Below are 72,089 nucleotides of genomic sequence, written 5' to 3' on the forward strand. Positions count from 1 at the left end.
CTTAGAAGTTTCGGGTTCACTTAATCTTGGGTTTGGTGGCTCATCATAAGCGTTCCCACTTCTTAGGGTAATGGCATTGGCTTGTCCTCTCGGATTTTGTTGAGTTTGTCCAGGGAACTGTCCTCCAGGTGTAGTCTGAGGGGCTTGGTTTAAAGCTACCTGAGAGATCTGGGTTTCAAGCATCTTGGTATGAGTAACTATTTGGTCAACCTTGGTTCCTAACTGAGTAATCAATTCGTTAACATGAATGTTTTGGTTCATGAACTCCTTGTTTTGTTGGGTTTGAGCGGTGATAAAATTTTCCACAATTTTCTCAAGGCTCGGCTTTGGTGGTACAGGTTGCATAGGTTGATTTGATCTAGGGGCTTGATAACTAGGTCTCGGAGGTGCATTATTTTGAATAGGGTTATTGTTTTTATAGGAGAAGTTAGGGTGATTCCTCCATCCAGGATTATAGGTATTCGAGTATGGGTTCCCTTGGGTGTAGTTCACTTGCTCGGAGTGGGTTTCGTTCAATAGACTGCATTTTGTGGATTGGTGTCCTTGGGTTCCACATATCTCACAATCTGACGAAACTGCGGCTACAGTATTCGGGTTTATGCACATATGCTCGACCTTAAGGGCTAATGCGTCCATTTTAGCCTGCATCATGTCTATAGAGCTTAGTTCATGCACTCCTCCTTGGGCTTCTTTTTTCTCAACTGTCGCTCGTTCGACTCCCCATGATTGATGGTTTTGAGCCATGTCTTCAATGAGGGCACTAGCTTCAGGATAAGGTTTGTTCATCAGAGCACCGCCTGCGGCAGCGTCGATGGTCATCTTTGTGTTATAATGAAGTCCATTATAGAAGGTTTGAATGATTAACCAATTTTCTAAGCCATGATGTGGGCATGCTCGTAACAACTCTTTATATCTCTCCCAAGCTTCGAACAACGATTCTCCATGGTTTTGGGTAAATCTAGTTATATGGTTTCGAAGAACGACGGTCTTACTCGGGGGAAAATATCTAGCATGAAAAACTCTTCTAAGGTTATCCCAAGTCGTAATGGAATTGGGTGGAAGGGAATCTAACCATGATAGGGCTTTATCTCTGAGGGAAAAAGGAAATAATCTTAAACGTATTGCCTCAGGAGAAGCTCCATTGGTTTTAAAAGTATCTGCTAATTGAAGAAATATTTTTAAATGCTGGTTAGGGTTCTCGGTAGCGAGACCCGTGAATTGTCTCTGTTGCACTAATTGCAACAGGGATGGTTTAAGTTCAAAATTATTGGCTGGGATGATCGGGTTTACTATACTAGAACTAGGTTCTTCATTAGATGGTTGAGCGAAGTCCTTAAGAGGTCTTTGGTTTTGATCTTCGGCCATAGCTCTCTTAATTCTGTGAAAGAATAAACGTGCGTGAGCGTAACGTTCAGGTTCCGCCAGAGGGTTTACTAAGCTTAAACTTCCGGTGCTGCGAGTTCTTCGTATCGACCGGCGGGAAATAACCTAAGTCTAAACGATATAACAACAGGAAAATGAAATTTGACGAAATTGATCCCCGGCAACGGCGCCAAAAACTTGATGCGTTGGAAAACTTGATGCGGTGTTCGCAAGTATACGAACGCGTCAGAGTAATATAAAAGATTATCGTATCCACAGAGACCAAGTGTCAAGCTATCGTTATCTGTTGTTATGGTGTTTATCAAAGGCAATCAAAATAAGTGTTTTTGTAGTGTGCAATAAAAAGTAAAGTATTGAAATAGAATATAATTGATAAAGACAGGGTCGAATGTAATTCACGTAATCAATTTATAATCCAAGTACTTGCTAATAGAACTACTTATGGGCAATGTTTCCTACTTTGAAAAGAACTAATTTAACAGAAACTGTCGCTTTCGCGTATTCAGAACCGAGTTGTACTCCGTAATCAAACCCTCTTATTGACACTTATAAAAAGGCGCGCATTGCGTTAGAGTAGTAAACCTATTTTTAAGAAATATAGTATCTTGACTAAGTTGAAAAGTATTATAACCTGGATTTCTTAACCAAAAGAGGTTCTTACGAACCAGACTCTAAACTTATAAACGCGTCCGAAAATAGTTTTAAAATCTCTTTCTTCTTGATGTTAAAAACTCCTAATGAACTAAACAAAGCGCTTTCCCTGTTTTTGAAATAGCTAAAAACAATTAAGTTTATAAAGACGTTGGACGACTTTCGATCTTACCCAACGGAATTGAAGTGCGGGAAAACTTAAGTTGAAAGTTAAAATAGCCCTTTAAGTGTTTCTACGAACAATTGTACGGATTACTGGTTTAATTACGATCCTTACATTCTAGCCTTATAAATTTAGCTAGACATGGTAAAGTAAAAGTGCATTAAAATAAATAAAAATAATGCGAGTGCGGAAAGTAAATAATTTAAAGCGAGTGCGAGGAAATAAATAAAAGTAAAGCGAGTGCAAGGAAATAAATAAAGTAAAGCGAGTGCGAGAAATAAATAAAGTAAAGCGAGTGCGGGAAATAAATAAAGTAAAGGCGAGTGCGGGAAATAAATAAAGTAAAGGCGAGTGCGGGAAATAAATAAAGTAAAGGCGAGTGCGGGAAATAAATAAAGTAAAGGCGAGTAATAAAAACCTGCTCCAATCGGAGGGCTGAGTAAATTGCAATGCGGAAAAGAAAATGGCGGCAGGATTAACTTCCTTCCAAAGTGCTCCAAACTCGATTACAGACTATATCACAGACTTGATGACACAATTGTGGTAACACTCCAATGCGAAGCGATTACCACTATAAAATACTGAATATATGCCTAAGTGAAACAAAGTTGCTTCTGAGTTTGCCTCTGCTCTAAGTTTGGATGATTGTAAAACTGAATTCGCGTTTCTATTTATAAGCAAATAAAAAAGGTGGAATTGACTTGGATGCCCTTCAACTTGAAAATAGAGGAAACCGTTTCCTTCTTGTGGCGCCCGCCACAAGGCTATGGCGCCCGCCACAAGCACAAAGTGGGGTGCCTTAGTGGATGAAGTGGGGAAACGTGGGAGTTGAGGAAGTTGGACTTGGACACGTCATGGCTTGGTCTGTGGCGCCCGCCATGGGGTAGGCCATAAGCACAAAATGCTGAATTTTAGGGTTTTTAGCTCTTTTTCACTCCTTTTCTCGATCGGGGCTTCGATTAAAGTAAAAACCTGAAAACAAAGGAAAACACAGTAATAACACAACAAAATGACAATAAAACGACTAGAATGCATGTGAAATCGGAGTCAAAAATACGTAGATTTTAGTGTGATCAGTTACCCATGAAGGTAAAATCGAGGTAAAAAATCAACACATTAACTCATGAATATGAACTCTTCTGAATGAAACCTGAAAAATATATTTATGATATGCAGAAATGCTTTATTCACATCGTTAATCACATGAGAATCCTTGGATTTTTTTTTCCAAAAATGAGGACTTGTTAGTAAAAGTATTTATATGCTTAAACCGCATTTGGCAACCCAAATTTACTAAGATTTTTGAATCTAAGGATTTGTCATTCATGGACTTGGATACTCTCTTTGGTAAATTGCAGGAACATGAGATGGAGCTGAAGAAACATGCAGATGATGAGGAAGGTGACAAGAAGAAGAAAACCTTATCTCTCAAAATGGAGGAATAAAAATATTCAGACTCCACCTATGAATAAATGTTATTGATTACTCAGGACTTCAAAAGATTCATGAAATGCTAAAAATAACAAGAGGAAAAACAAAAGAGCCAAGGAAGATTATCCTTCACTCCTATATGCTTCCAATGTAGAAAGGATGGGGCACATAAGACCATACTTCTCTCACACCTAGAAAAAGAATCATAATCAAAAGAATTTCAAGAAACCCCAAAAGGAAGATAAGAAAGCTTACATTTCTTGGGATGACAATGGCATAGACTCCTCAGATGATGAAGGAGCTAACATATGTGCCGTGGCATATCTTGAAGAAAATGAGGTAACTTCCCATTTTTATTATCATGACATGTTTCATAATTGATATAAGCTAAATAAATAAACATGTAAGTTTAAACAAACCGTCTCTATTTCTAAATAAACTAGTTCTTCCCTTGAATTTGAAAATAAAAAACTCTTGGAAGAAATAGAAAATCTTAAAGAAAGAAAACGTGTTTTAACTAAAATCTCTTCAAATTCTCACAAAATATTAGATGAGTCTATCAAGTGTGATCAATGTGATATTTTGAAAAGTGAAAAGAGGATTTACAAAACACACTTGTATATTATAATAAAGTTGAACTAGGTTATGAGCTTAATAATAATGTTAAAAAGTTTGATCAAACATTTCATTCTCATCAAAACCATAAATTCCAAAATATTAAATACAATTATTGCAATAGAAATGATCCCAATGCTCTCTTTTGTTTCATTAAGAAAAGTCATGAAATCAAATATGGCCATCCTACTTCTTATTTCTATAATAAACATCATGAACGCAAAATGAAAAATATGTCTACTTCATAATTTTTTAATTATGATCCTCATGAAAAATATAGTGGAAATATTTTTCAAACTAAAATTAAAGGACCAAAAATAATTTGGGTATCTAAAGTTAAGACCTAAGTTTTTGGTGCAGGAGTTCTTTATAGTGTCAAATTCTAAGTGATCCATTGATAAAGGCTATTCAAAGCACGTGATTAGAGATAATTATTTGTTCTCTTAATTCACTCCACAAAAAATTGGTTTTGTCTCCTATGATGACAGCAACAAGAGAAAAATAATTGGTATTTGCACTGTTAGTAAGCTCCCCAATCCAACAATTGGGGATGATCTTTTAGTTAATGTCTTAAAGCGTAATTTACTAAGCATTAGTAAATTATATGACAAAGGTAACAATGTAACGTTTAATTCTTCTATATGCAGGGTTGTCAAATCATAATCTGATCAAACCATTTTTACTAGCTCTAGAAGTGGAAATACCTATGCCATGAATCTAAACAAGATTCCTTCAAGTGATGTTTATCTTATGAGTAACGAGGACAAATCTTGATTATGGCATAAGCGAATATACCATATTCACATGGACCACTTAAACAAGTTGGTTTGCAAGGATTTAGTGATTGGTCTTCCAAACTTACATTTTTAGAAAATTCAGTTACATGATGTGTGACAAAAGGGTAAACAAGCAAGAGCCTCTTTTAAAGCTAAAAGAGTTGTTTGTATAAACTCGCCTTTATAACTTTTGCACATGGTTTTTTTTGCCCATCCAGAACCAATAGTTTTGGTGAAATATACATGTCCTTATAGTTGCGGATGACTACTCCCTCTGTACTTTGACGTTACTCTTATCTCAAAATAGAGACGTGTTTGTTGCCTTTCAAAAACTTGTCGAGGTTATCCAAAATGAAAAAATGATAAAGCATTGCATCGATCAAAATTAATCATGGTGGTGAATTCCAAAATGAAGAATTTGAAAAGTTTTTTTTTAATGAGAATGAATCCAGCATACCCTTTCCATTCCACAAACTCCCAAACAAAATGGGATAGTGGTGAGGAAAAATAAATTTCTAGAAGAGCTAGTGAGGATGATGATCAATGAGATTAACCTTCCTAAATACTTTTGGGCTGACATAGTAAGCCAAAGTTGCCCTGTAATGAATTGTGTATTGAAAGTTAATCCCATAGGAGTTGTAAAAAGGAAGAAAGCCTAATATTTCTCATTTACATGTATTCATATGCAAAAGATTTTTCCTTAACATTATAAAGAATAATCTTGGTAAGTTTGTTGCAAAGTTGATGAAGGTTTATTCATAGAATATTCCACTTCTAGAAAAGCTTTTAGAGTTTTTAATAATATAACTCTGACGATAGAAGATTCAATTCATGTTACCTTTGATGAGTGTAACCTATTTCCTGTAGAGGTAGAAGTTGTTGTTTGTGCAAGTATCCTGGAGAAAACATCTCTAGAAAATAATGATTAAAATAAAGATCAAGATCAAGTTCAAGAGGAAAATCAACATCAAATTAAAGATATTCAAGTTGAAGAAGAAAATGTAAATCTTACAAAAGAATGGAGGACTGCTAAATACCATATAATATAGATTTTTAATGGAGACATTTCAAAGGGTGTCACAACATGACACTCCCTTAGCAAGGCATGTAACCATATGGCTTTTTTTTCCAAAGTTGAGGCAAAGGAAGTTGATGAGGCCCTCATAGATGAACATTAGTACTTTCTATGCAATAAAAGTTAAATCAATTTGAGAGAAACACTATTTGTTAAATTATTCCCTAAGATTCATATAATCAAGTGATTGGAACCCATTGGTTTTTTTTGTAACAAGCTTGACGAGAATGGATTTTTTTTTGCGAAATAAATTTAGACTTCTTGTAAACGGATACAATTAACAAGAATACATATATTTTGATGAAACTCATTCCCATGTAGCTCAATTAGAATCCATAAGGATACTTCTAGCTTTCTCATGCATCATGGATTTTAAACTCTTCCAAGTGGATATAGATAGTGTGTTCTTGGAAGGTTACATCCAGGAGGAAGTGTTTGTTGATCAACCTCCAAGTTTTGTAAAATCTTATTTCCCTAATCATGTTTTCAAACCAAAAAAGACTTTATACGGTCTAAAACAAGGTCATAGAGCTTAGTATGATCATCTGAGCAAGTTCCTGCTTGAAAATAGTTTCCAAAGAGCGAAGGTTTATGATAAGTGTTTAATTTACGTGAAATACGTCGACACTTATTAACTTATTTTACAAGAAATCTATACAAAAGCCCTCAACTTATCTATGAAAAGTAAGAGAAATTCTTGTTTGGATTTTTCTAGTATGTATTAATTAAAAACATGTGAAAAGAATTGGAAAACCATAATTCAACATTCAAAGACTAAGCTTGAGAAAATCCATATAAGAACAGGCTCGCTAGGCCTAGCCATAGGCGAAGGTAAATGACATATGGCATGTCCATATGCAAGTACTTCATGGTGAAGAAAGGGTTAGATTTCTAGTCAAAGGGCAGGGCGCTAAGCGAGGAAAGGATGTTAGGGCCACATGGAAGACATGCAAGCATTGCTAGCTTAGGAAGATAACATGAATGGCAGAGCAGAGTAGGCATGCTTGGTGCAAGAATGGAGTTCCTAACGAGAGGTCTGTAAATTTGCCTATAAATAAGAGTTTCCAGTTTAATGCAAAGGGATTTTAGATGGATCGAGATAGTACAAAATTTTATTAGGTTCATCTTAGTCTACAATAGGAGAATAATATAGGGAGCTTGAAGGCAGAAACACTGCTCAAGTGACGGGAAAAATCACACTTCCGTGATCAGCTTCGCGATATTACAAAAAATTACAATGTGTAAGTGTAGCTAAAATATCTTTGTTAGGGTTATATGTAGTCATTATATTCATGTACTAAATAAGTCATTGTGTTTCATGTAATTTTAATCACGCTTTAATATTGACGAATTTTGAGTCTTAATGATGGTTTGAGATTTGCAGCCTAAAACTTGTTTTTATGGTGTGAACTGACTTCAGAAGACGATTGTCATTACTAGATCTAAGATAATCATATATTAAATACTAATTCCTAGAGATAAGGTTAGGTTCAATATATGTACGTACTTTAGTATGGATAGGTGTGAAGTCTTTTATCTTTATAACTATTGGAACTTAATGTTTTGCATTGACTAATAGACCGAGATACCGACTCTCAAGTAATGCACTGATCTCATGGCGCTGATACCAAATGGAGATACAAATGACAACAAAAAGCGATAATATTAATAGCTGAGTAGAGGAGCATATTAGTGACCTATGCATGTGCATGATAAATACATAATGACGAAATCTACCCCGAATAAGTTTTCTTACTATTAACACCGAAATCTCCATTTTACTTTTTATCGTTTATTTTATGTCATTTACTTTCACGCATCACAATAAATATACAATCCTTATATACTTGCAATCTTAAAAACTATTAAACATTCTTTGGAATCACTCGTCTCTGTGGATAAGATAATTATAAAACTTACTTTTGCTTGGTAGTGAACAAAATGGCGTTATATCTGAGGACTGGTTCTAGTTTTAAAGATATATCACTATTTTTTATTTTTTTATTTTTTTATATCCGTGTATATCTGTTAATAGTTGTATATCTTGTTTATAAACACTAACCCATTAACATTTATAATTAGCTCTATTTTTACTAGTTTATGCGAGATACGGTCCTTGCAAAAAATTGTTATTCGATCCTGAAATCGAAAGTAACACATGTAGAAGCCTCAACAAAAACATGAAAAAGAAACAAAAATTCAAGAGTCTAGATATATAAGAGTCTTCTCTCTCAAAAGAAATGAACCATGGCGGAAATTGACAACATCAACACCAACAACAATGGAAACAACAATTGTGGCACACCATGTCACATTAGTCCAAGAAGTCTAGCTCATTTATCTAGAACATAGAGGAATGCATGACAAAGTGAAATGAAAACGAGCTTATTAAAAATCTTGTATGTTAACCTTTTTGCAAGTTTAGATCATGAATACCTGTACATACACTTCACAAAATTCAACGAGATTGTTGATACGCTAGAAGCCTCGTTCATGCGAAAGTCAATTATGTAAGTTACCAAAAGCCATGACAATATCAAAATGATGATGTGCTAAATTTCAATTGGAAAATAAAAACAATTACCTATACCAAAGAGAATGTTTAATCTAGCCACTCGCCTCCTATAAAAAAACTTTGGAAGAAACACTCACTCAACTTTTTACTACAACAACATCTTCTCAAAGGAATACCGAATCATCAATTAAAGAACTAACATTCACATTGTAAATTTGTTAAATGAAATAGTGGATCTGACAAATGAACAATGTAAGGATGTCATTACCATATGTGGTAAAGGTAGTAATACAAAAGAAAAATAAGAAAAAGAGGAAGATGAAAAACAAAGAGAAGATGAATAAGAAAAATAAAAATAAAAAGATAAAAAAATATAAAATAAGATAAAAGAAAAAGAAAAATAAGAAGAAAATAAAGAAAAGAAAACACAAGAAAAAGAGGAGGAGGACAAGATGAAAAATTTGTAAATTAATAATTTACCTTACCCTCGTAAACTGATAAAAAAGGATAAAGAAAGGAAACATGCAAGATTTTTGAGATCTTTAAACAACTGAAAATAAATGTTCCATTATCAAAAGTCGTGGAGCAGGGGCCTATATATGAAAAATTCATGAAAGAGATTCTCACCAAAAAGCGAAAATACATTGATGAAGGTACAATTTAATTGGAAGCTAGTTTTTGGGAAATCATTCAACATACATTCTCCCCAAACAAAACTAATCTAGGAAGATTAATATTACCTATCATGACAAGAACTATTAGTGTGTAAAAAATTCTTATTGACTTAGGAGCTAACATACAAGGATGACTTTGAAACTGGGTGATAAGTTTGTAAAATAACCCTCGGGCATTGCCGAAATGCATTGGTTAAAGTATATAAGTTTATATTCTTGGTTGATTTGGTATTCATGGATATTGTACCATTATGGACCCAAAAAGAGAGTGATATGTGAAAGTTGCGGCAGAGATCCAATATTATGGAACGGGGGTGTATCTCTAAGGTTAGCACTCTGACGCTCAAGTCAGTATGTGAAAGAGTAAAGAGTATTCAAATTGTGTTTGAAACTTGTTACCTGAAATTGCACCATTCCCTATATATATATAAGGGAGAGTAATAATGGTTTCGCTATCTTTCAGACGTGGAATTCGAAGGACCGTTGGATGTGCTTCAAGTGTAGAACTTCTGCAGTGAGGTATATGAGAGATTTTTGGCCTGAGGAAGTTTATAGAAGCTCGACCATGTATATGGATAACCTTAGATTCAAACTGAGATAGTCTATATCAAGATGGCCAGATAGAAAGAGATTTAGCTGACCCAAAATAGTTGCCCCAAGCCCTCGGGCTTTAATATCAAGGCGTGGGTTTTGGATAATTTCATCCCCGGTTGTTGACCACCCTTTTACATGTTTCTACTATTTGGAACGTCAAACGTCTACTCAGAGGCATACTTATGATCATTCCTGGGAACTGAAACACTTGAGTGTTACATGTGAGAAACGTGATCATTGATAGGATACATTTCTTTCTATATTATCAATACATAAGTATAGGAAGAACTAAAGTCACTTCCTTTTTTAGACCTCTATTTCCTCTTCACTCTTGAGCGGTTACTTCTCTTCTCCTCTGAAATTCCGTGTTTTTCTTCTTGATTTTATTAACGTGACATGGCTAAAAAATTACAGAAGAAAGTGAAAAGGAAACTGGTGAACCCATCGTCTTAGTGGGTAAGTTCTATATATTCTTCAACTATTTATATTTTTACCAAAGAGGGGAATTTGAATAAGAATTTTTATGAAGTGGGATAATTGTCACTTTGGGCTTTCTCAATCCTTAGTGAAATGAGAGGATATGTAGTGAATATGGTAACTATACCACCCCTTGTATGAATACCTTTTCTCTACCTTGGGTGTTAGTTTTCCCTTCACCACCTTTTAGTTGGTGTTTTCAACTATTTGACGGTGTCTCCTTCGCAACTCCATCCGTCGGGTTGGGCGTACATGAAGACCTAACAGTGATGGTGTGAATACTCGAAGGGGAAACCTTATGTCGATATGTTCTTTCATCTCTTTCTCTATGGTAGAGGTACTCCAACCCGATAAAGAGAACGAGAATTAGTCCTTTTGGTTCCGATGATACAAAATTTTGAAGATTTTCATGGCTTTCCGCCCTTCGTAGACTGATTCTCTTGGTTATTACTATTCATCGCCAGGCTCACGTGACCATCTGAGGGGTCGAGCCAGGGATTGAAGGTAAGTGCAAACCTCTATTTCCCTATTGTTGGTCGGTGAAACATTTTCTCTTGGAGAACGACACCTACGTTTATGAAGAAGGATATCTTTCTACTGAGGGTTCTTTGTTAAATAAGAAATGGTTGGAATTTGTTAACCGCATGGGTTATCTTGGTGGTGTAGTTCATTCGGTTGAGGCCGATAAAAAATGTTTGAAGCGTTTTATAGACGTTCCTTGTTGATGGGGGCTTCATATCTTGAGGATCACGATTTGCCTTTAGTAAATTTGAAATTTATTTATCCTTATGTTATTGGTTTGCTCCCTCTTTGAGTACATATCCGAACAATAATAATGTTTCAGTGTAGATGTAATATGGAATGAAGTGAGGGTTCAGGTCCTAAATCATGGAATACAATTGCTTGGTATGGTGGTAAGTTCTTCTCCCTCTTCAGACCCTCCACATAATGTCTCTCATTTTCATGCTCCTCTGAGTTTGCTGACAGATCTCGGGTTTCGTCCCAATCATTCTAACGACCGCCAAAACTCGGTCTTTGATGATGACTGGCGTTTCTTTACCAATATCTTCGGGAGACATCTAAAGGAGGAGATGTACAAAATGGAGGGTTCTGCTAAGCGGGCTTTTGTTGCTCTTACTTTATGTGGATCCATGAACTAGGAATCCTTTTGGATGAACCAAGCGCGTGATAAAAATCATCAAGTGGAGAAGAGCATAAGCAATGACTTTTACCACGAGATACATATTTAGTGGAGCTGCATAAATTTTATTCTTCTTCGTAAGAGGTATAGAAATTCCTAGCTCCATTCAATTTTCCTGGTTCTGTGGAGTCAGATGATGCATCTGGCGAGAATGGTAGAGAAAAAGACTGAGTCTCTTGATTCCGTCTAGAAGGAGCAGGAGTTCCTTTGCAGTCAAAACACTTCTCTGTCCCAAAAATTGAAAGAACGTGCTTTCGTGAGCCTTGGGCTAGTTATAGAGTCTTTTAAGAATGCACTACAACAGGTGGAACATTTTCATTGTCCACTGGTTGTTTCAAGGGAGCCGATCCGCCCGGGTCAGGTACTCTTAGATGGGAAGATAATTTATATTCTCGAATAATCCCATGTTCTCCCCCTTTTTTAGGCTTATAAATAATACATTGTTTTTTTATATTATATATATTTTTCATCCTTGTTTTTTTAGTATTTAATTGTATTAATGTGAATCATAATTTTCAGCCAACTAAGTTGAGGAACGTCAGGGTTTGCTGTTGAACCCTGCAATTTTATAATTTGTCTCTATATAATGAAAGGAAAATAATATTTTCTTAAAGCATAAATAAACTTAAGGTTTTTGCGAGGCCATGTATGGCTAAGTTCTTTGTGTTGTGTTAAGTTGTATGCATTGTCTTATGTCGAGCTAGTCGGATACAACTGTAATTGCCTAGAACCGGTGGACGTAGCTATGCCTTAAATTGCACCTGAAAGATTTCGCATGGTACCGGCTAGGTGTGACAATGCTTTGGATCTCTCTATACTCCACCAATCACGTCCCTTGGATTGGCTAGATCCGAAAGGGGGGAGGGGGTGCGTCTGCTACGCAAGATTACGTGTGGGTATTTGAATGATGTGTCTTGACTGTGTAATGCGTCTCTAATAGCAGCCCTTGGGGAATTGGTTGTTTTAGTCGGACGTGCAAAGCGTCTTTGATAGCTCCCTTAAATTCCAAAGGCGCATAAGGCGCTGCGGAAAATTAATTGATGTAGTTAGATGTGCAAAGCGTCTCCGATAGAACCTATGGACTTCAAAAGCGCGCTTGGTGATGAAGGAATTTTATTGCTTTAGTCTAACACACAAAGTGTTTTTGACATCACCCTTAAAATCTTTACTTCAAGCGTTAACTACGTTGGTTGTACCCTGGTTTTATACTACTTAAATATGAACACAAAGGAACAAACGTTTAAGACTTTACGCATTTTCATTCATAGTGAACAATCATTCAAATACATTAAATAGTAATTTACACATTTATATATGCATGCATGTGGTCTTAAAGTATGAAATATAATTGAGCGGTTTTACCGCTTCTTATTTTTGTTGTCTATTTTCCCTTCTTAGCCATGTTAGGAGTGTGTATAGGTTCAGGCTTCAGAGCTGCGATATGAGGGAGGTCATGTTGATTTCTATAGTTATACCTTACCCTTGATCTATTTGGAGTGAATGGTGTTTCTTTTTGGCCACATCGAGGTCTCCGCGAAAAACAGGTTGCTCTACATGAAGGTTGTGGTACTTGAGGTTTAGGTGCACATGTGAGGCCACATCGTCCAACACTGTGGTAAAAGGCCTACCTAGGATGCAGTTATAAAGGATCTTTCATGGGATGACCAAGAACTGAGTGTTGATGGACTGAAGGTCCATGTCCTCTCCTACGAATACCAGTAGCTCTACGTAACCCCATGGATGAGTGATAGCCCTATTAAATGCTTATAAGTTTGAGTCGTCGTATGGTATTAGGCTTCCTTTTTCTAGGCCCATTTTTTCAAATAGATATGAGTAGAGGATATCACATGAACTTCCTCCATAAATTAAAATTCACGAGACCTCGAACTGTCCTATAGTAGTCGTGATTACCAGAAGGAATAATTCATTAACAATGACTTCAACCTTCTCAGAGTCTCGGAACCTTAACATATGCCGCTTGGGGGGTTTTTGATGATGAACTTTATTTGTTTATGTATACGACCATTATTTTAGAAATTTTCCTTTTGATTGTACCTTTAGAGGGTAAGTTTGTGTGATGTTCACCGGTGATAATGGAAGCAATATATATGCGTTTTCCTTTGTCGGTTTATCTTCTTTCATTATTGGGACCAGCTTCGAAAGATTTTATGGGGGACTTGGTGTTTGGAGACTCTTATCGGTCTCATTTTCCTCCCATAATGTATTCAGATAGCGAACCTTTTTTATTAGCATCTCAACCACGTCTTTAAGCTGGATACAATCATCTATATTATGGTTCTGCCGATTAATATGGAAATACTTTGATTTATCTGTCTGGCCAGTCTCTTGGACAGAGTGAGGGGGTCGGGTTCCTACCTTCCTGAACTCAGTATTGACATGTTCTTTGTAAATCTTATACCATGAAGTAGTCAAATACATGTACTTATCGTACCAATTATGTGCATCATGTTAGTGTGTTCTCTCTGTCGTTGTGATTCATTCCCAGATGGACAATCGAGGTTCGCATCGGTAGTCGAGGTTGGGTTGTCGAAGCGAGTATTCATCTTTTCCTCCAGAGCCATGTAGGGTTGGGCCAGGCTCAACATCTCTTGGGTCGTTTTTACCTTATTTCACCCTAATTTGTTGCGGAAAGGATGGTCACGGAGGAGACCATCCTCAAATATCGAGCATTGGAGGGCTTATTCGTATTTATTTACTAATACTGCAACTTGAGTAAATAAATCAATGTATGATTGTAGGTTCTCTTTCGATCCTTTCATGATGTTGCTCAAAGATGCTATAATGATCGATTTCCTCTTCCAGGTGATGAAGTGGAAGGTGACGCAATTGCAAAAATATGCCCATGACTCAATACAACCATCACGAAGTCCGTTGAACCAAAACCTATATGGTATGACCAAGGTTAATGCTAATAGCTTGCACTTGGAAGCATCTTCAGCATTGTAGTAGTCTAGTCGGTCATTGCGAGCTATACGTGTTCATCGAGATCTCCCTTTCCATTGCATTCCTCTAATTTAGGAGGTTTTAGTATTGACTTAGGGATCTTGCTTTCTAGGATCCGGGAACATAGAGAATTCTTAGGTTGTACCCGAATCAGTGGATATTCCTAGTGACATGGGGATGGAGCATGACTGCCTCAGTCTCTGCCTGAACTATGAGGAGAAGGATTATTTTTCCACATTTATACGGTCTTTCGACTTTAGGACTTTTCTCCTCTTTGTTGTAGACGATTCTGGCCTATTGATACGATTTCTCCTGGATGTGGCCTCTTGAACTAAATTTGCTCGGGGTTGAGCATCATGGAGGTTTTCCTCTAACCTGAAGGAACCTTTCCTTCACTGCCTTGGAGTTTTGTTGTTGAACAATGATGTAGATGTTGTTGATTAGTTCGTTCGTGCGTCGAGTGCCTAGGTTCACCTCGAGGATTATGAAAATGTGCGATACCTCAGTTCGTTTAATACGTAGAGGAGTTGGAACTCCAAGCGGTGGAGCTTGGACAACCCTCGTTCTTAGAGGAGGAAGGATTGAATCTGACCATGTAGGAACATCAGTTTTAAAATTCACTTCGCCAGGAGGAGGAATGGAGTTTGGCCAATTGAAAATTGTCAATGTCACAACGAAGACATCTAGGGAAGCTTCGTGTGCAGTGGCAGAATGAGTAGCTCTAGATCCATACATTTCCACTAATCAGAAGAAGTCAGAGATAACGAGGATTGAAGATCTAGAAAATTGATGGATTGCACAAGATGTAGGATTAGAATCGATCGATCATAACCTAAATTTATGCTTTTATTTTTTGGATCTTTGTTCAGGCGTCAAAGAGAACTCTATGTTAGAAATTTGAATGCAGAAGTACAAAATGATGAGAACACAAGAATTAAAAGTCAATTCTCACAGAAGGCGCCAATATTCAGTTATAGAACTAGAAAGAGAGTGAGATGTGGAAGTTGTGATGGAGTAGAGCTTACAATATGGTGGAGCGGGGGTGTATCTGCAAGGTTAGCACTCCGACGCTCAAGTCAGTATGTGAAAGAGTATAGTGTATTCAAATTGTGTTTAAAACTTATTACCTGAAATGGCTTCATTCCCTATATATAAAGGAGAGGGATATCAGTTTCTCTATCTTTCAAGCAAGGAATATAGAGGCTCGTTTGATATGCTTGAGGTTTAGATCTTCTATGATTAGGTACATGATAGCTCAATGGTCAGAGGAAGTTTCTATAAGCTCGACCGCATATATGGATGACCTAAGCTTTAACCAGGGGTGGTCTATATCAGGGTGGTCGGGTAAAAAGACACTTTTCGATCCCATAACACATATTAAAGAAGATGATGAAGTACCTCAAATCCTAAAAAGACCATTCATAAAAAAACATGAGTGATGATCGATGTTGACAATGGACAAATGAAGGCCAAAGTACACGATGAAGAGGTAAGTTTTAATATTTTTGAAGCTATGAAACATTCTAACGAGAAGGGATTTTGTTTCAAATAGATTCCACAGAGGAAGCCATAAAAGAGGTTATAACTAGCCTCATAGTACTTATCCTCTAGAACAAGTACTGACATGCACTTACAAAATGATCGGTGATAAAGAAGAACAAGAGGTCATAGATAGGTTAAAAGAGCTAGATACTCTAAGGTAAATTCCTCTCAAGAAACTTAAAATCTAGGAGATAGGAGAGACATATTGGTTAGAAAACCTTAAACCAGAATTAAAAACATTACCATCTGTCATACGGTGAACTGGACTTTTTGTGGTTTTAATCGCAATGTCGCGGTTAGCAAGAGTCGCCACCGACTTTTCTTTTATCCAATAAGGAAAGATGGAAAAGAACAGGAAAGACCTTAATTTAGATTTTGGGTTCGGGAGGTACATTATACAAAGGGAAGGTGTTAGCACCCTTTGTATCCATGGTTATCCATGGGCTCTTAATTGCTCGATCACTTATATTATTTTTGTCTAAAAAAAGTGTTTGTGAATTGTTTGGAAAATTGTTTTGAAAAGAGAATTTAACTTTGTAATGATTCTTGTATGAATGTATACAAAGTGGTTATCTCGTTTAGTTTTGAAAATTGTTTAGAAAAATATAACTCGGTAATGATTCTAGTATGAATGTATACCAAGTGGTGATTTTCTAAAGGTATTTTGAAAGGTGTGAGGTGCGAAAAAGTGTTTTAAGTTGTGAGCCAGCAATTAAGAGTTATACCGACCCAAGGTCTTTACGGGCATTTCCTATCCTTATGAGGGTAAAACTGTCCTTATTATTGAGAAATAAGTAGTTTTATCCTTTGGATGTAAAAGGGTCATCGTAGGGTCATCGATTGGTCATTGAAGGCAACAGTTATGAGGATACCTTAGCATTCGAAGGGACTATCATCATTTAATCGTAGGCAACATCGGAGGGTCATCGAGGGACAAAGTTGTATATTCGAAGGCAACATCCGAGGGACTATAATTTATTTTATGATGATTTAACCGAAGGGTCTTTGCTAAGGGTATCCCCACATTCGCGGGACATGACCGTAATATCGTAATCGTAAGGCAACAAAGAGAGGTCCAAGATCACTTATTCAAAGGCAAAGTTTTACAATTAATTAGGTGATTAGGAGGAATTCTCCCACATTAAAATTAATACATTAAAATTAATACATTAAAATTAATACATTAAAATTAATACATTAAAATTAATACATCAAAATTAATTAGGTAATTTAGGGTGAAAACTCCACAAGGGTATCCCACAAATAAAGTGGAATACCTAGCCAATAACCTTTTCCTGGGATATGTGAACCTGTTCGAAGCTCAAAAAGAAACATGTCAGAATACCAAATCAGGGTGCAATCGAAGATTACACCGGAAAAATATCGCAACAGTAAATAGGATAGGATGAATAATGCATGGCTATGATAAAAACATAAAAAAAAAACAGACTAGAAAAATCAGGTACTGTCTCGTTCGCCTCTGCCTCGCCTAGCGAAGGCCAGGCGAACGGCCACGGATTTTGAATTTTGAGAAAAACAGCCCCATGTTAGGAACCTTGAACTTTATGGCATTTTATCACAGGAACAGCATGGTCAAACATTCAGGGTATTCAGGCATATTTAAATTCACATACGAAAGCAAATTATATATCAACATTTAATCATGATGCATTATATGTGTAGATATGGCCAATTGAAAGTATAAACAATAGAGATACGCAAACCTGTTTGCCAATTCAAGGTTGAAGGGATTGACCACTTGTGGTATCGGAATGAGTTAGGCGGCGGGAATTGGGCGGCGATGGCTTCGGGGCGGATGAGCTGCCTTCAGGGTTTCTTTATTCTGAATTCTCCGGGTTGGCAGGGTTCCTATGCCAAAGTTTCTATCCGTCCTTCTCTGTTCTCTCTCTTTCTTTTTCCTCAAGGTTTTGTTCCAAGGAAACCTCAGAGTGTTTTGCTTCTCTTCCTTCTTTCTCCAGTGAATCTCCCAGTGTAAACTCCAAGTCTAACTCCAAGTCTTTTTCCTCTACTGAAACTTCAGTATTTATAGACTAATTTTGTGGGTAATGGGCTTGGAATGAGGGAGACCCAAGTCCAAAATAATTTATTTATTTTAATTATTTAATTAATTAATTAAAAAATTTTTTTTTTTTTTTTTTCGTTTATTTATTTTTTTTTTTTTTTTTTTCGTTTTTTTTTTTTTTTTTTTTTTTTTTTTTTTTTCAGGAAAAATGATGGGTAAATTTTGGGGTATGACACCATCACAATTAAAATATGTCTTACAAGAAAATGGTAATAAGTCGATAATAATTAGCAACTTTCTTTCCCCTGAACAAGAAATAATATTAGTTCTGATTCTCAAAAGTAGCAAATAAGTTATAGGTTTGGAATTATCAGATTTAGAAGGAATTATTCCATCATATTGTATACATAAAATTATGGTGGAAGAAAATTTTAGACATATAGCTCAACTCCAAAGACATCTAAACCCCATTATGAAGTAAGTTGTTAGGAAAGAGGTAGTTAAACTACTTAAAGCATGAATAATATATCCAATCTCATATAGAACTTGGGTAAGTCTCGTACACGTAGTACCAAACAAATGAGGTATGAATGTGATTCAAAATGAGAAAAACGAGTTAATCCCAACTCAGACAATCACTGCCAGTGAAAGATGCATTCAGAGCATTTCTGAACCACCTGATTAATTTTCTTCGAGGATAAACAAAAAGATAAGTTATGGAGAGTTGATAAGTTTCAAATTTATGTTAAATATGTCAGCACTTATTATCTTATTTCACAAGAAATTGATACAAAACCCATAATTTATCAATGAAAAGTAAGAAAATACTTGTTTTGACTTTTCTAGTATGTATTAATTAAAATAGGTGAAAAGAACTAGAAGACCATAACTCAACACACAAAGACCAAGCCAAAGCAAAACTCTGGAAGACCAGGCTCACCAGGCCCAGGTATATGCATGCTAGATGAAGGCAAATCACAAATGGGATGTCCAGATGAAAGTACTTTATGGTGAATCAAGGGTTAAGTCGCTAGTCGAAGGGTAGTGCACTGGACGAGAAAAGATGGTTAGGGTCACATGGAAGACATGCAAGCATTTCTTGCAAAGGAATATAACAGACAAGGCAGGGCACGGTAGGCACGCTATGCGCAAGAATGATGTTCCTAGCGAGAGGTCCAAAATTTTTCCTATAAATATGAGTTTCCAATTCACTACAAAGGGAGTTTTAGTGGATCGAGGTAGTACAAAATTAGAGTAAGTACACTTTGCTCTACAATAGAAGAGTAAGAAAGGGTGCCTAAAGGCGGAAGCTCTACTTAAGTGATAGGGTAGATCACACTTCCAAGATCAGCTTCACGAGATTATCGGTAGTTACAATGTGTAAGCGTATCTAAAATCTCTTTTTTGGGGTTAAATGTAGTCATTATATTCATGTACTAAATAGGCCATGATGCTCTATATAATTATATTCACACTTTAATATGATGGCTCTTTAATCTTAAATGTGGTTTTAGATTTTCTAACAAAAACTTATTTTCATGGTGTGACCTAACATTGAAAGGTGTTTATCATTACTAGATCCAAGATAATCATCTATTAAATACTAATGCATGGAGATATGGTTAAGTTCAATATTTGTACGTAATATAGTATGGATCGATGTGCAGTCTTACTGATTTATAATTATTGGAACTTAATGCTATGTGTTGGCTAATAAACTGAGATATCAACTATCAAGTAGTGCATTGATCTCATAGTGTTGACACCAAAAGAAGATGCAAATGAGACAAACAAATGATAATATTAATATCTCATTAGAGGAGCATATTAATCATCTGTAGATGTGCATGATAAATATGTATAGTGAAATCTACCCCAACAAGTTATCCTACTATTAACGCCGAAATTTCTATTTTACATCCTATAGTTTATTTTATGTCATTTACTTTCACGCAGCACCACAAATATATAACCTTCTCTACTTAATATCTTAAAAAATGTTGAACGGTCTTTGAAACCATCAATCTATGTGGATACAATAATTATAAAACTTACTTTTGCTCTGTAGCGAATAATTGATCAAACTCTTTTTATCAAATAATTGTAGCATGGCATCTTATTATTTCAAATTTAGGTTATGACATCATACTCAGTGCTATTAATGAATCCTTATATAAGGATATTTATGAGATGATGCAGAATGAGATCGAGATGTCAATGATGGTGCGAGCTTCGATAATTCCTCGACCTTCAAATTCATCAAGATAAAGAATCCACATTCATTAATCAATCAAAGTATTGAAAAGAACTACTCAAGAGATTCATCATAGGTAAGAAAAAAATTTCCACTTCAATGAGTATTCCATGCAACTTGGATAAAGACGAAGGAGGAAAACCAGTCGAAAAAAACAGGTATCGAGGTATGATCGGTTCTCTCATTTATCTCACTGCATCTTATCTTGATATCATGTTTGTTGTGTCTTTGTACCCGTTTTCAAGAAAACCTCAAAGAATCACATCTCTCTATGGGAAAACACATTAAGTGATATCTCACTAACATGCCAATAATAGGTTTATGGTACCCCCAAAGGAACAAATTGTGTCTTAGTTAGGTACCCTGACTCTGGTTTTATCTGGGTGCAAATTGGATCGGAAAAGTTCCAGTGGTACGTGTCACTTACTTGGTAACTCGCTTGTATATTTCGATAGAAAAAAACTAGAAAATGTAACATTATCCACAATTGAGACAAAATGCATTTTTGCATGTAACTGTTGTGCGCAAATTATATGACTGAAATATTAGCTAAGTGATTATGGAGTTGATCTCGATAAAATACGACAACACTAGCACCATAAACTCACGAAAAATCCAATATTTCACTCTCGGACTAAACACATTTAGGGGATTGCCTAATTTAGCATGTGTCTTCATCTAACCAATAGGAAGAAATTTTTACTAAACCTCTTTCTAAGAAAAATTTATTTTTCATAAGAACTAAATTAGGAATATTAAATCAATCATGGTGGACTAATGTCTGTTAGATGTTTCTTCTCTTTTTTCTTCTTCCTCTTTTTCATGTGTTATATGTGATCTATGCGCTTATTGTATTTTATCTTCCATATTTTTAATAAAACCAAAGGGGGAGAAATATACTCTTAAGAGGAGTATGGTATACTCTTCATATGTTCAAGGGGGAGTTTAACCACTCCAATCTTTTGTCATACTTGTTTGTTTTTCCACCTCCCTTAAGGAACTCTGATCAAGCAACCTATGATGATGATTTCCATCAAATAAGTTATAACAAGCCTCATCAGTTATAAGAAGTCAAGCCCCAATTGAAGTTCTTAATCAATGATGAATCTATCAAGGGATCTTAAAGCTTCAAGGACATGAAAGAGACTAACTGTGAAAGCTCATCTGGTTATGTTCCTGTGTGATCAGTGTATTGTAAAAGTATAAGAGTATCTCCTAAGCTACTAAGGCAACTCTCTCTCTCTCTCTCTCACTCTCTCTCTCTCTCTCTCTCTCTCTCTCTCTCTCTCACACACACACACACACACACACACACACATAATCAAATATTTTGAAGCCTATTTCTTTTATAAAATCACCTAAAAATGGTTTGTGCATCCACGTAAGTGTTTAATAACTAGGTTAAACCTTTAGGAGTGGCTTTTGCACTAAATAATCTATTAACACCTTAGGGTTAATAGATTATCTCTTTTGCAATGCCCTGTAATTGTTTAAACAAGATTCTAATCAATTAAGTGGAGGATGATTTTAAAATATTCCATATTTGGCATATCTAATTAATTAACTCTAGGTTATAATTGATTAGATGCATTAAAAGCCTATAAATCATTTTCCTTTTTTAGACATGTTTTCTCCTATAAATAGAGGGTTTCTTTTCATTTCAAAGTTGCCTTAGTGCATTCTGAGTGAAAAATACTTGTAAGATTTTCGTTGTACTAGTGTTCGTGCATCATTGTTATTCATCAAGAGATTGACTATTTTGTTTGATATATTTGTTTGGCTCTTGAGATTATCCTGGTAAAATCTTTGTTTGGTTCTTGAGATCATCCTGGTTAAATCTCTGTTTGCTGATTGAACTTAGTCAACCAAAATCTCTTATTGGTTCATTAGCTCAACTGTTAAAATCTCTGTTTAGTTTGGGGGATCAACCTATTTAAAATTTCTCACCTATTTTAATAAGGTTCATATGCATATCCTTAAAACATCAAGACATTTTATGAGTGGAGCTCTCAAAAAGAAATTCTTGGGGCATAAGTAGGCCAAGTGGTTAGACCGAACCTATATAAATCCAGGTGCAATCTCTTTATCCCTACCTCTTCACTTTCTATTATTTAAATTCTCTTTTTCTTTCTTTATTTCTATTCTCTACTAATTTATCTTTGTTTATCTATTGAACTAATGTAAACTATTTTTATTAAAATAATTTTTTAATTAATTACTATTTCAACACTTCACAATTCACCCCCTTCTAGTATTTGGAGACATTTGTTTAACAACATGCACTCGTGAAGAGGAAACACACACACACACACACACACACAGATATATATATATATATATATATATATATATATATATATATATATATATATATATATATATATATATATATATATATATATATATATATATATATATATATATATATATATATATATATATATATATATATATATATATATATATATATATATATATATATAAAGAGATGCATAAATTCTTATCGGGCTCTATTTGAGAGATCGATCAGACAAAAGATGGACCCACACCCCTATAAGCATTTTCCAACATACAGGCCTTGCTAAAAATGGAGGTAGTTCCCATTATCTCCCTTTTTACCCAATGATATTAATCAACATCGGAGGGAAGTTTGAGAGTTTGCTACCCCCTCCGTACCATCTCCTCTTCACCGTCAATAAAAAATATGATAGTGAGTTCTATAGCATGTCCGAGATTCAAGATACCTCTTACTCTCTTCATCTCTAGGTTCTCGGCCATTCGTAGTCCTAAAATCCTTTATATAAATGTGATCCCTTAAGTTACCCTGGTAGACCTCAACCCTTTTCGAGGTCAACAGAGGAAATTTAGGGAAAGTGGAACCCCTACCAACCTCTCTAATGTTAAGCCTAAATGAGTTAGACCCTCTATCCTCCTCCGCAAGATCCTCTAGTTCCTTGTCTTCATGAGGATCCCATATTCATTACTACCATCATCAGAACTCCTTATAAAGTTATAACTATCACTAATTTGTATAATGATCACATGGTTAGGTGTAACCTCTAGAGGAATCATGTACAATTGAAGGGAAATTATGATATAAAATGCAGAGGAAAATAAAAAACTTCCCTTAAGTTAATCGTTGATGCAAAATATAGAGAATGATCACGAGCGTTGAACGAAGAACAAGGCCTATACTTAGTCTACATGAACATAATATCCTCAATATCAGTGCTAGTTGCTACGAATGAAGGTTTTGAGAGAGAGAGAGAGAGAGAGAGTATGGCTAGGGTTTCACAAACTGAATTTGGTCAAGAAATAAAGACTTCAACACATGGGTTATATTTATAGAACCTCTTGTGTGGGTTGTAACTTGAACAAACCCATTAAGTACATTTTACCTTACAATGTATTGTATTTCACTTAAGGGCATCATATCTTATGGTGTTACATATTTCACTTAAGTACATTATTCCTTGCAGTATTACTTATTTCACTTAAGTACACCGTATCTTACAGTATTCAGTAGTTTACTTAAGTATATTGTACCTTACGGTGTACCACTTTCGCTAACTAACACTAGTGTATTGCAAGACCGCACAATCTAAAAATCTTAACTTATTTATTTTCTCCCATCAATATGTTCTTATGTGTGTGACCCTGTAGGTTCTCGTGACATTGTCAATTATATCAAATCATACAATTAATATAATAAACAACGGGATGTATCTAACAACAAATCACTACTACCCAAGCCACAAAAATGTTATGTGATCTAACAAAACATTTCTTTGATTATGGTTATATGTATAACTACCATTTTTTCCTCACGTCTATATTGAACATAAGGATTATACTATGTCACCCTTGTCCAGTTTAATATTGGGCCCTTAGACATTTATCTTGTTATGCATGATAGAAAAATTTCATTTATGTCACTCATGTCCTTCAACATGATTTGCAGAGTACCTATCAACCATCTTTATGGTCATCATGTGACAGACAATGTTTGATCGACAATTAAGTACTCGACTCCACATGAAGGGTCCATAGTGGTTTCAGGTCGAAGGGTGCTATACACCACTATCACCTTGAGAATAACTTATGACACTTGCATAACATTCTATGTAGTATTCTCATGGTGTGTTAATCTAGTATAAATATCACTTATAATATGTATACCTATGTGAATACTTGATAACTTGTTATCCATTATCCGTAATATATGATCATCTGTCTATCCATATAATATCTTGATGCTTTAATATTATCCCATTTCACAATAAATTTTAACTACAAATACTTTAAGAATAATGTCATTATATTTATTGTGATCTCATGATTAAGTTATACTTAATGTTTCATTAAATGAACTATCTATTTTAGGGACTTTATTACTTTTGAAAAATAAACATAACAAATAAACATATTATTATTATTATTATTAATAGATTATTCGATACAAGTACCAAGTTTTAATTAAACTATTAGTCTGTACGGATTACACAAACACCAACACCTCTGGGTCAATCACTCCAGTGCACGAGGAAGCATAACTTATTTGATCCCCACTGGATAGTCGACAAAGTTCATGTTTGAGGTTCCTAGGTTGGCCATTAATGAAGAAAAAATAAGAACAACAATAATGGGATGAAGAAAGAGAGAAATATTACCTCTGATAAATTGCAAAGGTAGAAGCAAATAAGACAATGAAGAAACCACCTAGAAACTTAGAAACGACGAAGGAATGTGAAGTTGAGGAATAAGAGGCACATGAACATATTAAACAACGTCATTTGAATACAACGAAGAACGGGTTGAAACTTGCGATAAGTAGAACATTTGAGAAAGAAGTGAAAAAATCATTCGTAGTAAGGGGTCATCCTTATATATGTAGATGAAGGGAAAAATCTATGACCTATAATGTAGGAAGACTTAGAAGATGAAATCAACAATGGAAAATCAACCTCGAGTTAGCACCAGCACTCGAGTGCACTCGAGTTTTCTAAATGAAAGTGTTACACCATACTCTAAGGGCTTGAAGCCACGTGGTAGAATAATGTTACAAAATGTTTCAGAGGTGAGACAAACATTTAATATTTAAAGTGCATGTTTCCAAGTCTAACTACTTCTCCACTCACCAGACTTTTTCATTTCCACCTCCGCAAAGCAATGGCTCTCTCATGGAGCACAAGACGACAATATAGGGCATCCTAAAACATTGAATCCTTGTGTTACCGTAATAACAAGGACTTGGGGGAAACTGTTCCAAGCCAGTCAAAGGCCCAAAGCGGACCCTATTTACGAATTCCCAATATAACTTCACTAGTTAGGATAGATGGAAAAATTGAACTTCCTTGAGACACATGATACTTGATCACAACCCACAAGCATCCCCTATCGATGGATTGATCTGATGATTCTCGCGTCACACACCAGATTAAACGGGGGTGGTTTCAACCACATAAAATATATAAGCCTCACCATGTCCTGATTACATGTACGACACCACTCTCCCTCTCATTTCACTATGCTTCAAAAGTTGTTACAAGATATTCCAATACATTTTTAAAAAATAGTCTTCAAAGTTCTCAAGAACATCTCTTGTTTTCTTTCAAATGTTTTTCAATCTCTCAAACTCTAAATATATGAATCCCACAAATCCAATGTATTTAGAAGTGTTTCTCTGTCCCCTTAGATACCTCCAAAGATCTTTCGATTCTTAGTCTTCAATCCTTAAAATTCTTCTTTTTACTTCTCTAAATTTCTCTCACAAGGATATCACCACTTCTCCCCTTATGCGTCTCTCGCATGCTCATACCAAGAAAAAGGGAGAAAACACATTTTTAAAGGTGTCGGGAGAGGTAAAATGTCTTTCCCTAATACATGTTGCGATTCCAAAAAAAGGCAAGAACACATTGCGTCCTCCAAATCCAAAGCACACAATTTTCTGGAATGCGCTATATTTATGTCAAAAAAAATGCTCTTACGTGAAATTCAAAATTGTTTTTTAAGCCAATCACCAAAATTGTCACATTAACTTTAAAACTGGCGATGATGTCAATTTAACTATCAATGAACTTGTTTCTCTCTTCAAACCTCGAATTATTATTCAACAAACTTAATCAGGTCCAAGAAATTCTTGAACCTTGATCTAGGCACTTGGATCCACAAGTATGATTCTTCATCAATGAATGCCTTTTACTTTTCACTATCTTCAACCTGTTTATACTCCTTATAATTTTGAATGTCTCTCTAAACATTTTTGGTTATGATTCATGCAACTCTTCAGCCACATTCATAGCATAACAAACAAGTTCAGCATAACCGTATGATACATTTTTCCTCCTTACTCTATCCCAATTCAAACGATAATTAAGAGCCATTGTAAAATTGTATACACTAGAACTACGATTAAAAGTCTTAAACTTTCTCCTCATCTCTAATCTCTCTAGCAATAACATCCATCTCAAACTAAGTCTTCTTTACCAAAAATTTTGTTTTTTCATCTCCAAATCTTTACTTCTACTCCCTATATGGATGTCACTGAAAGATTTTTATTATCGGTAGCGTGAGTTGAACTCATACCTCTATTGAAAAACAATATCTATGGCATACCTCTATTGAAAAACAATATCTATGGCAAGAAAGAGTTTTGAAAGACATTATCATATTTACTGCATGACTTTAACCATCCAATCAAAAATCAAAAATCAAAACTAATCATTGCATGAAAGTGTGCGGTATTGGACTACGACTATCCTAAAAACTGTGTGATGGCCCATGGAAAATATTGTAGATGTAGATGCTGATTCTAACTTTTTTGAAATTATAGCACATCGTGTACGTTTCCATGTCTCCCACTAAGGTCTCTTCCCTTTTCTTTCCACCAAGTTGCCTTTTTAATAGTAAAAAGAAAAGGAAAAGAGAATATATATAGTCATTAATCACTATATAGCACCCTTTTCAGCCTCTTTCTCGGATACATTCACATGTAATTGCAAACACATGTTTATGCTCTCAGTATCATGTGCTTAATATATATATATATATATATAGAGAGAGAGAGAGTTCGGTTAAGAAGTAAAAATAAAAGATGAGAGGGAGAAGTTGTATCTTGTTGTTGTGGAACAGGATTTGCAATGTGACTGGACACGGTAACCGACATTCAAATATATATAAGTAAAAATATGTGAATGAAAATGAATTTGAATATATAAAATGAAGTGTTTTATTCTTATATATAATATATAAGAACAGTTAAAATTACTTAAGTGTGATACGACAGTGTTGTGTGAACAGTTGTGAATGAGATGCTTATTGATGTACTAAGGTTAAAATTGTAAGCTTCTAGTTAAAACATAGTTTTATCTATTATGTGTCTATTTTTATTGATATATTCAAACTCTAAATAATTTGAATATAATTGGGATAGAATTTCTTTAATATTTTACCAACCAAAGTACACTAACTATTTGAAAAAATTGACATCTCATCTTAATTGAAATTTTAGATTTTTTTTGTTTATCTTATTGTTTTGTTCTTTTTGAAAATTAAGATAATTTACTATGCAGGGATAGTGACATACATAAAGTGATGTCATGATGTCTAGTATACATAATCATTAGATTATTTATCTCATTAATTATTTGGTGTAAAGTTGCCTCAAAATAATGTATATTAGTAGAAAGCAAAGAGAACTAGATTAATACTCCATTTTATGTCATGCGTAAGAAAGTTTTATCTTTATCATCATTCTGGAATTCATAAAGAGCACAAGTGCAAACACCTTCAAACAAGAACAATATATTAAGAAAAATTACAAAGTATACAAAATCAAAAGAGAAAGTTAAAAGAAAAATCCAATACTAATTAATGGCTATATTATCCACACAAATCAAACCAAACCAAACATCCTTAATTTATTATAATCATTCTCTTCATTCTTTTCTATATATCATCATTAGCCATATATAGATACATAAACTTCTAGGGTTTCCATGTTGATGCCCAAAGAACTTGTTCATTCTTCCATGTCAAGTAAATTCCTGAAATATTATCATCTCCTTGAGGCACAACAAGTGACCAACCACTTTGGTACCTTTTTAGCAACGCTTTGACATCATCAACAACATCGTCACTAAATCCACAAGGTGAAAATTCATTCTTTAGTCTTTCAAACCATTTTTTACCTCTCTCTCTTTTCTCACAATCATCACCACTTTCTTCATCATCAAATTCATGATCACAAGCCAAAACCCTAACTATGCTTCTTGAACACTCTCTTTCCAACATCAACTTTTCATTACTTGTTGGTGGAAAACTCTCCTCTAACATCTCAAAATAAAGTGTATAGAATTTAAGACACTCTTCGAAACATTTAACAAAGTCATCACTAACAAAATCACCTTCTTCCTCAACAAATGTTATAACTCTAGGAGAAAGTGATTTGAAAAACTTAATCAAACTCTCTCTTTCTCCTACTTCAACTCTTCTCAATGCTCCAACACAATTCAAAGCTACTGCTTCATCTTCTTGAATTCCTAATCTCTCTTTTGTTAACTCTCTTAGATGTTTCAAACCGCTAATAACATTCAACTCAAAAGGTACTCCCATTAACCTAGCAAATTTCTCCATTCTTTGACCAACTTCCTTCATAACAACATCACTAGAGTTTTTGCTTGTGACAACAATTGTGAGCTTAAGATGAGGTGTTTCATCGTTTCTTGTAGCTAAAGCTTCTAGAAGAGTAGGCCATTGAGTACAAAGTGTGTTACTAATATCAATTATATGAAGCTTTTTCTCTCCTTCTAAAGCTTCCAAAATAGCACCATTTGATGCCACATGTCCAAAAGTTGTCCATGGACTCACCTCTTGAAACTTGAGTATCAATTTTCTTGCTGAATCAAAAGAGTGGTTTTTGGAAGCGATTAAAGAGAGAGTTTTGTAACACTTGTGACCAGATTGTGTTGCCTTGGAGAAAAGTGCTTGTAGAAAATAAGAAGCTAGTTTTTGATCAATATCACCATAAGGTGAAGATAACTCATTTAACATCCAAAGAAGATGGTGGATTTTGGATGAATCTCTATTAGATATTGCTATTGCACACTCTTTGAGAAGTTTGGAAGACCATTTACCATCTTGATCATGATGACATGTTTCACTAGAATTATCTGAAGATGTTTGATGATTGCTTGATGATGTAGGAATCATGTCTATGTGTGAAGAAGCTTCATGAAGAATATAGTTATTTTGGTTGATCAGCTTCTTCAACTGTGTTTTCTTCTTGGAAGTATTGTAAGGACTTATCTCCATGCTTTGATTCTCTTTATGGTGGCACTCTTTGAATTTGAAGAAAAGCAACTTTGCTAGCTGTGCTTTGTTTTTCAATCACTTTTGTGCTTAGAAACTATTTTTTTTAGGAAATTATATATATGGTCATGGTCATTTTCATAACTTGTTATGCCTAGTGTTTTAATATATATATATATATATATATATATATATATATATTTAAAGTTTGTCCTCTAAAATTTATGATAATTCAATCATCATTATACAAACCATAAAACTCTTAAGTTTATTGAGATGTAGTAAGAAAAATAGCTTATTGAACTCCAAAAGTCAATATTTTAACAATATTATTGTAATTTTTTTTAAGATAAATAAAATACATATATTAAAATAAAATGACTAAAGACTTAAGCACAATACACACAATTTTTTTTATAAAATATTATTTTTAAGATAAAAGAATGCTCAAATCTTCGGTGTTTTTATCTAAGAACACTATATCATTATGAGATTTTCATACCGACCAACAATTACGTATGATAAAAAAAAAATCTATTCTTTAACACTTCACTAAACAAATAAAAAATCTAAAAAAAGACGGAAGATTTCTGAGTAAAACGGCACATCAATCCAACCAACTAATATGGTTTATAAAAGTATAGTTATGTTGAAAATAGTTATATTCTATTACTATGAGAAAAAATAATAATAATATATGAAAGAAATCCCTTTGGAAGAGAAAGGAAGCCATCAATTCTTTGTCGTTGTAGTGTTTTGTTTAATCAAACAAGTTCTCATTCGAAAGGAATAGAACATAAATTCTTAGACATAAAATATGTGGGCGAGGAATCCTCTGTCACTGGGTGCCAAACAGATCATAGTAAAAGAAAAATAACAAACAAGTTAGAATGCAAACAAAGAGATGATGATAAAACATATAGATATTAGATAACTACATATTAAAACAAGATTTGATGTTGTTGGAATATTAAAACATTGTTGACTTCGCTATTAGTATTATATATGTACCACACACTCCATGCCTAGTGTTAATTAGTTGGATATTTTCACTGTCTTTCTATTTTTCAATTCTTTCTTTTCTTACAAACATTCATCTAATTCTTCGACTATACAAAAATTAACTAATTGGTAGTTTATATTTAATAATCATCTAAATTCATGTTTAAATTCAATAATCCTTAAAATAATAGCCCAAAACTCATCGAATTAAAAGTAAAAAAAGTAGTGTTGAAGCCAATGCCAAAGTGGAATTATGCTAGAGAGATTCAACAGAAGGATTCATAGCGAGATCTTATATCATTGCATCTGATAGTTGTGTAGTGTATGGATAAACTATCCTAGATTTTATATTTAGGTAGTTACTTTAGTGGAAATTTAGGTATGTTAGTATGGAAAGTGGGTGATCTTATTTTATTTTGTTCTTATTGTTATTTATTTATTTATTTATTTTTTCTAAAATGACTGTTGAGATATAGAAGAAAGTAGTCGAGATTTAAAGAAGGTTTTTCTAGGGTGACGTGAAGGGTGAATCTAAGATTTCTTCGATTAAGTGATCAAATATATGCAAACTTAAGCGGAGTGGTGGTCTGTGTGTTCGGGATCTCTGTTTGACAAATTTCGCTCTTTTAGAAAAATGGCAGCTAGATATGGAGTTCATGCAGTGGGAGTAGGTCTTCTGGATTATGTATTGTATATATATGATAAAAAAGTGCGTCTCTTCTCGGATCCAAAGAAGATGATTCCTCTGATTGGTTTTGGAAAGTATAAGCAAGAGAAGGGGAACTAGGTTTCACACTTCTTTAGGCTATTTAGTATCTCTAACCAACAAGATCGGCATGCGGGTAAAGTCAATTTATGGGAGGACGAAGTTCTGGTTTGGAGTCTATGATGGAAGATATCTCTTTTGTTTTATGAATAAGAGATCGTTTCAACCTACTTTGAGTTATTCAAGGATCACTTATTTCCCTAGGTAGTGATAGGTGGTTGTGTAGGCATGCTAAAAATGATATGTGTTTAGTAACCTCGACTTATACTTTCCTGTTGAAGCTAAATCTCCATAATGATCTCTATTCTCATAGTGTGGACTTGATTCTTCTTCTCATTTAGGTTAGTTTAACTCCTTATAAAGTGGTTGTGTTCTCTTAGTGCATTGTGTACGATAGGATCCCTACTAGAGAGAATTTATGTAAGCATAAGGTTTTAGGTTATTTGGACGGTGTCTTTTATGCTATGTGTAGGGGTCGGTAGAGTCGGTTTCTCAAATGTTTGTAACTTGTGAGGTGGCGGTGTCTTTATAATATATAATTTTAAGGTGGTTGAGGCGGTTTTTGTTCTTTCCTAGGGGCCTTAGATTTCTTTTTTGGTTGTATTCCAAAACAAAACTCATTAACAAACATATCCATGGACCGAAACAGAGAATCCCAATACATGTGAATCGAGAAAATTATATCTGAGATCTGACGGACCAAATCATATCCCAATAAATGTATGTGGTGTGATCTCTGCTTGGTTTCTTCAATCTCAAAAACATGTTTATTTTTTCTTCATCACTTAGGTTTAAAGGCATACTTCAACAATCTCCACCTTTAGGTGAAACTGTAGTGATGTCAATTTATCCATCAACCACTTTGTTTCTCTCTACTAATTCAACATTTATTGAATATTATTTATCAAGTTCAAGCTTTGTTTGAACTTTGATCTTGCCACTTACATCCACTTGCTCCCAACCATATTTTCTTACTTCAGTAGTCTAATGATAAATGATATTTGCATCGTTATTTTTAGTCATTTTCATTTAGTATTTTATTGCATTTTGTTCAATTTTCTTTCAATTTTCATGTTGTATGCTTTGGTTTGTGCTTTCTTGCTAATTTCGGGGTCTAATGAGCATCCAAGACAAAGAGGGATTAAAGACAAGCAAAATGGACAAAAATGGCAAAAAGGCAATTCCTCCCATACAAAAACCAGGGAGCTGTTACGGCCACCTATAGCAGTTGGTATGGAACATAGCAGGAAGAAACCCTAGATTCTACATTTGAGCCTTCCTAGTAGTAATGTCAGATGCCTGCTACGGCCATCTGTAGCAGGGAGACAGGATAAAGCTTGCAAATTTATTTTGTTTCCTTAATGGGATTGATTCTCTCTTAATCATGACTCTTAGGCAATATTTGATTTATCTCAAATATGAATAATTCACATTGAACAAAACATACTATGCATTTTTATTATTTTTCTATAAAACTCATAGCCTGTTATGAGTTTAGGGTTTCCAACTTTTACTCCAAGTTTCACTCATAGTTTTTACGTATCTTTTGTTCTATTTTTATTTATAACTCAAGTCCCCGAGCGAGCAGTTTGTGGAACAAGGTTTATTCATAATTCATGTTTTTATCTATTCTATCTCTATTTTTCATCTATTGTGATTGCTTAATATGAGTTTGATAAGGAATACCTATGTGATTGTGTCTTCCCTCACCATGAGTGAGTAGTTCTCTAGGGACTAGGGGTTATGGGGATTATTTCACGACCTATCGTAAATCTGTTACTATCGATTGCGAGAATTTTAATTAAACATATTTTATAATCTGATTTTATGCATTCCAACTTCGTTACAAAAGTAAGTGGTTCTCAGGTATCGACCGTAGTCTGAAAGGATATGTGTTGATAATAGAGTGCAGATTTTTAAGCAACCTAATCCGGAGCAGCGAAAGCGCACAAACAAATTTGAGAAAATCTATAGCTAGGAAAAAGTCATGAATCATCAAATAATAATTTGAACGATGCGAAAGTCGGCAGATTATTCATCGATGATATGGGCAATGCGCTGGCGAAAGTAGGTGGTGCCCAATTTTATCTATTTTCTATGATTTATGAAAAGTTCTCGTAATAGATGTAACAAAGATCGTATGATTGTGTTAGAAATATAAATAGTAACCTCGGGTCATGTTTTCCCCAATTTGAGATTTAAGTGATTTTTTCCGTTAAGTTGTTTCCATTTAATTGCTTTTACTATTAAGTTGTTTACCCAAATCTCTACTTTCAATTTCTCTAGATATACACCAATAGGACAAGAATCTGGTACTTATATCATTGGTATTTATGGTTTGATATCTATTTTATTACTTCACGACAGTCGTGCACTTGTGGTTGCATCAAGTTTTTTGCGTCGTTGTCGGGGGCCAGTTGTGTTTAATATTGAATTTATGTTTGATCATCATATAAATTAGAGCTTAATTTTATATTTATTTATTGTGTTTGTTAGTTGTGGTTCTCGTTGCTCTTGTATGCGTAAAACTCGTTCAGTTGATAGCCTAATTGAGCCAATAGACGAAATCGAGTGTTTCTTACTCGAGAGATACCAAAATCTTATATTACAAGCTATGGTCAATGCATTTTATACTAAATTCCTTAAGGATTATGCTATTCTCACTGAACAGGAACCGCATTGTAGTATTATACACCCACGAACCGCGACTAATAATTTTGAACTAAAACAGTCATTGATCGGTATGGTGCAACAAAACCAATTTTCCGGTTTACCTTCGGAAAATCCGAATGTTCATCTTTCTATTTTTTGTTGACATTTCTGGAACCTTTAAGGCAAATGGTGTTGACCAAAACTCCATCCTCCTTTGTCTATTTCCCTTTTCTTTAAGAGATTGTGCAAGGGCTTGGCTCCAATCCTTGCTCGCCAATTCTATTACTTCATGGACCCAATTGAAAGTGTCCTTTCTAGCGCGGTACTTTCCGCCAAGAAAAATGGTCCAAGTTAGGAATGAGATCACAACTTCAGGCAATAATAGGGGGAATCCTTGTTTGACGTGTGGGAGCATTATAAGTATTTGTTAAAACTATGCCTTTTTCATGGGCTTGAGAAGTGGATGATTATCCATACCTTTTACAATGGTCTCCTTTACTCCACAATGATGACCTTAGATGCGGCTTCTGGTGGAGCCCTAATGAATAGTCCTCAATATGTAGCCTATAATTTGATAGAATAGATAGAAAAAAACCACCACTCATGGGGAAGCGTGTGACAAGTTACCGTTAAGTCCACCCATAAAGTCGGTGGTATTTATGAGGTTAATGTGTTTCATCATATGAGTGCTAAGGTGGATGTTCTTTTCCAAAAGATATATAGCCTAAGCATCTCACCTTCCACACCTATTATTCCCTCCTATGTTGCTTATGTTACCCTTGTCACTCTCTATTATAAGATATGCGGAGTTAACGGGCATACCGATAGAGATTGTCAAATGATCCTCACGAGAAGATCCACCCAAGAAAATGCTAACTTTATGAACAATAACCAAAGAAACAACCTGTATTTGAACACTTATAACCAGGGGTGGCGTAATTCAACCTAACTTCTCTTATAGTAACAATAACCTACAACAAGCCATTGGACCTCCAGGTTTCCAAAAAGCTACACAACCCGGGCCTAAGAAATCTAACCTTGAATTTTTTATGGAAAATTTCATTTTGACACAAACCCTTCAAAACAATGAGTTTAGAAATCAAAACCTCCTCACTAGTGAGGCGTTTAGGCAATTGAACATCAAGGTTGATAATGTTGTCACTCATACCAAAATGTTGGAAACTTAAATCTCCCAAGTGGCATAACAACAAGCCACTTCTTCCGTCCCTCCCGGATCATTTCCAAGGAAGCCTGAACAAAATCCTAAGGGACATTTGAATGTCATGACAACCCGTAGTGGTAGAGAAGTAGGTAGTTCTAGTGAGAGAGAAATAGAGGTTGAAGTGAGTGTGCCAACACCACCAAAAAGAAGGTCGTTGAAGAGGTTGAGAATGAGGCATCATATGTTGCTCCTCCTCCCTACAAACCTATTGTTCCTTTCCCACAAAGGCTTGTGAAACCAAAGTGGAGGCCCAATTAAAAAAGTTTATGGAACTTCTCAAGAGGATCCGCCTCAATGCGCCTTTCACCGAGGTACTAACTCAAATGTACTCTTATTCCAAGTTCTTAAAAGAGATCCTTTCCAATAAAAGAAAGCTAGAGGTCCATGAAATTATGGCCATGATCCTTGAGAGTAGTATCATGATTCAAAACATGGTAATCCCTAAGCTCAAAGATTTGAGAAGTTTCTCTATCCCCTGTCATATAGGCACCATGGATTTTGAGAGAGTGATATATGAATTAAGAGCTAGTGTTAACTTAATGCCTTTGTCCATGTGTAAGAAGTTGCATATGGGAGACATGAAGCCTACCAATTTGTCCTTATAACTTGCCAATAGATCAATTTAGCATCCTATAGGTGTGTTAGAGGATGTCCCGATAAGAGTTGGAGAGTATTATGTACTGGTGGACTTTGTGAAAATGGACATCGATGAAGATTGTCAAATACCGATAATTTTAGGAAGACCTTTCATAGCTACGACGGGGGCCATCATAGATGTCAAGAGAGTAAAGTTTAACTTTGAGGTAGGAGATGATAAAATTGAATTCATTTTAGAAAAATTGTTGAAAACTCTTCTTTAAGGGATTCTTGTTGTTTGGTTCACTTGTTAAGAGATTATGTTCAAGAGAACGCACCAGAACCTCCTCTGATGAATAAGTGGAAGGGAGTTTACTTGATGGTACTGATATTGAGAAGGTTGATACTGACGCTAAGGGTTATGAATAATCCTCGGGGGGAAATTACATCCCCATTAACCAAGGACTTTATGTGTCTTTTAAGAAAGGTAGTAAGTCCAAGAACCATAAGGCCCATCTAGGTCCAAATAAGAATGAGTATAAGGATAAGAAGAGAGTAAAAGAGAACGTTCGTGAAAGATCATACCAAAAGTATGAGCCTCCACACCGGAGGAAGATAAAAGAAGAAGGTTGTATGACACAGATGTATAGAGTTAATTGGGTCTCGTCAATGGCTAAGGGACATGTTAAGGATTCAAATTTGAAGGAAGCACACTCTTGAGTTAGGGTGTAGGTGGTCGAGCTAAACGATCTTAACGGGAACCGATTATGCATGGGGAAGGTATTAGCACCCCTCGTATCTGTTGTACTCAACGGGAACCGTTTTGTTTGTATTATGTGAGAATGTATATTGTTATCTGAAAGTCACTTGTGATTGCTTTAAGGGAGAAAGAAAAAAAGTTTTAAATTAGTTTGCTCGCCAAGGATTCGGACCCTCGTGCCAACATATCCTTATAGTGCAATAATAAAATCAGAGTTTTGTAGTTCTTGGTAGAAAATACGGATGCATTGGTTGTTTTTAGTGATCTAAGAATCTTCCTCCATCTCCATGATCACAAGATTGGTGGCTATAAACGATTGTCTGATCCTTATATGCACGTCCTTTGATATACCAAATGGGTACCTAATTGACCTATCTTCCAATTGCAGAGAAATATTGGTGTACTTCATCTCACCAAGGTCAATTTTTATTACAAACAGATAAGGGTGCTAGGCTAACGCTAACCCCTAATTCACACAACGCCCACTCAAAACTTATTGTCCCGATAACACAAGGAATTAAAAAAAAGGATCCTTAAGCTTATGAGGCTTCTTGTTATGAGTTAAAGTGTTGCTATTAGTAGTCAGTATTACAATCTCATGATCTTCCAGTTTCCTCTTGTTAGAGAGGCTTTCTTTCAGAAACTTTGCATAGGAAGGCGTCTTAGATAAAGCCTATATGAGAGGAATATTGATGTAGAGCTTTTTCAGCAAATCCACATATTTCTTAAATTGGGCTTTTAGCTTCGCCTTACCAAACCTCTACATAAACAAAATGGATGGTTTATATGGGGAAGGGAAACATAAAGTTTCTCATTCTCTTCCTCTTTAACAACCTATTTCTCATATGGTGTTGTTTTTCTCTTTTTTACTTCCTTACTTTTCTTACCAGAATCTTCCAATTGCTTACCACTTCTAGTAGTTATAACATTCATCTGCCCTGTGGGTTAGGCTTAGGTTGTCCCATAAAGGCTCTGGGAAGGACGGATGATCATGCTTGTTATTGTGCAACTTGGGAGATATGAGTCTCCAACATCTTGTTGTGGGTAGCTATGGACTCTACTTTGGATGCTAGCTTATTTAGAACTTTACTCATATGTGGATTCTAGTTTTTGAATTCATTAATTTGTTTGGTATGACATATGAAGAAAGTTTCCATCTTACTTCCAGATTGGACTTCACAAGGGTGTTTCTGAATCAAGATCTTAAGAGACTCAATCACATGTGAATCCATGTAACCCTTGTCAGAAATAGACCATACAAATTTCCAAATATCATCCATAATATTCTCAGAGAATATTTTAAAGAAAATGGGTTAAAACTCATTTGGATTATGGACTTTAGAGAATTTCATGCTCATAAGAATTTTATAGACTATATGCTCTATAACTATAGTCAATAGAGTATTCTTATGGTCAACCTTTTTAGACGAAGACTAGATATTGAAAAAAAGGCAACGAGATAGTCCTTAATACAAAACAAAATTTGAAAATGCCTTAAAGTTTCCAAAGTCAAAGTATCATTGTTTGTGCACCATTTACTAGACGACAAAGTAATATCATGAATTTATTTATCTTATGGAGAATTATTCACTACTAGAAAAAAAAAATAGAGGCGAGGTAACGAAGGGTGTCATGAAAAGTGGCAACTTTATCCCTTAATTTTTATATAATTGAGGGGTAAAGTTATATGCACATGGATTCGATCCCCATCATCTGCCTTTTATTATTTTTAGAACTGGATGGCGCGCCCAATATTAAATCTAAATTTTTTAGTAAAGCTGGTGTAATAGCTGATAACCACGAAGCACATCACATTTCTGACTCGATGCATATGACATTTTAGCTTATTTTGTCTCCTTTTTGTTATGTTATACTAGTATATTGTGTTTGTTTCATGTATTTGTCAAGTAGGAGCATTCGTGCGAGAAAATGGAACGAAAACAGAGAAAAATAGAGAAAAGACCAAGATTCTGCACTCATGGAGTTCACCATGGCGCTTGCCACGACGTTGCAGCCATGGGCCCCACAAAGTAAATAAGACCAATTAGAGAGCATCAAATTTACACTCACGGTGTTCACCATGGACCTAAAAGTCACGTTCTCCATCTTTTGTACTCATGGTGTTTTCCATGAGGCCATGGCATCCTCCATAGACTTCGTGCCCAGAAAAACATCACTAGAGTGGACTCAGTTTTCTCCCCTTCACCAGATATTTATCCCACTCCTCCAACACGATTTCAAGACTCTATATACCAGTTTTAACTCTATAAATAGACTGAGTTTTTAGTTTTCCAGCATCCAAATTTTTAATATTATTTAGGCAGAAAAGCACTTATTTGCTCACATCGAGTGATAAGTGCACTTTAGCAGTCAGGTTTTAGAAAATTTTATACGTATTTGGATCGTTCGTGACACAATCTTGTCAGAATAGTTTTTCCGGAATTTAATTCCAGTACTTCATTGTTTCCAGTTTTAATTGCAGGTTTATTTATTTACCAATTTTTTTATTGTTTTCATTATAAGTTCTATATATATTATTACTTCATTATCAGGGACTATTATTTATGTTTATATTGATGTCGCTACCTTCTCGTACTTATATTTATATGATGAATTGATGCAATTGGTACACATATTCATTTTTGCTGCAAATTCACGTCTGTGTGTATATGTGAATTGATGCAATTGGTACACATATTCATTCTTGCTGTAAACTCACGTGTGTGTCTGTGAGTATATATATATATATATATATATATATATATATATATATATATATATATATATATATATATATATATATATATATATATATATATATATATATATATATATATTGCATTATTTGTGGAACTAGTTAATTATTATGTTTAATTTGCAATTAGATGACAGTATGATAACTAGTTCTTTTTTGGTTTTTTAAAAGTTTAAGTCAAGTATAGTTAAGTTTATTTACATGCTTGATTTAAGAAAATAAGTTTGAAAAGACAATGGCATAAGGCCAAAGTTTCTAACTTTTTTGCAAAAGTGGTCTAAGTTTAGAACAAAAATAGTTCACACAAAGAAGATTTTGAAAATGGAGGGGGAGATTTTGAAATTAAAGAAGTTGGGAGAAGTTGAAGAGACTACCCTATGCGCAAAACTTAAAAGTTTAGAGTTGAAAAAATCTGACCAAATGGGTAGCAATCCAATAGACAAGTATGTCAATAGTAAGCTCTTAGAGCTCGAGATATGAGAATCGTCATTCCGGCGGAATTCGATAAAATCAACAACACTGAATTTTTTATAACAAATTATTTTTTTAGTTCTGAATTTTGTTTCAAAAAGATGGAATTTTATCGTGAAAGCAAAAATACAGTGATACCGGTTTCAGCATGAATGTGTGAAAACGGTTTTCGGTCGTTAAAATTCAATAAAAACAGCTACGACACTTTATTAATTAATAAAGGACTATTAGTTTTTAAATAAAAAATAACTTGTAACGTGCAACAACAGGCGATTACGATTCTGAAATTCGCTACGAGCTGCGCAGAAGTGAGTAGTATTTTTAAATTAATAATTCTTTCGAAAATAATTTTAAAATAAATCAAGGTGCTGAATTTCATACGAGTCCCGAACGTGTTCGAAAATTATATTCCGGTCTTCGTTTCCATTAATTCTAAAATAAACTATTTTAATCTGTTTCAATCAAAACTCTTCCCGATATCCTTAAATTTACAAAACGGTGATAGATAACGGTAGATTGACATTGGTCTTTGTGGGTTTGACATTTTTTATATTATAACTAATATTTTCGTGCACTTGCGGAGATGCCATCAATAGCGCAATATTTTTACCTCTATTATGTTTAATATTTAAATGCATTTTTTATCCTCATGGTCCTTCTCCCATTTTGCATACGTGGCAGTGATGATTAGGATAAAAAAATTATTTTTAATTAGCTGACAAGGATTACTAGGATATTTTCTTAATTAATATGATTTTAAATAAATTAATATTTAATAATATTTTTAACTAAATTAATATTTAATAATCTTAATTAAGTTTTTCCATGCATTTTTGTTTGCTTCATGTTTCTCCATGCATTCTTTCTGTTCATTTACAATTCAATAGGTAATGGATATTTGTTCATTTACAATTCAATAGGTAATGGATATTTGTTGTGTGTTGATGTTACTTAATATTTTTAGATTATATCGAACTCCTTACCATAGAAAAAACACATTTAGCTCAATGTTTAAAAAAAACTATTGTTGTTATGAACAAGGATAAAAGTGAATGTCCATCCTGATTCTTTTTTCATCTCTCTATTCCTTATTAATAACTGTGATTTTCCATCTTCCTTATGTCTTATAAATAAGATCCACATTGCAATGTAAAGTGTACTTTTGAAGAAGATAATATAATATTATTTTCTCTCTTCTCTTCCTCTCTTTGATTTCTATATTGTTTTATTTAGTTTTATAACACGTTATCAGCATGAAGCTCTTAGAACTAAGTATGTTAAATCTTATGAAATTGGATATTGGGGCTCTTGATATTTCGCGAAATAACTATTTGACATGGGCTCTAGACGCTAAAATTCATTTAAACACAGAAGGTCACATCGACACTATTAAAGAAGGAAATAAATCATCTAATCAACAAAAGGCAAAAGCAATGATATTCTGTTAGGAAAAATATGCAGGAATTAAATTCCCTTGTGTCAGGGAAAGTCTGAGAGAAAAGATAGATTTTGGGATAATAATTTTCTGCCTTTTTCATTACTTTTTGTGTCCTTAAATAGACTACAAGGAATACAATTGTGCCTTAATTATAGGATCTAGAGACACTTGTCAGCATCTACTACATTTGAAGAAGAGAAACTAAATTATTCTTATCTTAAATATTGCCAGGTACTAACGGTAATAAAGGCTGGAGATAGTACTATGACAGCTCACAAGCTTATCACCTCAAGATATTTGTTCACATTCTGAACCTAATGGGCAATTGGGCTGATCTTTTAGGCCTTTATCTTGGCACCATATTGGAGCTGCTGTTGTCTATTTTGTTTTTTTCTTTCTTTGTGTTGTTGGGACCCATTTGGTTTGTAACATTACCGTACCCATTGAGACAAATCTTGTCCTCAAGATTAAAGTGAGGGTACTTTGCTTGAAACGGTGACTTCTGTTCCCAAGTTGCTTCGGAAATTGGAATGTCGTCCCATTGAATCAGTACTTCTTTGATTTCACCATGCAGAGGTTTGTGAGCTAGCACAGCAATTGGGGTCAGTTCTTGAGGCGGAAAAGCTACCGGATCTGGAAGGGGGAAGACCTGAGTAACTGGTTGGCCGTGACAAAGCTTGAGGAGAGACACATGGAAAACAGGGTGGATCCGGGAGGAAACGGGAAGCTCCAGCTCATAAGCTACTGGACCAATGCGCCGGCGGATGCGGAAAGGGCCGTAGTATCGCTTTGCTAGCTTCTGTGAGGGTCGATGTTGGACAGAACTTTGTCGGTAAGGTTGTAATTTCAAGAAAACCCATTGATCAACTTCAAATTGTTTGTCCTTTCGATGGAGGTTTACTTGTTGAACCATACGATTTCTGGCTTTGGTGAGGTTTTCTTTGAGCAGACGGAGGATGCGAGCTTTGTTGTGAAGTAATTCATCCAAGGTGTTGATTTTGGATTTCCCAGTGGTGTATGGAACCAAGGTGGGTGGTTTGCGACCATAGAGGGCTTCGAACGGAGTCATACCTATCGCAGAGTGAAAAGCTGTGTTATACCAAAATTCCGCAAGTGAGAGGAAGCGAACCCAAAGTTGTGGCTCGTCGCTCACAAAACAACGCAGGTATGTTTCCAAACAGCGATTTACAACTTCAGTTTGTCCGTCGGTTTGAGGATGGTAAGAGCTACTGAAAGAAAGTGTGGTTCCCAGGTGTTTGAACAAGGAGCGCCAAAACTGACTGACAAATATACGGTCTCTGTCACTAACAATTGTTTTGGGTGCCCCATGGAGTTTGTAGATCTCAGAAATGAAAATTGGAGCTAGTGAGGCAGCAGTGAAACTTGCAGGTAGCGAAATAAAATGGGCAAATTTGGTGAGGCGATCAACAATGACCCAGATGGTGGTTTTATGGTGCGATTGGGGAAGGTTGGTGATGAAATCCATGGAGATGTCATCCCAAACTTGTTGAGGTAATGGTAACGGTTGGAGTAAAACGTAAGGGGCATGAGTGTTGTATTTATTGTGTTGGCAAGTGGTGCAGCGATTGACGAATTGTTTGACATCTCGGTGCATACCCGGCCAATAGAAGGATGCTGATACACGCGCCAAGGTAGCTTGAATACCGGAGTGGCCGCCTAAAGGTGAAGCATGGAATTCTTGTAGAATTTCCAATCGAAGCCCTGTTTCTTTAGGTATAAACAGTCTATCTTTGAAGTAGAGTAGGTCTGATTTGTGAGAAAAATGTTGCTTCATTTTGGTGTCTTCTTGTACTTTCCTGATTAGATTCTGACTTGCAGGGTTAGTAGAAAAAAAAGATTGTAATTGAGAAATTAAAGGGGAAGAAAGGGAACTAATAGCTGCACAGATTTCCTCAATTGGTGGCTCAGTTACTCAAGATAATGCGTCGGCGACAACATTGTCTTTTCCAGGTTTGTAATGAATTTCATAGTTATAACCCACAAGTTTAGTTAACCACTTTTGTTGCTCTGGGGTTTGGATTGTTTGTGTCATGAGACATTTCAAACTCTTATGATCTGTGAAGATCTTAAAAGTGGATCCTAACAAATATTGTCTCCATTTTTTTATTGCTTCAGTTAGGCCATATAACTCTCGCACATATGTGGATGCGGCAGAAAGACGGGCGTTCAGCTTTTTGCTGAAAAAGGCGATGGTTCGGGAGTTTTGGGACAGAACAGCGCCAATTGCTGTGGTGGATGCATCAGTCGTGACTTCGAAGGGTTGGGAGAAATCAGGTAAGGTAAGTGTAGGTAGTTTGATCATTGCTTCTTTGAGAGTGTCAAAAGCTACAGCTGCTTCGTCTGTCCATTTGAATGAATTAGCTTTCAGTAAATCAGTGAGAGCCCTAGAGGCCAATACTTTTGGTACTTGTATCGAATTATTTATTAATAATAAAAGGCATTTTCTTTATTATGGTTGATTAATAAAGTCCCTAGAATAGATAGTCCGTTTAATGTATTAAGTATGACTTAATCATGAGAACACATTAAACATAAGGACACTATTCTTAAAGTATCCGTAGTCGAGCTTTAATGTGAAGTGGGATAACATTAAAGCATTAAGACTATTATGTTTGTAGATTGATGATCACATCTCATGGATCATGGATAAAGAGTTATCAAGTCTTAAACATGGGTATGAATATTAGGAGTAATATTTATACCGGATTGACCCGCTATGAGAATACTATATAGAAAGTTATGCAAAGTGTCATAAGTTATTCTCATGGTGATAATAGTGTATACCACTCTTCGACCTGAAACCACTATGGATCCTAGATGTAGAGTCGAGTGCTTTATTGCTGATCCAACGTTGTCCGTAACTGGATAACCATAAAGACAGTTGATGGGTACTCCACGAAGCATGCTGAGGGACATGAGTGTCCTAGATGGAATTTGCCAATCCTGCGTAACAGGATAAATGTCTATGGGCCCAATATTGAACTGGACAAGGGTGACACGGTCTATACCTTGTGTTCAATATAGACATAAGGGCAAAGGGGTAATTATACACATAATTATTATCACAGGAGGTTTTGTCAGATCACATGACATTTTCGTGACTTGGGTAGCAGTGATGTGTTGCTAGATATCGCTCACTGTTTATTATGTTAAATGCGTGATTTAATATAATTGCCAACGCCGCGAAAACCTATAGGGTCACACACAAAGGACGGATTGATGAGAGATAGAATAATTAAGGAACACCGTAAGGTACGGTGCACTTAAGTGGGAGACGAAATATGGTAAGGTACCAAATACTTAAGTGATTTTGGCATATTATGAGATATGGTCCAAAATGCACTTAAGTGGGCTTTTTGGCTTGAAGCCCACACAAGTGGTTCTATAAATAGAACCCCTTGGGTAGAAGCATTGTGACTCCATTCCACTCAGACAGAAATTCAAGTAGAGACTTGGAATTTTGTTTCCCTCTTTCTCTCACTCAAAGCCTTCATTCATAACAGCTAGCACTGCGATTGAAGGAATCCGTTCGTGTGGACTGAGTAGAGACGTTGTCATCGTTCAACGTTCGTGATCGCCCCGTGGATCTGTATCAAAGGTTTTGATCATTATCAGAGATCTGCACCAAAGGTTTGAATCGCCACAAGAGGTAACGATTCTATCACTGATCATGCCCATTCGTAAGGATCACTAAATGGAGAAATTTTTAAATTCCGCTGCGCCTTGGATGGCTATTCTCCAACAGTGGTATCAGAGCCACTTACGAAACCATGAATCTGATAACTGTTTTTGTTCTGTAATAATATGATTAAAGACAGAATGAATCAAAGGTTAAATTGAGATCGATCAAGTTACATATATGTGATATATGTAATCCTGATGCAAAATGCATTATATATGATATAGTGTTCTTGTTTCGTTCATTCAAAAACCTCGATGATTGTTTTCCTTTGAGCGATCAATGGTCGTTTGCTTCTTGATCCGACATTAGTATGGTGAAGCAATGACGTGTTGATCAATCATACTGAATTAACAATCGAGACGTGTTTGACGGTCTGAAATTGGTGCATCAGGGTTAGTGACGGCACAAGGGTTGTGTTGTCAGAGAGTTATACGATTGGGGCTTGACTGCACAAGAGTTGTGCATCCTAAACACTTTTCCGAACAGTGTTAACCGGTTAACGCGTATGGTTAACCGGTTAACGTAATACGAAATAATTTTTTTTAATTTTTTGGAACAGTGTTAACCGGTTAACGCATATGGTTAACCGGTTAACGGAATACGAAATAAAATTTTTTGAAATTTTCAAACAGTGTTAACCGGTTAACGCATTTGGTTAACCGGTTAACGCAAGGCAGAAAACAGTTTTCCAAAACATTTTCAAACAGTGTTAACCGGTTAACGCATATGGTTAACCGGTTAACGCAAGGCAGAAAAGAATATTTTAAAAGTTTTCAAACAGTGTTAACCGGTTAACGCATATGGTTAACCGGTTAACGCAAGGAAAAATTCACCCGTTCGGCTAGAAAAAGTGCTTTGAAGTATCAAGCGTTGATACGAAAAACGACGTCAATTTTAAATGAATTGTTCATTAAAATTTTCGAGCAGGGGCGCTGCCCCTTCGACCCCGCAAGGGGCGCTGCCCCCTTGACCCCTGTCCGCTGAACGGTCAGCGGAACCACCGTCCGCTGACCGGGCAGCGGAACACCCGTTCCCGCTGTTCGGGCAGCGGACCCCCGGCTAACTCTGCGTAGTGTGATCGGTCGTCGAAATTTAATTTGATTTTAATTAATTAAAGGAATTAATTATAATAATAATAAAGTGTTTATTATTGTCTTGTGGTGATCGGTTATGGCCTTAGTTTTCCTTTGTTTGATTTTGGATTTTAAAATACGACCTGCGTGTCGTGCCTCTCTCTTAATCTCCAAAATGTAACTTCTTTTCTCATCTCACTCCCTCGTATGTAAAACGAGTTTCTTTCATGTAATGTAATGATATGAAGAAAGCAAAGAAGTCAGTGCCAAAGGAAGACAACCTTGAAGATCTTGCTTGGAGAAGCTTAGATCGTTGTAGGTTAGCTTAGGTTCTCTCATTGGCTTGGGAGAACAATTGCGCTAGGGGCCATAACTGTTTCATTTTGTTTGTATGTATGTTGATGCATGTGAATGTATGTTGATGCATGTGAGAGACGGTTTATATGATAAACAAGCCGGTGAGATCAGAAAATTGCAATTCCCTCAAAACTAAATATTAAGTTTTAAGCTTTCCAAGTTTTAACACTCATCAAGACTAGTAATGGATAATGTAGGTTTCGCCTACGCGAGGTGCATGATCTATATATTAGTAAGGTGCGATGGGATAATTGTAATATCCAACTGTTAAAACAATGGGTCAAACTTAACTAAACAAATTATAATAAGATTATATATATGTTTAGAAGCAAGAGTTGGGAATAATCCATATGATGGATTAGAATAAGGAGTTATTCACCCAACTGAAATTTTCGAGAGTTGTATGAGATACAATTGGAAGGAGTTCCTACCTAAATAACCTAGTTTTGTGTAATCCGCCTACGCGGACTTAGAACGAAGTGAAATATGGATCTCGACCCACTAGAAAATCTTCCAACGGGATTTTCCGAATCAGATGATGAGGGTCATTTGTTTTGAGTAAAATAGTGGGAGCATGTTTAATTAAAGGCCTAATTAAATATGTCAATGATACTTATATTTTCATTAATCCTTGTGTAGATTACCATGACAGCAAACATCTCTAACAACATCCTGCGATCAATCCTTGATAAGGAAAAATTGTCTGGGACAAATTTTCTGGATTGGCACCGAAACCTGAGGATTGTCCTCAAACATGATAAAAAGTTGTATGTCTTGGAGACACCTGTTCCTGAAGAGGAACCTCCTAGTTCTGCACCTAAGGCAGAAAGAGATGCTTATAAGAAGCATGTCGATGATGCCAATGAAACTGCGTGTCTCATGCTGGCTACCATGAACTCAGAATTGCAAAAGCAACATGAGAACATGTCAGCGTTCGATATGATCGAACACCTGAAGTTGCTCTATCAAGAGCAAGCAAGGCATGAGAGGTTTGAAGTTTCAAAAGCCCTTTTTCAAAGCAAGTTAGCTGAGGGAGCCCCTGTAGGTCCCCATGTACTCAAGATGATTGGGTATGTGGAAAACCTTGAGAGATTGGGTTTTCCCCTCAAAAAGGAACTTGCAACTGATTTGATCTTGCAATCGTTGCCAGATAGTTTCAGTCAATTTGTCCTAAATTTCAATATGATTGATATGGACAAATCTCTTCCTGAACTGCTCGCCATGTTAAGAACTGCCGAGCAGAATCTGAAGTCAAAAAGGAAGTCCATTCTGATGATCGGAAATGGAAAGAGACAGAACAAAAGGCCCACTAAGAAGAGTGATAAGGGGAAGGGCAAGGAAGTTGCCAATCCCAGACCCACTGCTGCTTTGAAGCCTAGTGGAGGTATAGCAAAAGAAGGCACCTGCTTCCATTGCGGTAAGACCGGACACTGGAAGAGGAACTGCCCAAAGTACCTGGAAGATAAGAAGAATGGAGTAGAGACTTCAACTTCAGGTATTTTTGTTATTAATTTATCTATTTCTGCATCATGGGTATTAGATACTGGATGCGGTTCTCACATTTATACAAATGTGCAGGGGCTGAAGAGAAGTAGAGATTTGGCAAAAGGTGAAGTCGACCTACGAATTGGCTATGGAGCAAAGGTTGCTGCTTTAGCCGTAGGAACTTTTGTATTGACTTTACCTAGTGGTTTAATAATTCAGTTAGAGAACTGTTATTATGTACCTGCAATTAGCAGGAATATTATTTCCATTGCTTGTTTGGACAAGTTTGGTTTTTCATTTATAATAAAGAACAATTGTTGCTCAATTTATTTGAATGATATATTCTATGCTACTGCACAAATGAACAATGGACTATATGTCCTTGATCTTGAAATGCCTATTAATAACATTAGTACAACTAGGTAAGAATATTAAAACTCTTCGATCAGATCGAAGTGATGAGTATTTAATCCTAGAGTTTGATGACCATCTGAAAGAGTGTGGGATCCTATCCCAACTTACTCCTCCTGGAACATCCCAATGGAAGGGTGTACCTGAGAGAAGAAATCGAACCCTGTTGGACATGGTCCGATCCATGATGAGTCACACCAATCTTCCAAACTCCTTTTGAGGACATACACCATTGACATTAGCTTACACACTTAACCGTGTTCCATCCAAAAGGTTGAAAAGACACCATATGAGATATGGAGTGGTAAGAGACCACATATGTCTTACATGAAGACTTGGGGTTGCGAAGTTTATGTGAAACGACAAATTTCAACTAAGCTTGAGCCCAAATCTGACAAATGCTTATTTGTGGGATATCCTAAAAGAAACAAGAGGATATTACTTCTACAATCCTTCTGAGGGCAAAGTGTTTGTCGCTCGAACTGGAGTTTTCCTAGAAAGGGATTTTGTTTCCAAAGGAATCAGTGGGAGGAAAGTAGAACTTGAAGAAATTCAAGAATCACAAAGTATCGATACACCTATGGAGGAATTAGAGCAGGAAACACAAGTAGTTGTGTAAGAGCAACCTGCTCAAGTAGAACAAGACCAGCGTAGGTCAGGCAGGATACGTCACCTACCTGAGATATATGGATATCTGAGCTAGGTGATGTATTACTCATGGATCAAGATGAGCCTGTGACCTACTCATGGAATCTTCGTTTTGATGAAACAGTTAAACCGTATGGATTCATCAAGAACAAAGATGAGGCTTGTGTCTACAAGAAGGTTAGTGGGAGCATGATCGTATTCCTGGTGTTATATGTAGATGACATATTACACATTGGAAACGATGTCCCTACCCTGCAACAAGTAAAGACTTGGTTGGGGAAAATGCTTTTCTATGAAGGACCTGGATGAAGCAGCCTATCAGAATCTATAGAGATAGATCATGAAATGCTTGGCCTAAGTTAGAGTACATAGACAAAGTGCTGAGACACTTTAATATGAATGATTCCAATTTGGTTATGTGTTTTGCTTAAATGGTGGCACTGTGAGCTTGAAAAGTTCAACGCAAGATGCAGTTGCTGATTCTACAACTGAGGCTGAGTATATTGCTGCCTTAAGTGCAGCAAAGGAAGTTGTTTGGATCAATAAACTTGGCATAGTCCCTAGCATTGTGGATCCCATTGGTCTCTATTATGATAACAATGGTGTTATCGCACAAGCTAAGGAGCCTAGGTCTCACCAACGATCCAAACACATACTTAGGCGTTGTGCGAAAATATGTATAGTACCTACACTTGACAATGTTGGTAACTCACTGACAAAGCCTCTTGCGCAGCAGAAGCATGATGGCCATACTAGATCAATGGGCATACGGGGTATGCCTGATTGGCTCTAGTGCTAGTGGGAGATTGTTGGTGTAAGCCCTAGAGGCCAATACTTTTGGTACTTGTATCGAATTATTTATTAATAATAAAAGGCATTTTCTTTATTATGGTTGATTAATAAAGTCCCTAGAATAGATAGTCCGTTTAATGTATTAAGTATGACTTAATCATGAGAACACATTAAACATAAGGACACTATTCTTAAAGTATCCGTAGTCGAGCTTTAATGTGAAGTGGGATAACATTAAAGCATTAAGACTATTATGTTTGTAGATTGATGATCACATCTCATGGATCATGGATAAAGAGTTATCAAGTCTTAAACATGGGTATGAATATTAGGAGTAATATTTATACCGGATTGACCTGCTATGAGAATACTATATAGAAAGTTATGCAAAGTGTCATAAGTTATTCTCATGGTGATAATAGTGTATACCACTCTTCGACCTGAAACCACTATGGATCCTAGATGTAGAGTCGAGTGCTTTATTGCTGATCCAACGTTGTCCGTAACTGGATAACCATAAAGACAGTTGATGGGTACTCCACGAAGCATGCTGAGGGACATGAGTGTCCTAGATGGAATTTGCCAATCCTGCGTAACAGGATAAATGTCTATGGGCCAAATATTGAACTGGACAAGGGTGACACGGTCTATACCTTGTGTTCAATATAGACATAAGGGCAAAGGGGTAATTATACACATAATTATTATCACAGGAGGTTTTGTCAGATCACATGACATTTTCGTGACTTGGGTAGCAGTGATGTGTTGCTAGATACCGCTCACTGTTTATTATGTTAAATGCGTGATTTAATATAATTGCCAACGCCGCGAAAACCTATAGGGTCACACACAAAGGATGGATTGATGAGAGATAGAATAATTAAGGAACACCGTAAGGTACGGTGCACTTAAGTGGGAGACGAAATATGGTAAGGTACCAAATACTTAAGTGATTTTGGCATATTATGAGATATGGTCCAAAATGCACTTAAGTGGGCTTTTTGGCTTGAAGCCCACACAAGTGGTTCTATAAATAGAACCCCTTGGGTAGAAGCATTGTGACTCCATTCCACTCAGACAGAAATTCAAGTAGAGACTTGGAATTTTGTTTCCCTCTTTCTCTCACTCAAAGCCTTCATTCATAACAGCTAGCACTGCGATTGAAGGAATCCGTTCGTGTGGACTGAGTAGAGACGTTGTCATCGTTCAACGTTCGTGATCGCCCCGTGGATCTGTATCAAAGGTTTTGATCATTATCAGAGATCTGCACCAAAGGTTTGAATCGCCACAAGAGGTAACGATTCTATCACTGATCATGCCCATTCGTAAGGATCACTAAATGGAGAAATTTTTAAATTCCGCTGCGCCTTGGATGGCTATTCTCCAACAGCTCTGGGGTTTGGATTGTTTGTGTCATGAGACATTTCAAACTCTTATGATCTGTGAAGATCTTAAAAGTGGATCCTAACAAATATTGTCTCCATTTTTTTATTGCTTCAGTTAGGCCATATAACTCTCGCACATATGTGGATGCGGCAGAAAGACGGGCGTTCAGCTTTTTGCTGAAAAAGGCGATGGTTCGGGAGTTTTGGGACAGAACAGCGCCAATTGATGTGGTGGATGCATCAGTCGTGACTTCGAAGTGTTGGGAGAAATCAGGTAAGGTAAGTGTAGGTAGTTTGATCATTGCTTCTTTGAGAGTGTCAAAAGCTACAGCTGCTTCGTCTGTCCATTTGAATGAATTAGCTTTCAGTAAATCAGTGAGAGGGCTGGCAATAGATGCGTAATTCAACACAAAACGACGGTAGAATCCTGTAAGTCCCAGGAAATCCCTAAGTGCAGTAATGTTTTTAGGTGGAGGCCAAGAGATCATGGCCTGAATTTTTGAAGGATCAGCTTGTACACCATTTGCTGAAATCAGGTGTCCTAAATAGTCAATAGAAAGGACCCCAAATTGGCATTTGGATAGTTTAGCATAGAATTGGTGGGTAGCAAGTAAAGCTAGGACTTGGTTGATGTGAGTGAGGTGTAATTCCCATGTGGGGCTGTAGATTAAGATGTCGTCAAAGAAGACGAGGGTGAATTTGCGGAGGTAGGGTCGAAGGAGGTCATTCATGGCGGCTTGGAAGGTTGAGGGAGCGTTAGATAAGCCGAAAGGCATCACTAGAAATTCATAGTGGCCGTCAAACGTGCGAAAACCAGTTTTATGAAAATCGTCCGGAACTAAACGAATTTGGTGGTAACCGGACCTTAAATCAATTTTGGAGAAATAGGTTGCTCCATGTAACTCATCTAAGAGCTCGTCAATGGTTGGTATGGGGAAACGGTCCTTGATGGTGATGTTGTTAAGAGCCCTATAATCTACGCAAAACCGCCAGGAACCATATTTTTTTTTCACTAGTAGGACGGGTGAGGAATATGGGCTAGTGCTAGGTTGGATTATCCCATCTTGCAACATTTCTTTAATAAGGTTGGTCATGGTTTCTTTTTGATAGTGGGGGTATCGGTATGGTTTGATGTTGATAGGAGTAGCATTGGGTTGGAGGTGAATGTGATGGTCATGATATCTTGAAGGTGGTAAACCTTGTGGTTTTGAGAAAATGGGAAGGTAGTTATTAAGGATAGGTTGTATGTCAGGGTGAAAGGTTTGAATGAGTTGTACATCTGTTAAAGGATTGGTGCTTTGTGGTGGTGAAATATGTGCGGGATGGGTGGGGACCATGGAAATAGAGTGAAAGGTTGCGATGGCATTAGTTTGTAGCATGCAGTGTAGTTGGTGGGCAGAAGCTTGTGTTAGGGTGTTAGGTTTAGAACCAGTGATGGTGAGGAGAGCATCATTGTGATAAAACTGCATAGAAGGAACACTAAAATCAGAGACAAATGGCCCTAAAGTTTGCAATCATTGAACCCCAAGAACCACATCAGCCCCTTGGATAGGAAGAACGTAAAGGGAAACCGTGAAAAGATGTTGGTCAACCATTAAAGGGGTCTCTTTGCAAAGACCTGTGCAATGTAAGTGATCACCGTTACCTACCATCACTGAAAAAGATGACAAGGGTTGGATAGGGAGGTGTAAGAAAGAGGCTACGCGCGGTTGAATGATGTTATGGGAGCTGCCTGAATCGACCAAAACTGTAATGTGGTGGCCATGAATGGATGCAGTGAAGCGTAAGGTGCGGGGGGAGGGATGGCCAGTGGCAGCTTGGATGGACAATTGGAATAGTGTTGGTTCAGTGTTAAGTGGTTCTGTAATGGTGACATTTGTGTCTTGTTGAGTAATTTCAGGGTCTGTTTGGGATTCGAGTAATGGGACTGGGTCTGTTTGTGTAATGAGAGCACATAAATTAGCATCTGACGGTGTGGAGTCATCGGTATCCAGGAGTAACAAGAATTGTTTGGATTTACAGCGGTGGCCAGGATGAAATCGCTCATCACAGTTAAAACACAATCCTTGTGTGCGTCTTTGTTGCATCTCTGTGGGAGTCAATCGCTTAATAGGAAAAGGGGTTTGAGGGAGTGTGTTACGTTGGGGTAATTGATGCGGGGGAGTGGGTAGAAGCGGGGGTTTTGGATATTTAGATGTAGTAGCTTGGAAAGGCCGTGTGACAGAGGTTTTGGATTCAATGAGCTTTGCAAGGCCTATGGCCTGGGAAATGGATGTAGGTTGATGGACAGCAAGTTCATTTTGGATATGGAATTTTAAACCTGAGACAAAACAGTCAGTGATAGCCAAAGGTGATAGACCTGTTACCCTATTACAAAGACGTTCGAAATCCCGTTGATAGTCAGCAACTGATGTTGTTTGTTTGAGTTTGAAAAGGGCTTGTTGATGGTTGTCGTAAGCAGAGGGTCCAAAACGAACCTCCAAAGCTCGTGTGAACGCCTCCCATGTTGAAAGGAGGTGATTGTTGAACATCCATTGGTACCAACCAAGGGCGTCACCAGTCATGTAGTCGGCAACGTGAGCTAATCGTTGGTGGTGGGGAATGGCGTAGTGAGCGAAAAACTGGTTAGCTTGGAAGACCCAATCGAGGGGGTTTGTGCCGTCAAAAGGCAAGAGGTGTAACTTGGGTGGTTTCATCGTGAGATCGGTGTGCGGGGTGCCCTGGCTAGGAGAAATCTGGGCTTGGACAGGAATTTGGGATTGTAGAGATTCCATGGAAGATAAATAATCCTCATGGCGTTGGTCTTGAGTGTTCCGGAAAGAGGAAAAGGCTGCAGTGAGGTTATTAATGGATTCTTGTAGTTGTTGGAGGGTGGGTGGTTCAGATGGTTGTTGTCGGGGAGGCATGATATCAAGTAATGAGAGCACCAAATGTTAGGAAAAATATGCAGGAATTAAATTCCCTTGTGTCAGGGAAAGTCTGAGAGAAAAGATAGATTTTGGGATAATAATTTTCTGCCTTTTTCATTACTTTTTGTGTCCTTAAATAGACTGCAAGGAATACAATTGTGCCTTAATTATAGGATCTAGAGACACTTGTCAGCATCTACTACATTTGAAGAAGAGAAACTAAATTATTCTTATCCTAAATATTGCCAGGTACTAACGGTAATAAAGGCTGGAGATAGTACTATGACAGCTCACAAGCTTATCACCTCAAGATATTTGTTCACATTCTGAACCTAATGGGCAATTGGGCTGATCTTTTAGGCCTTTCTCTTGGCACCATATTGGAGTTGCTGTTGTCTATTTTGTTTTTTTTCTTTCTTTGTGTTGTTGGGACCCATTTGGTTTGTAACATATTCCTTCGTCATCACCTTCATGAGGATCTTAAAAATGAATATCTTACCGTAATTGGCCCGCATGTCCTGTGGAAAATTTTGAAAGATAGATATGATCATCAAAAAACGGTTATCCTACCAAAAGCTCGATATGATTGGATGCGTTTACGTTTGCAGGATTTTAAAAGTGTAAGTGATTATAATTCTACAATGTTTAGAATAACTTCTAAGCTGACACTATGTGAAGAAAAAGTAACTGATGAAGATATGTTAGAAAAAACATTTTCCACTTTTCATGCATTCAATGTGCTCCTGCAGCAGCAATATTGAGAAAAAGGATTTAATAAATATTCTGACCTAATATCTTATCTTCTTGTGGTTGAGCAAAAATAATTGATGAAAAATCATGAGGTTCGTCCCACTGGTACAACTTCATTCCTAGAAGTGAATGTGGCAAGGCACGGTCACTATGGGAAAAACCATTGCCGCGGTAGTGCATGCGTGCATGGTCGTGATCGTGGTCATAATTATGCTCATGATCTTGGTTTTGATCGTGGTCGCAAAGAATGAAAAGAATGAAAAAGAGGGCCAGAATAGAAAAACCAGTGAAAATACTTACTACCGGTGTGGAGGAAAAGGTCATTGGATTCGTATTTGTCGTACTCCAAAACACCTTATTGATCTTTATCAAAAATCACTGAAAAATAAAAGGGTAAGGATTGAGACTCACTTTGCTAATAAAGATGATGATCCGGATTACGGTAATATGGATGTTACCCATTTAGATATTGGTGACTTATTTGCTGATTCAGATGATTGATCACCTTATTGGAGATGAAAGTGTCAAGAAATAAAATTTATTGAAATCTCCTTTTTAGTTATTAAACAAGTGTTTATGGATGTTTTGAATTTTATTTTATAATAATAATAAAATGTGTTTTCTACTTGTTTATTTACATAATTTATTGTTTAAATGACTTGTGTTTTTAAAGTGCGCTTATAACTTATTGTTAAAAAATATTATTGCTTTTAGAAAGAATGTGGACACTAGCACCAGCAATGAAGATATGTGTCTTGCTGAAAGTGCAACAACCCACACAATTCTCAAGAATAAAAGATATTTCTATAATTTAGTGAATCAAAAGACTGATGTGAGTACTATATCTGGCACCTCGAAAATAATCGAAGGCTCCAGAATAGCCAATATGTTGTTACATGGAGGAACAATATTGCACATTGATAATGCATTATATTCCCCCAAGTCTCATAGAAACTTATTAAGTTTAAAAGATATCCGCCTAAATGGACACCATATTAAAATAGGAGATGATGGAGGGATTGAATATATTTGTATTATAAAAAACAATTCGGAGACAAAATGTGTAATAGAAAAGTTATCGGCTTTATCATCTGGCTTGTACTACACTTATATTAGTACAACTGAAGCACATACAAATGTAAACCAGAAGTTCACAAATAATGATAAATTTCTAATTTGGCATGACCGGTTGGGCCATCCCGGTTATATAATGATGCGAAAAATAATTTAAAATTCATGCGGTCATCAATTAATGAGTAGGGAAATTATTCAATCAAATAAGTTCTCATGCAGCTCTTGCTCGCAAGGGAAGTTGATAATTCGGTCATCACCAATAAAAACTAGAAATGAATCTATCAGTTTTTTAGAGCGTATACATGGTGATAGTTATGGGCCAATACACCCATCATGTGGATCATATAGATATTTTATGGTTTTAATTGATGCATCAACTAGATGGTCACATGTTTGTTTGTTGTCAACTTGTAATCAGGCATTTGTGAGATTACTAGCTAAACTGATTCGAATAAGAGCCCATTTCCCTGATTATCCTGTCAAAAAAATACGTCTTGATAATGCTGCAGAATTTTCATCTCGAACATTTAATGAGTATTGCATGTCTATTGAAATTAACATCAAACGCCTAGTAGCACATGTTCATACACAAAGTGGACTTGCAGAGTCATTTATTAAACAAATAAAATTAATTGCAAGACCACTTATCATGATATGCGAACTCCTAGTTTCTGCTTGGGGACATGTAATTTTGCATGCTGCAACATTGATTCGCATCAGGCCAACGAGTTACCACACCTCTTCCCCTTGACAATTAGTTTTTGGTAAAGAACCTAATATTTCCCATCTAAGAATTTTTGGATGTGCGGTGTATGTTCTAATTTCTCTACCACATCGAAATAAGATGGGTCCTCAAAGGAGAATGGGAATATATGTTGGATATGAATCTCCATCTAATGTAAAGTACCTTGAACCAACAACAGGGGATTTATTCACTACTCGTTTTGCTGATTCTCATTTTGATGAATCAAATTTTCGAGCATTAGGGGGAAAGAATAAGAAGCTGAAAAAAGAGATCACTTAGAATGAATTATCATTATCTCATCTTGATCCTCGAACAAAACAATGTGAACTAGAAGTTTAAAAGATGATTCATCTGTAAAACTTAGCAAATCAATTACCAAAAGCATTCATTGAACTAAAAGGTGTGACTAAATCATATATACCAGCTGCAAATGCTCCAATAAAAATTGATATCCATGTTGGATAATCCAAGGAGTCTCAACCACGTCTGAAGCGTGGAAGACCAATCGGTTCCAAAGATAAAAATCCTCGAACAAGAAAGCGAGTTAAGAATAAATATGGCCCAAGTGAGGATATAGAAAATCTAAAACAACCTTCAGACATAATAAACATTTCATCTCTAGAAGTGATTGATCAGGTACTTGAAACTCATTAAAATAAAGAGATCTCGATAAATTATGTCCAAAATGGAATACAATGGAATTGAAACGAAGTCGACATTGATGATGTGTTTTCTTACAAGATAGCGCTAAATGAGATAAATGGAAAAGAGGATCATGAACCAATGTCTATCAAAATTTGTAGACAAAGTGAGGACTAGCCAAAATGGAAAGATGCAATTGAAGCAGAATTAAACTCACTCTACAAAAGACATGTTTTTGGGCCTGTAGTCTAAACACCTCAAGATGTGAAGCCAGTTGGATACAAATAGATTTTCATACGAAAACGAAATGAATAAAAATGAAATTGTGAGATACAAAGCTCGACTTGTCGCTCAAGGATTTTCGCAAAGACCTGTAATTGATTTTAATGAGACATATTCACCTGTAATGGATGTAAGCACTTTTTGATATCTAATAAGTCTTGTAGCGAATGAAGGGCTTAATTTGCACATGATGGATGTTGTAACAACTTATCCGTATGGTTCACTTGATAGTGAAATTTACATGAAACTCCCTGAAGGATTAAATATACCATATGCACACAACTCCGAATCTCGAGAAAGCTACTCCATAAGATTGAACAAGTCTCTCTATGAGCTGAAACAATCGAGACAAAATAACTCTATTTTCCCTTGTATTTTTATAAAAAGATCAGGAAAGGAATTTGCAATAATAGCTGACTATGTGGATGACATAAATATTATTGGAACTCCTGAAGAGCTTCCAAAAGCTATGAATTGTTTAAAGAATAAGTTTGAGATGAAGGACCTAGGAAAGACAAAATTATGTCTAGGTTTGCAAATTGAACATTTGGACAAAGGAATATTTGTACATCAAGAAGGATATATAAAAAAAGGTGTTAAAACGCTTCTATATGGACAAATGTCACTTGTTGTCTACTCCAATGGTTGTTATATCATTAGATGTGGAGAAGGATCCTTTCAGACCTCGAGAAAAGGATGAAGAGTTGCTTGGTCCTAAAGTACCATATCTCGGTGAAATTGGAGCACTAATGTACCTTGCTAATTATACACGTCTTGATATATCATTTGCTGTCAATATATTAACAAGATACAGTTCTTGACATACACAAAGACATTGGAATAAATTGAAACATATACTTAGTTACCTTAGAGGTTACTTGTCAGATCCTCATAATGGTAGATCACAAACAGGCTATTTGTTTACATGTGGGGGTACAACTATTTCATGGAGATCGGTGAAACAAACTATAGTAGCAACATCATCTAATCATGCAGAACTTTTAGCATTACATGAGGCAAGTCGAGAATGCGTTTGGTTGAAATCCTTAATTAAACACATACAAAATACTTGTGGTTTATCTTCTTAAAAATTAAATACAACGATCATATATGAAGATAATATTGCATGCATCGCTCAATTGAAAGATGATTACATTAAAGGAGACCAGACAAAACACATTTTTTCAAAGTTCTTTTTTACTCATGATCTTCAAAAGACTAGTGATATAAGCATCAACAAATATGTTCATGTGATAATCTTGCAAACCTTTTCAGAAAGTCTCTCCCAAGTAGAATTTTTAATCAACTAGTATAAAAGATTGATCTTCATCGAAGAAATGATCGTTCAACTGAGGAGGAGAAGTGAAAAGATATTGTACTCTTTTTCCTTTACTAGATTTTTTCCCACTGGTTTTTTTAGTAAGGTTTTAACGAGGCATATCCTCAATGAACATCCAAGGGGGAGTGTTATGAATAAAGATAAAAGTGGATGCACATACTTATTCTTCTTTTCATCTTCCTATTCCCTATTAATAGTTGTGACTTTCCATCTCCCTTAGGTCCTATAAATAAGATCCATATTGCAATGTAAAGTGTACTTTTGAAGAAGATAATGTAATATTATTTTCTCTCTTATATTCTTCTCTTTGATCTCTATATTGTTTTATTTAGTTTTATAACAATTGTAATGATTTGATATATTACTATAATATTTATAACTGTAAAGTGAGAAAGAAAGATAGACAGATTTTATTGGAAGTGGTCTAGAATCTATTGATGAGTGTGTGGTCCAAACATAACATGTATAGTATATCGCTATCAACTTTTGTAATGTGTATAATTTATAAATATTATGTATAGTTGGTAGACTCAAATACTATTATTAATCATGTGCAAAATATTCAACTGGGATGCGATATCTGCTGCTACAAGACTAAACTTGACAGGATCACTTGGAACAGCATTGTTGCAGCATCAAGTTGCTCCTATTGCTGAAGTTATATTAGAAAATGGATGAATTGTGATGTTGAGGAACTTGTCAAACTATGCCTCTTCTATATATCGTGCAAGGTTGCCATTGTCACTTATTTTCAAGATTGTTTTCATCTTAGAAGGCGATCATGTGCTTCTTCTATATAAGATTTGTTTGTTAAACCAAGATGTATGTTATCATGTTTGTGTTAATGTTCTCATCAACATGATTATAAACTTCCCAACTCAGCTATGAAGCCATGACAAAGATAAAATTTCTGACTCTGACTCTTGTTTGTAGTACCAGTTAAACCAAGATGTGTGTTCTCATGTTTGCGTTAATGTCCCACATCGATTTTTTAACTAATAAAACAAGTGTTTATATATCTCATATATACATAACATGTTCAATTGGTATTGGACTGATATTGTAAGTAAATGGACTTAGACCCAAAAATATCTTTTCAGTATTTTAATTAATTAATTTAAAAAAATTATTTAAGATTATTAAATACTAATTTACTTAAAAATATTATTAAATATTAATTTAGTTAAAAATATATTAATTAATAAAATATCCTAGTCATTATTGTCAGTTAATTAAAAATAATTTTTTTATCCTAATCATCACCACCATATATGCAAAAGTTGATGGGGACCATCAAAATTAGGGGACCATAATTGTTGGTTTTGTAATAGGGGAACCAATTGTTTATAACGTCCAAACTACGGGGACCAAAAATGCATTTAAGCCTATATTTTAAAATCAAGGGTATAATTTTATATTTTTTTATACTTTCGTTTGTACCTGTATTACAGAACCATATCACAGAATATAGAACCATATTTTGTAGATTTCTAAAACAGAAACTTGTACATTTTTCCAATATCTCAAACAGAAATATTGTACCACAAATATTAATTGTTTATACCAAATGCAAAGTCAAAATGGCATACACCTTATAATTTTACAACAATACTAACACAAATTATTAACCAACAAAAACAATAACCAAAATGGAAACTCTTGTAGGTTATCTAAAAGTTATATACTAAGATTTGTCACGGGTAGTTAAACAACATTTAACAACATTAAATTTTTAGTAAAATGAATAAAAATGAGAAAAAAGAATAATTATAAATTACTAAGGGATATAAAACATTTACTTATTAGTTTTCCCATAATCCTTCTTCATGATCAAGACGAATAACATGCACATCATCTGAATCATTTTCTTTAGATGAATGACATACATGTGTTGTGAAACAAGGGGGCTCATAGTTAAAATCGTGATTTTCATCTGTACTATTAGGAAGATATGTAACGTGAAGAACCGTTGATCATCTAGTGTTAGAAGGATCAGTGATATAAAAAACTTGTTTGCATGAGTTGTCATGATGAATGGTTCGTTCTTATAAGTTGTCTTTCGAAGATCGACCCGTGTGAATCCTAATTCATCGGTTTCTACACCAGTGTTATTGTTAATCCAATTGCACTTAAATAAAGGCACTTTAAAAATAACATAATCAATCTCCAAAATATTCTCAATGAACCCAAAGTACGCTCTAGATGCTAGTACAAGATTGTTATCTTTGGAACTAGAGAAGTACATGGATTCAGCTTCAACCATAGCCCCCAGTATTTTGTATGCTACTACGATCATCCTTTGATTTTATATAGAATGAAAATTTAGTGATGTCGTATGCACTCAAAGTAATTACATTAAAGTTAGGCATACGTGACAACCATTTAATTGTCTCTGATGCACTACTCTCTTTAGAAACATTTGTATCAAACCAAGTTATGAAAGTTTTGTTATGCTCTGTCAACAATCATCTTTCCTTCATCCGTGGGAATTTTTCCTTTATAAGACTTTTGTGAGCGGTCAAGTAAGGTTAAACTTCATCCATGTTATTCAATATATATAAATGTGTTTGAAGAACTACATCTCGGCCAAAAGTCTTAACATTTGAACCTTGAGTACTTCTACCATCATATCTTCCATTATGACGAGACTTAGGAATTCCTATAGAGTTCTCTTCTGACAAATATTTTGTACAAAACTCAATAGCTTCTTCTATGATGTACCGTTCAACAATCGAAGCCTTCGAACAGTGATGATCCTTTATATACCCTTAAAGATCTTCATGTATCTTTCTACCGGATACATCCATCGTAAATAAACTGGATCACATATTCTAATTTATCTTACTATATGAACAACTAAGTGAGTCATAATGTTAAAGAATGATGAAGGGAAAAACATCTCTAATTGACACAAGATAATTGCAGCCTCATGTTCCAACTCATATAAATTTCTATGATCAGTGACTTTACAACATATAGCATTGAAGAATAAGTATAATCTGGTTATAGTTACCCTTACATTTTGGGTTAAATACACTTTTCCCCCCTGTAATGTTAGCGAGTTTAGGATTACCCCCCTGTAAAAATATTTTTTGTAAACCCCCCCTTATGTTATGTAGATTCCTTCATAGAACCCCCTAATATCCAGGTGGCATGGAATCTAATAAGAGGTCCTACACCTGGCATATTTTTAATTTTGTTAAAGTGATTATGTGTCATTTTACACTTTTTAATTTCAAATACCCCCTTAGAAAATTAGGGTTCTGAACATAGCAGGGAAGACGAAGACGGAATTTCCAGGGGAAGACGAAGACGAAGAAGAAGAATGCAGGGAACGCAGCAAACGAGAAAGACGACCGCAGTGAAGACGAAGATGAAGACAACCTCAGCGAATACGAAGAAGCGATCCAGCTCAGTGAAGACGAGCTCAGTGAAGTGTCCAAAGTCCGAGGTTAGTAAAAATTTGAAGTTCATCAATGTCGTAGGGTAAAATTTTGAAATCAACAATCTTTGACATGTGGGTATAATATATTGACAGGATTCACAACACTTTAGTGTTACACTCCACCATGGGGGTGAATTTTACAGGGTTTTTGAAGAAGAAATTATATACAGAGGGGGTACGGATACGACAGTTAATGGGATACATGTTTCAAATTGGAACATGGATAACATTGAGAAGTTGTTGAGTAGGTTAGGGTATAAGGCTGATTGTGTTAGGGTATGGACAAAAGTTTTAGAAATTCAAGATGGTTTTTTTCTGATTAGGAAAGATGATGATGTTGTTGATGATTTTGCTCTATACTTTAGTGCAATGAATGTGAAAGGAGATTTGTATGTTGAACATAGTACTGGGAACATGGACCCTGCTGATAGGGAACCTAAATGTGTGAATGATGATGACCACCCCCCTGATAATGGAATTGATGGGTTAGATGAGGAGAAGGTAGAGGGGTTAGATGACAGTGAAGATGAAAGAGCTACTGCTTACTGCTTACCATGGCAACACTGTGAAGATAAATGTAGAAAGACCTAGTCCATCCATACAACCAAGGTTTGGGTCATTTTATTTCTGTTTTGATGGCTGTAAGAAAGGCTTTATTCATGGATGCAGACCATTTGTGGGGGTTGATGGATGTCACTTAAAGACCAAGTATGGTGGACAGTTACTTATTGCTGTAGGCAGGGATGCTAATGATCAATACTTCCCTTTGGCATTTGGTGTGGTTGAAAATGAAACAAAGGAGAGTTAGAGATGGTTTATACAACTACTAATGGAGGACATTGGTCAGGATAGAAGATATGTATTTATCTCTGATCAACAGAAGGTATGTATTTAACTCTATCTTTCTGTTGCAAATTATTCTATTCTCTAAATGTTGAAAAAATTTCTATTTTGTATCAGGGACTTGTGGCTGTATTTGAAGAATTGTCTGATACTATTGAGCATAGATTATGTCTTAGGCACTTGTATGCTAATTTCAAGAAAAGGTTTGGTGGAGGAGCCCTTATTAGAGATTTAATGATGGGAGCTGCTAAAGCCACATACTATCAGGCATGGGTCCAAAAGATGAATGAATTGAAGAATGCAGATCCCAATGCTTGGACTTGGTTGATGGCTGTTCCTACCAAAAGCTGGTGTAAGCATGCCTTTTCTTTTTACCCTAAATGTGATACATTGATGAATAATATCTCAGAGTCTTTTAATGCTACCATTCTAGCTGCTAGGGACAAACCTATACTCACAATGTGTGAGTGGATAAGAAAATATCTGATGAATAGGTTATCCACCTCTGCAAGTAAACTAGAAAATTGGCCACATAAGGTGATGCCAATACCTAAGAGAAGGTTAGATAATGAGGTGTTCAGGAGTGGTCATTTGTTGCCAACATGGTCAATTGCTGAGACTTTTCAGGTTACACATAGTTACAACACACATGAATTTATTGTTGACATTGCTAAAAGGTCATGTAGTTGTAATTTTTGGGAATTAGTAGGAATTCCATGTAGGCATGCTGTAGCTGCTCTGAGTTATAGAAAGCAAAACCCTGATGAATTTGTTGATGCTTGTTACACAAGAGAAAAGTTTGCACTATGTTATGGATTTTCAGTAAGTCCAATCAATGGTCAAGATATGTGGCCAGAAGTTGAGATGGAACCACCTCTACCACCTGCATATAAAAATGGTCCTGGTAGACCTAAGAAGATTAGGATAAGAGAAAGTGGAGAGGATGGTGCAAGGAAGAGAAGATCTGGTGTTGCATATAAGTGCACCAAATGTGATAATTTTGGTCACAATGCTATGACTTGTAAGGCTACCACTCAGGATCCCAATGCACTTAAAAGAAAGGTAATTCATTGTGATATACATTTTGTCTTACATTCTACATTCTGTCTTACATTCTTCATTGTGATATGCATTGTGATGACAACCATACATTGTGTCTTACATTGTAGAGAAAACCTAAAAAAGGACATGTGCCAACTGCAACTGATATGCCAACTGCAAATGATATGCCAACTGCATCTGATATGCCTGCCCCAACTGCAACTGATATGACTGTTCCAACAAATATGCCTGTTCCAACTGATCCACAGCCTCCAACTGATATGCCTGTTCCAACTATTATGAGTCAAACAGGATCTAGTGTGGCTGCCTCAATCACAAAACAATCCAGAAAAAGGGTTGAAAAAAAACCTATCATCAAAAGAAGGCAAAGTGAGAGGATCAAGTTGAGTTGGTTTAAAAGACCCATAACAGGTGAAGGAATATCTAGTGACAAACCAATTACCCTACCAGAAAATGAAGACATACCCACTTCAAAATGAGGGACTGATTATTATGTTTCTGCTATGTATTTTGTAATCCTTTTGGAAAACTCTTTTGTAATGCCAACTGATCTTTGAAGACATGTATTTTGTAATCCTTTTGTAACAAACATATGCACTTACTGTGATGATCAATTCTAATGTATCAGTTTAACATTATTGGTGTGTATTGTCTATAAAACACAATGGCTAGTCTGTCACATTTTTTTCTTGTTTTTCATAAACCATGAATTCTGCAGAGAGCCATGGCTAGTCTGTGCACTAATCTTACAACAAAACCATGAATTCTGCAGGACCTAAAGAAAAAGCCAAAGTATTTAATTACATTCACCTTGAATTCTGCACTGAAAAAGTTTAAGAGATAGACTACATTAATATATTTCAATTTATTTATATGTTTACTATGTCATATTTTCTTTAGAATTACTGACTATAAAATTGTTCTGTAGTTTTCTGATGATTTTGCAATTTTGCTCTTTCATTATGATATAACTTTTTTCTGTCATTATTGGTAGATTGAATGTTGAAAGTTTAATCAAATAATGATGCTGCACTGACAGTTTAAGATTGATGAACAGATTACATTTCATTGATGAACACATTACAAGTTCAACATTACATTGCTGAAAAACACTAATGACATAACAATTACATGACAGACTCATTAGACTAACTTAACCATAGCTGCTATCAACATCCATGACAGACCAATTACAAACATTAACCATAAATTTTTCCTCTTTTCCATTGCAATCTTTTTCTTCAGTTTTTCTAACTTGTTAAGCTTTCCGACTCTGCAATCTATCTCCTCAACAATCTCTTTAGCAAATTCAATCAAATAAGCCTTGTTGACTTTACATTGGCGGCATCCGGACGGATTGGTTTCTTTCACTGCAAACTCACTGACCAAATCATCCCACAAAAATAAACCGCACCCATTCTGCAATTTGAGACAAACACCACCAACAATTAATTTCGAAATCAAACTCAAAATAATAAAATGCTTCAAAATTGCTCACCATATTATTCCTGCATTTCCAAAATTTGCGACCGGGGTTTTCAATTGACTTGGAGACCAACAACTTCATGGTTTCATTGCATCCACATCTTGGTAAGCCGTTTCCAACTTCACTCGTGGAAGATGCCTTGCTGCCACCCATAACCCAGATGAAGGGGACACGGACGAAGATGAAGAGAGGGGTGGATTTGGGGTAGGGATGGATTTCACGAAGAGAGAGAGGGATGGATTTGGGATAGGGATGGATTTCACGAAGAGAGAGAGGGATGGATTTGGAACCCTAATTTCTAGTTTATGCCATGCTGGAGACCTAATGAAGATTCACATGTGAAAATAAAAAAATTAAAAAGCCACGTCTGAAATAAAAAACCAAGATTCCATGCCACCTGGATATTAGGGGGTTCTATGAAGGAATCTACATAACATAAGGGGGGTATTGAAAAAATAACTTTACCAGGGGGGTAACCCTAAACTCGCTAACATTACAGGGGGGTAAAGTGTATTTAACCCTTACATTTTTTATAGAATTCCACAGATAACCACTAGTAGAATTTGTTGCATCAAGACATGACAATCATGAGATTTTAAGCCAACTAAATTGAGATCTTTCATTAACACAAATTCTTTCACATTTTATGAGTACCCTTGGGGAATTTTGATACCCTATAAACATTCAAAAAAAATAAATTATTTTTTTAGGAAAAGTGTGACAAGTCGGGGTAAGCATGTTATATTTCCTATTTCCTTTGGGGCTAACTCTTGTCGTATACCCATCTCCACCATATTTTCACCAAATTTCTTAGTATATTTTGTCTTGCCTTTGATGTTGAGAAGTGTTTCAATCAAACTATCACATACATTTTTCTCCAAATGCAATAGATCAAGACAATGTCTTACATCAAGACTAGACCAATATGGAAGATCAAAGAACACATACCTCTTTGTCCAAATATTTTCTCCACCGGCACTTTTTGTTTCTTTCCAGAGACAATATTAATGTTTTGTTGTATTTTATAAACCTCCTTCCCGATTAAGGGTTTTGGAGCATTATCAAACTCATGCTCCCTACTAAAAGTCTTTTGCAATCTACGGTATGGATTATTCGGTCTTGAAAATTGTCGATGCCCAAGATAAACAATATTTTTTCCATTTTGTAATTGGTGGTGGCATGTACCAAATTCACATATAGGACACGCTTTATGTCCCTTGACGTTGTACTCGAACATTTTACGTATGCAAGAAAGTCATTGATTATGCAAAACAACATGGCATGTATCTTAAAGTTATCACATGTATATGCATCATCAACATTAACGCCTTCCTCCCACAAAAGTCTTAAATATTCAATCAGTAGCGTTAAATAAACATCCATGTCATTTTCTGGTTGTTTTGGACCTGAAATCATCATCGATAATATTTGTGCTTAATGCACAACCATGGAGATAGATTGTAAATTATGAGAAGAACATACCATGATGTGTGGTTAGTACTCAAATTACCCAAAAGGTTCGTTCCGTCAGTGGAAAGTCCAATCCTAAGGTTCCCCGGTTCAAGGGAAAATTTTGGAAATAAGTAATTAATTTTCTTCCATTGTAATGAATCAACTACATGGCGAATGTTTCCATCACACACTCTTTCATCTACATGTCATCTTGTATCCTTTGCATCATTTACATTAACAAACAATCTCTTGAGCCTTTGAATTACCGGTAGGTACCTCATCACCTTAAAAGGAACACCCTTTCTAGTTACAATGGCATCATCTTCAACATCATTTTCCTTCGGCTTGTACGTGACTCCCTACATCTCGGGCACTCCTTCAAGTTTTCATACTCTTTCCTATATAATATGCAATCATTAGGACATGCATGTATTTTGACATAGTCCAAACTCATTGGACATAATATCTTATTGGCCTCATAACTACGGTTCGGAAACATGTTACATTCTGGAAGCATTTCTTTCAACAATTCAAGTAATTCAGTGAAATTTATATCCGTTCACCCACCTCTTGCCTTAAGATTAAATAGTCTTAACACAACTGACAATCTTGTAAAAGAATTCATCCCGGATACAACGACTCTTCCATGTCTCTTTGCAAAGTACCTACCACATTAGCTTTCTTGAAAGCATAGACTCCAATATCACGAATCATGTCTTCTAGAGTATCATTCATAAATTCATCATCATCTTCAATTGTATGTGACAGAGGTCTTTTTTTGTCACTTAATGCCATACTCATTTCGTATAATTTTGAATAATTTCATCACAACCTAAACGATTGAATATAACAACACTTGGATGTTTTTGTGTATTTCGGAAAATTTTACAAGGACGCCAAAAAAATTCATTATCGCATTTTCCGCGAATTCAAGAAATTGAATCACTTCATTCTCATACTCTTTACTTAATATATTGAATTTCATCCAACTATAATCCATAATCACATACAACTTCTGAAAATAAAATAAAAATAGTATACAACCAACAAAAGTGAATCATATAAGTCTCAAAAACCATAATAAAAAACAACAATAACGAGTCAACAACATTAACAACGGCCACAATACCAATAGCCACAACAAAAATAATAATGATAGAAACAACAACAAACAACAACAATAATAAAGAATTTTTACATACCGAAAATACGATGAGTAACCTAAATCCAGTAGCATGGCCCTTGTTAGGTATATATACATTTAGGTATGGTCCTTATAATTGTAATTCTTCATAAATCCAGTAGTAGTATTTAATTATTACATATGGTGCTATGAGATTATGATAATGGCATAGACGCCTGATGATGACCTCCCTCCAGCTTTTGGATTGGCATCTTGAGGTTATATGTCACCACCTTGTAGAGTTCATATATATAAATAAATTGATGACATGCATCCAAAATAATGCTTTCCAATTCAAGTAAATATATGTCATCCTTTGATCCTATTAATTCTACTAAACACCAAATAAGTTAGCACGGCCTAATCATCCAACTAAACTGTCATCCAACCTATATTAACAAATAAATATGTTGAAATTCCATGAACTTATATTAAGCTTTAACTCAGTTGTATGCACAGAAATCTCATAGAGACAATATCATATTATCATTATTTTAATGTTTTATGTGTTTTCTACACACTTATTATATTATAGGTTTAATATTTTTTTATTTTATATTTGAGATTTATTTTTTATTGAGTTCTTGATGCATTTTCTAGCATACCCTCCTTCAAGGCTTCTCAACTATGTGGTAAAATTCAATTGGTAGAAATGACTCTAATGTTTAAGAGTATATTTATATTTTTAGACTATTAATGTTTAAGAGTATTTTGATTTAGTTGTCTTTTGTCATTTTGAATGAAAATTCCATAGAAGATGAAGATTTATGTACATAACTCAGCAAATCGAAAAAATACATTTGTTACGTTGGCAAAAATTAACAGAATTGTTGATATTTAAATGAAAATAATTAATGTAATATATTTTTAAAAATCAATAAAAAATTCAAATGGACATTTTTAAATATAAAATATACGACGGAATTGAATTCTCTTCAATTTTTCTCTCATGTCTTCTCTCATGTGCAATTATGTATCGGTAGATTAATCCAATAACTAAAAAACAATAAAGAGAAATAAATGTTATTTAAAAAAGAGAGAAACATGTATCAATTTTAATTATTTATTTATTAATCTAATATTTAAGATAAAAAATAATTATGCATCTAAAAATAAGAAAAACGTTAATTTTCTTTAACTTTTGTGGTATTTATTCTACAACAATCAACTCACACTAATTGTGGCTAAATGAAAAATATTTCAAAATTAATTAAAGAAAATTCAAAATAATGATCTTCTTCAGTTTTAATAAAAATTAAAATTTATCTTTAATACTATAAAAATTATGGTATCCCATTTTTCTCACAGAATGAGTTGTACGCTTAAACGATTTCTAATCATTTTCAAATAAAAGAGCGTTAAAATGTTAAAGTGTGTAAAAATAAAAGTTGATATATTATAAGTTTTTATTTTATTTTTATATTGACAATATGAAATAAAGACATTAATTTTATTCTTTAACCACAAATATGTATTTTGTATATAATTTTTATAATATTATAATTATGATTATTTTTATTTAAAAAATAGAAAAAAAAAGTTAAATTAACTAATTACATTATTGAAAAATGGTTTTTCCATAATAAAATATACTCTTTAACATCTATCTTAGCCACAGATTTTCAGAAAAATAATGTTTAAACAATAAAATATGGTAAATTATAATTAATTTATAACTATTATTATTTTAATTTGATAATATTATAAAATATTAAATTCAATAATTTTTTACTTACATACATTTATCATATGGTTTTTAAAATAAATTATTGTTGTTTTGATTATTCTCATTTTTATTAAATATAAAACTTAATTTAATTAATTAATTATATATATATATATATATATATATATATATATATATATATATATATATATATATATATATTTCTCACTCTTTTTTAAATAATATATTTTTTCTTTATTATATTTTAACTATTAAATTAATCCAACGGTACATAATTGCACATTAGAGAGGGCATGAAACAAAAAATTGAAGAGGATCCAATTCCGATCTTATAAGAGCAGGAGAGGATCCTGATCCGATAATTTTAAACACAAATTTGTTATCATAATTAAAATTTTCAAATATTAACTATGTTTTATATATATATATATATATATATATATATATATATATATATATATATATATATATATATATATATATATATAAATTTGATAGTCATGCATATTTAGAAGTCACCTTAAACAATGTAAATATCTCAAAATTTTATGGTATCAAACGGAAGAATTATTCCAAGCCAATGGTTAGACAAGAAGACAAGATGTGAAACACTCATATGTTACCAACACACTCACTATCTAATCATTGGAGAAGTGTCTTTGGCACAGCCTCATCTTTCTTAATTATTTTACTACTTTGTTTGAAAAAAGGTTTATGGGCGATCCTATTGATGGTGGTCCATGACTTTTTTATTTTATGTTTTGAAACTTTCCTTGAGTTAGTGCACATTCATTGCATTATATATAATATAGTAAAGTTATGTCATGATGTTTTTTAAAAGGGAATATACTTTTTTTGACACTTTTTTCAACAAAATATTTGTTTAAAAAAATATCACTTTAAAATTTTCAATACACATTAATTTGTTTAAAACTATATTATTAAATTAATATTCTTCTCTTGACATGTTTGACAATGCAACCAATTTTATCTAGCTAATATGTAGTCTTATCATAATTTGCAAACTTCAAATGCAAGCAATAATTACATATGTGAATGGAAGGAAAATTAGAGACACTTGACTTGTTACCAAGATGGTTGAAAGATGCTATTGAGAGTTACATTCATCCACTAACTTTTCCCAATGATTTTTGTAAGCATTCAAAATATTCATTTTCCTATGGATTCTTCTTTCCTTCATGAAAATTACCTATACATCCAAGATACTCTAATTTTAATGGATCCCAGATGTTTTTTTCTTTCAAAAAGGTTTGAAAATTGATTTATGGCGATCAACCACAAAGTTTAACAGCTCGGCCAAACTGTATAGTCTGAATTGCAAGAATACTTTATTTTTTAACTATGAGAAATTCAAATAATATTTTAAAGAAAATTAAAAATATCTATTTAGAATATTTAACGAGTCTAAAGAAAGGGGAAAAATTGACCCCTTGACAACTCGAGAACGCAAAGAAAAGCCAGCAAGAAAATGTTGGAAACTAACCAATATATTAAAACTAAGCAATATGAGATTTAAATTTTTTTTATTATATAATGTTGGAAATTAACTAAGATGTGTAAATTAAATAAGGTGAGACTTATAATTGTTTTAACTTACAGATAACAACGTGGGACTTAGAGATTTTTTTCTTTCAAATTCATCCTCACATTGAAACTTTGACATTCGTTTTGGCAGAGGTTCCAACATTAATGCATTGTAATAAATTGTTCCAATGCATTAATTGTTCTAAGAATCCCCATTTGAATTTAAAAGAGGATATCAAAAGTAACATCAAACATTTTTATAAAGTAGTATATATGTAAGATGTCATCAGACTTGAATCTCAACATATCGAATAAGTTTCATATTTAATCCGAGTAATCGTAGTCTTGAATTCTATCTTTAATATTAGACTCACATACAACTTTATTTTAGGTGTATTCTTAAAATAAATTTCATGTTATTACTCTCATGCACGTCTATCACAATTTAGTGAATGCTCTAGAATCTATGTATGAGATTTCATAGGAAGCGGATCCATTTCCA

General features: G+C 35.1%; 1 protein-coding gene and 1 non-coding gene across 2 annotated transcripts; one reads left to right on the forward strand and one right to left on the reverse strand.

The window, feature by feature from the left end:
• Positions 1-874: 874 nt before the first annotated feature.
• LOC127090212 (small nucleolar RNA R71) lies at positions 875-981 on the forward strand. Its single transcript, XR_007791740.1, has one exon. It is a non-coding gene; the product is annotated as a small nucleolar RNA R71 (small nucleolar RNA).
• A 27,147-nt stretch (positions 982-28,128) lies between these two features.
• Positions 28,129-29,796, reverse strand: LOC127087285 (protein SHORT-ROOT). The gene has a single exon (XM_051028160.1). It carries the CDS (start codon positions 29,648-29,650, stop codon positions 28,325-28,327), a length of 1,326 nt encoding a protein of 441 aa, XP_050884117.1. The 5' UTR covers positions 29,651-29,796; the 3' UTR covers positions 28,129-28,324.
• Between the last annotated feature and the right edge of the window lie 42,293 nt (positions 29,797-72,089).

Source organism: Lathyrus oleraceus, chromosome 5, assembly GCF_024323335.1.
Source record: "Lathyrus oleraceus cultivar Zhongwan6 chromosome 5, CAAS_Psat_ZW6_1.0, whole genome shotgun sequence".
In the NCBI taxonomy this organism is placed as follows: Eukaryota; Viridiplantae; Streptophyta; class Magnoliopsida; order Fabales; family Fabaceae; genus Lathyrus; species Lathyrus oleraceus.

Excerpts from the sequence above, each read along its gene's own strand:
- LOC127087285 (XM_051028160.1), bottom strand. The coding sequence starts at position 29,650 with ATGGAGATAAGTCCTTACAATACTTCCAAGAAGAAAACACAGTTGAAG.